Here is a 72,089-nt window from a genome sequence, read left to right as displayed (position 1 = left end):
ATCCATTGGTGAGGGCAGAACCCTCAAGAGCTAATCACCTCTTAAAATCCCAACCTCTTAATACTGTTACAATGGTAATTAAGTTTCAACTTGAATTTTGGAGGGGACATTCAAACCATTGCATGTCCACATTATTTTGGGCAAGCTGACCAAACCAGACTCACTGAGATTATACTGACACTGGACTCTCAGTCATCTTGGTAGCTGGGAAAATGTGAGTCAATCCTTGAACAACAGATTATGTTTGCCACATTGTCACAGCTTGAAGCCAGAAGATGGTCATGGTATGGTCTCCTAAGAACAAGGCTTGGGTTTTAATGAACAGTTCACTGATTTTTGGAAAGAGAAAAGATTCAAAACTGTGTCATGTAATCCAGTCACAAGCTATCATCCAATTATCTGATGGTCATTTTAATCAACTTTCAACAGGTCACTATGTGGTCACTGACATCCAGGCATTCACTGGATGATAGGAGAGTCATTCTGGCTCTTTCAAGAGAATAGCTATATTTGATGACCAAGTATATGGACATGCAACAGATAGCCTTGTGAATAACAATTTTATTGTTAATATAATATTTTTTCTCTGAGTTTCAACTGTGAACTATTATATAGACATGGCATTGATCTCAATGTGCTTCAATTTTCACATCTAAAAAACAGAAATTTAATGTTACTCCCCATACAGATTAGCTTTTTAATAAATATTCACTCTCTTTCCCTAAACTTTATGGGAGCAGTGCACTTCCCTGTCACGCAATATTAGACTCGACCATGTAACTTGCTTGGGCCATCGGAATCTGGATATAAGTGACAGTACACCACTTCTGATCCTAGGTCCTGAGAAACATCGTGTAATTCTACTCACCCCTGTAAGGGCCTCCAACCTCCACCATAAGAAGGCCTTCCTTCTGCCCTAGATAAATGCTGCCCCTTCACCGTGGCCCCAGTAATGAAAATGTGTAGAACAGAGCCACTGATCCAACACCAGCTACCTCACAGCTGTATAAGCAAGAAATACTTATTGTTATATTCTGCTGAGTTTGGGGATGGCTTGTTATACAGCATTATGGTGGAAAAGGCTAACTGATACATTCTGCATATGGCAAGAATATAGCAGCATGGTCATTTTGTAATAGAAGACAACTTACATAATCAAGGCAATGATCGTGAGTTTCTTAAAAGCCCTAAGGTTGGACCATGTCTTTGAACATCAGCTCTTCTCTATTGTCAGATCAGTTCTGTGGGTCAGGTACCAAGGAACTTGTTTTCCTTCCAGCAGGCAGTTTTGCATATGGCTCTGTCTTCAGTTGCCGGACAAGCAAAGTCAGAACTCAGAGCTAATTCTGTTCTTCATTTGGAAAGTTTATCATTTTATTTTATATCTCCAAAGTCAGGTTGGCCACACAAATCCTGTTTTTGAGAGTGCAAATTTTCTCCTTTCCAAGGAAGGCAGAGATAACGACTCTAGCACAGATGGAGGAGATTTCTTCAGGGAAGGAAAGCAGCATTTAGGTTGGTTAATGCCTTCCCTGGTGAGCCACTGTATTCTTGTTTGGGGTTTCCCCGCCCTCAATTTGGATACAGCAAGGCTCTTCATTGGAGATTTATGGCATGGAAACAGTCAACAAGAGCACATGAATCAATCTGGGAAGCCATCTTGCCCTCCACATAGTACACTTCCTTCTGCTTCCCCCAAGTATTTACCCTTTTCTTGCAATCATTATTTATCTGATGAACCATATTAAAGCAGTTTCATGGGTATATTTAGCCAAAGGTTATCATAGTACACGCGTTAATATGATTGCTGCCTTGCTCAAATATGTGGTTTTATTTATGATCTATTTTACAAAACATCATATATTTCTATTATGAATATGTGCTAGGGAATATCACCTTGGGTCCAGTCATATTCTACATTGCAGAGGGAAGTGGGTAACTCTGAAATCTCCTTAGTTGTTTATTCTTCACACCAATATTCTAGGAGAACTCTTCTCTAGCCTGGGTTCCAAACAAGGAGTATTGTTAATGTTGGGAAGATCTACGTGGAATGCTGCCACTTCCCCTCTCCAGCCTGTGCTCTCCCCAATCCACATACCTTTCCTAGGTGATTTCATCAATTTCCATGACTCGCTTACAGTTAGACCTCCAGCCAGAACACACCCCTGAGCTCCAAATTCACAAAAAACAACAGGATACTTGACATCTCCATTTTGATCACTTATAGACATTTGAAACATACTATATCCAAACGGAATTCTTAATCCACTCTCTCCACCCACATACAAACCCCACATCTCCAAATGTAATTTTCTTCCAAACTTCCCTACTTTCAGTAAATGACATTTTTATTCTTTAAGGCAATTAAGTTAAGAGTCTGGAGTCATCCATGCACCTCTGTTTCTCTGAGCCCTGATAACTAATGTCTTACATACTGAGTCCTATGGAGTCTATTTTCAAAACACATGTAGAGTTCATTCACTTTTCTCCACCATCACCACTCCAGCCGAGCACCATTAACTCTTCTATGGGCTTTTACAAACTCTTCTACTTGGTCTTCCTCTCCTTGTTCTCCCCATAGTCACCCAGTTGTGTGTGTGTTTTTTTAATGTGAGTCGGTCTCTATCATAATTATCTTCAAAACTTTCCAGTGACTTCCTCTTGTAAAAAAAAAAAAGTCACCGATTTAGTGGCTTAAATCAACAAAAGGTGATTATTTTACAGCTCTGGAGGTCAGAAGTTTGACATGCATCCTGTGAGCTAAAATCAAGGTATCAGGAGGTCTGGCTCCTTCCTGGGAGCTCCAGTTGGGGGATCAGTTCCTTTCCTTTCCCACCTTCTGGAGGCTGCCTGCATTCTTTGGCTCATGGCCCCATATCACTCCAACCTCTGCTTCTGCTGTCCTATCTTCTCCCTCACTCTGACTCTCCCACCTCTCCCTTATAAGGAAATTTCCCACAACATAGGGATCGCCCTATGCCTAAGGACGTTTCCAGATCCTTAACTCAATCACATCTTCAAAGTCCCTTTTGCCATATAACATATTCACAGGTTTTGGGGATTAGGATATGGGGACCTAATTGGGGACCATTATTTCATCTATCACATTTCCTATCTCACTTAGGACAAAATTAAGTTGTTTTCTTGGCCTATAAGACCCAACACAATCAGAGACCTTCTACCTCTCAAATTGCATGCCCTGGACTCGCTCCCTTATCCAGTCAAACTCCAACTGGTTTCCTCACCATGCCTCAAACGTGTCAGTCCTGCTCTATCTGCTGTAGCTAGGAAGCTCACCCAAAATACTCACACTTCCTCATGTAATCCAGGTCTCTGCTTAAATGCAACTTATGGAAAGGGCTTCCCTGGCCAACTGTCTAATATAGAATCCCCAACCATACATGCACAAACACACACACACTCACATACATATACACACGCATGTGCACACATACCCCACAAATACTCCATATATGAACATACACACCACACAAACACATACCCCATCATTGTCCTCACCTAATCTTATTTTTCTTCTTTGCAGCTCATATAGTATTTATTTGTTTGATTCTTTATTTATTATTAAGTTCTTTCTTCTATGTGTAAGCTCTGTGAGAGCAGGGACTTTGCTTTTGTTCACTGCTCTTCATACAGCCCCTCAACAGTGCCTGGTGCACAGGAAGCCTTCAGTACATATGTAGTGAAAAAAAAATGAAAGAATAATAGAATTTTATAGGTGCAGTGGGTTATATACAAGGGGTTTAGCTAACTATAATTGTTTAGAGTAAGATTTAATAGAGAAGGGAAAAGCTAGGCAAAATTTTGAGGGATAAATAGACATCCAGCAAGTGAACAAAACACTTATCAACCCTCCCAGGGTTGATACTCCCTCGGTCAAAGGAGAACATTGAATTTGTGGACCAAGAAGCCTGAAAACTCTTTTACCTCAAGGAAAGGAACCAAAGGGCTTCTTCTCTTGGGCCACATCTCTTGCTCAGATGCTCATTGGTTAATAACTGTTTTTTTCAGTTCACCCGGGGCTGCATGCCAGTGCCAACCAAGGCAGGCAAATGAACTCAAGTGTAATTGGGGGAAAATATCCATACTGAGTGAGGCGCCAGGGCCTTTCTGGTGAGAGATTTTGAGCAATGGTAAGATGGAGTTTATCTAGGCTGCATCTTGGGAATGCAGAATCTGTCATTTTCCACTGAATCACATACTGTTTAAGTCCCTATTATGTGCCACATATCCAGAGTGCAATTTTGGCCATTCCCCTGAGGTGCCTATGGTCTAGTGACCCTCTTCATGCTAGTTCTCTGCCCAGGGTGAGGGTCATGGGAGTTAAGATCTCATTCCTCCTGGAAAGGGAGGGCAAGCTCAGCCAGCTGGACTTCAGTTCGAAGTTACACAAGGTAACTGAATATGGTAACGGGACAGTCTACAGAATGGGGGATTGTGTCTATATTGATTACATTAAAGATCCTACTTTTCCATGCCTTCCTGATTTTTTGGCAGTGTCCTCACACTGATTCTTGTGGCATGCCTTGGCCAACTGGATTAGAGGTTTGATAAAGTACCTGAGCAATCTGTTTCTCTCTTGGACCTGGTGCCACAGCTGTGAGACCATGGCCAGGTTTGCCTATAGGAGGAGGTAAGAAATACATGAGGGAAAGCTAATGTGTCCCAGTAAAGATCATCCATCCTTAAACAACTGCCCCAAGCAGTTCTGCTAACTGACCACAGATATATTAATGTACCCAGCCCAGATCATCTGAGCCTCAACCAGATCAACGGAACTATCCAGTTGTCAGGTACTCATGAGAAATGGTAAACAGTTGTTGCTTAAGCCACTAAATTTGGGAGTGGTTTGCTATACAGCAACAGCCACCTGATACAGGGTAAAGACAGACAGATTGTCCTGTGAAGGGGCCAACACAGAGAAGTATGGTTTGGTTAATTATAACTGTTTAAAGTAAGACTTAATAGAGAAGGGAAAAGCTAGGCAAAATTGTGAGGGATAAATAGACATTGAGCAAGTGAACAAAACACTTATCAATCCTCCCCATGGTTGATACTCCCTCCATGAAACAAGAACATTGAATTTGCGAACCAAGAAGGCTGAAAACCCTTTCACCTCAAGGCAAATAACCAAAGAGCTTCCGCTCATGGCCCATGTCTCTTGCTCAGATATGCTTGTTGGTTAATCACTTTTTTTCAGTTCATCCAGGGCCGCTTGTCAGTGTCAACCAAGGCAGGCAAATGAACTCTGGTGCAATTGGGGAACAATACACCAGAGTTCATTTGCCACTGTGTCCCACGGCTAGGTTGCTGACTGCTGGCCCACTGGACAGAGTTCCCTGGCCACAGGTTCACATTTAAGACCTTCAAAAGGCAGGATGTGCCACTTGCCTGAGGGTGGTTGGCTTAGTTGTTGTGGTAGTTCTGCCCCCACTGTTCAGACTGGTCAGTCATATTATTTTAGGCATCTAGAAAAACAAGTCTGGGCTGGTGCTGGCGGCCTGTGAGAGGCTCAGGAAAAGAGAAGAGAATAAAAAGAAGTTCTCTCTCTACCCATAAGGAAGGATGCTCCTTAGAAATCAATGGCAGGGTATGATGCTTAAGTTACCCTCCCCTGAAGACTCAGCTGCTACCCAGACATGACCTTGAAGAAGCAACATCTACAGCAAAACAAGCACAATTTCAGCGATTCCCACGACACTTTTACCAATGTTTGATGGACACAGATAGATATTCCTCAGACAGCAGAGATTTCTCTCTCAGATTCGCCCTCTCCTTGGAAGAAAATCAGCTGGACAGAATTTTTTTTTCCCAAATGTAAAACATCGTTTCCCAACAAAAGAAGTGAGATGTTTTCTACAGCTGCTCCACATCCATTATGCGTTTGCAGAAGCATTGTTTGTGAGGTTTTTATGATGCAAAAAATAATTAAGATGAGAGGCACTTCTTGTCTCTGAATCTTTTTTGTTTAAACATGTTTTGCAAATGGCCAATATCTCCTGTTACTTAGGTTAGCTTCCAGAAAATGTTAGCACTTGATTATAAAATCAGCAGCTAATGTGCTTAATGACGTTCCATTATACCCAACAATAGCTGCAGTGTGTTTTAAAAATTCATTTGCATTCATACTTCTTCGACCTATCCATCAGAACATTGAGACAACCATGCTCTAACCGTTTACTAATAATTGCCCTGGTTAACCTGGGGGCCTTCCGTGTGGTGTACCCAGAGAGGGAATAAAGTGCTTTCTGGAGGGAAGAGCAGGACTTGGCTCACAACCCAGCTTTGTCTTTCAAGAGCCCAGAGCCTATGTGTTTAATATTTAATAGGATGCTGGGCTCCCCACGAGCTAGTGAACCTCATGTCTCAATGGGGAAGGTCACAGGGAAAAGGGCCAGGATTGGTGCTGAGGGGAGCCCAGTAAAGAGGAATGGAAGATCTGGATGTTGACGGGTGCCTGGGGGCAGAAAACAGAGGAATGAATTGTGTTTCCCCCAAATTCACATGCTGATGTCCTCACCACCAGTACTTCAGAGTGTGGCTGCATTTGGAAATAGGGGCAGGAGAGAGGTAATCAACAAAAAATTAAGTCATATGTGCAAGTCCAAATTTAGTATGACTGTAGTATGACTGCTGCCTCTCCTTATAAGAAGAGGAAATTTGGACACAGACATCTACAGAGGAAGACCACACGATGACATGAGGAGCAGTGGCCAGCTATCTGCAGGCTAAAGACAGAGGCCTCAGAAGAAATCAACCCTACCAACACTTTGATCTTGGACTCCTGGCCTCCAGAACCGTGAGAACATAAATTTCTGTTGTTTAAGCCACCCAGTACTTTGTTATGGCAGACTCTAATAACACCCACATCACAGTCCAGACACTGAGTGGTTTCTGATGGTTTTCAATACATGTATTCACCACTGTGTTTCCTTTATAAGCTTCGCTACCCATTTCCATAAAACAAGCTACATGCAATGGGGATTCAAGCTCTCCTTAGAACCACTAGCCCCATCCCATCCCTCACATCACAGTCCGTCCTGTCCTCCGTGCCCCTGGCTCCTCCCAGGACTGGCCACTTATGTCTTCTCCTGCCTTGTCTTCCAGACCTGTTGCTCTGTACTCAGCTAGTTTGCTGCTGTACCTTTCCTCTCTTGCCAGAATTCCATAATCACTTTTTGGGCTTTCCTTCCTCACACCATATGTCCTGTTTGTTCCAAACTTGGCCTTTCCCATTCCAGGGCAGGCCCATCAGCAACATTGCAGACACTCAAGCACAAGCCAAGTAAGTTTTGTTCTAGCACAGGGCTTCTCAAACTTTAATGTGCATGAGACACCTGGGGATCGTGTTAATCTTGTTAAAATGCCAATTATTATTCAAGGAGGCCTGACTGCAGCCTGGGATTCTGCATTTCCAACAAGGTTGTAGGTGTCTCTGAGGCTGCAGGTATGAGGATCACCTTTGAATAGCTCTAACTTATGGCTTCCCAACCTTAGCACTGTTGGCCTTTGGGGCCAGATAATTCTCTGTGTTAGGGGCTGTCCTGAGTATTGTAGGATGTTTAGCAGCATTCCTGCCCTCAACCCACTGGATGCCAGTAGCACCTCCAGTTGTGACAACCAAAAATGTCTCCAAGTATTGCCAAATATCTCCAAGCGGGAGGTAAGGGGGAAATGGCTTCTCAAACCTCTATGCATAATTTCTAGTGTTACTTCCTGAAGTCTTCCGACCATAGTGTCTATTGAAAAGGAAAACCAACAAAGAAAGCATCCATGATGTACCGGGTAACTGAGGAGGTAGATTGCTGCAGAAAATGACCACTCCAGGGACTTCAGTGCCCCAGACCCATGATGGCTACGAGGAGCAACTTAGTTGATTTGTGGGCCCCAGTGCAAAATGAAACTGTGCGGCTTCTTATTCATAAATTATTAAGAAATTCAGGATAGCAACAGCAGAGCATTAAACCAAATGCTGTGTGACTATATAGGTCACACATATATAGCTGGCACATTCATAAAACTGGCCCTGCTGGCCATCCTGAAGGCCAATGGAAGGATTCATACCCATCACCTCCACTGGGTGGGATGATCTCCCACAAAGCAATCTCTCTCCCAGTAGTGTTAAGATCACCAGTAGCCTGGTGCAAGTTTGATGAGCTGAACATTAGAAGAACAGCTGTTTTAAACCTATTCTGTTTTGTTCAATTTGTGGTTCAATATATTTCCCACCAAGAAGGTGGAGGACTTGACTCCTTTGTAAAAGCCCCAATTGGTAGGAAAGGGCCAAAGAAGGCTATAAAGATGCCGAAGATGCTCACTCTTAGCAAAGCTATTTGGTACAATGACAGAGGGGCCAGTGTGGGTGAACTGAGAATTGAATTCATTGACATATTGTGGTAAAAGTTTCCCAACTCAATTTCTCCTGAATAGGAGGAGACTTTCCATGTATTCTCATTGTTTAGCTTCCACTTATATGTGAGAACATGCAGTATTTGGTTTCTGCACATGTACCCATGAGCCTTAAATTAAAGAAAAAAAAGAGAAGGAGATTGTCGTGGAGAACTCAGGCTACTAGCATAAGTAGAAAGCCTTCATTATCTCTTCTCACTTTGCTTTAACCAAGATGTATGGAAATCAGAGCCAGGATTTAGACTAAGGGGCAGCCAAACAAGGACACAGAAAAGCCAGGTGCAAATATTTTCTCCCATTCTACAGGTTGTCTGTTTAGTCTGCTGATAGATTCTTTTGCTGTGCAGAAGCTCTTTGGTTTAATTAGATCCCATTGGTTGATTTTTGCATTTGTTGCAACTGCTTTTGGCATCTTCGTCATGAAATCTTTGCTAGATCCTATGTCCAAAATGGTATTGCCAGATTGTCTTCCAGGGATTTTATAGTTTTGGGTTTTACATTTAAATCTTTAATACATCTTGAGTTGGTTTTCGTATACAGTGTAAGGAAGAAGCCTAGTTTCAATCTTTTGCATATGGCTAGCCAGTTATCCCAGCACCATTTATTGAATAGGGAGTTCTTTCCCCATTACTTGTTTTTGTCAGCTTTGTCAAAGATTAGATGGTTGTAAGTGTGCAGACTTGTTTTTAGGCTCTCTACTCTGTTCTGCTGGTCTATGTGTCTGTTTCTGTACCAGTACCATGCTGTTTTGAAAACTATGCCTCTGACAAAGGTCTAATATCCAGCGTCCATAAGAGACTTCAACTAATTTATAAGAAAAAAAGGGCCAGGTCTGGTGGCTTACACCTGTAATCCCAGCACTTTGGGAGGCCAAGGCGGGTGGATCACGAGGTCAGGAGATCGAGGCCATCCTGGCTAACACGGCGAAATCCGTCTCTACTAAAAATACAAAAAATTAGCCGGGCGTGGTGGCGAGTGCCTGTAGTCCCAGCTACGCAAGAGGCTGAGGCAGGAGAATGCCATGAACCCGGGAGGCAGGGCTTGCAGTGAGCCGAGATTGCACCACTGCACTCCAGCCTGGGCGACAGAGCGAGACTCTGTCTCAAACAAGAGAGAGAGAAAGAAAGAAAGAAAGAGAGAGAGAGAGAGAGAGAGAGAGAGAGAGAGAGAGAAAGAAAGAAAGAAAGAAAGAAAGAAAGAAAGAAAGAAAGAAAGAAAGAAAGAAAGAACCACATTAAAAAGCAGACAAAGGACACAGATAGGTACTTTTCAAAAGAAGACATACACGCGGCCGACAAGCATATGAAAAAAAGCTCAGTACCGTTGATCATTAGAGAAACGTAAATCCAATCCACAATGAGATACCATCTCACACTAGTTAGAATGGCTATTACTAAAAAGTGAAAAAATAACATGAGGCCAGGCATAGTGGCTCACGCCTATAATCCCAGCACTTTGGGAGGCCAAGGCGGGTGGACCACTTGAGGTCAGGAGTTCAAGACCAGACTGGCCAACAGGGTGAAACCCTGTTTCTACTAAAAATGCAAAAATCAGCCAGGTGTGGTGGCATGTGCATGTAATCCCAGCTACCTGGGAGGCTGAGCCAGGAGAATCGCTTGAACCTGGGAGGCGGAGGTTGCGGTGAGCCGAGATCGCACCACTGCACTCCATCCTGGGCGACACAGCGAGACTCAGTCTCAAATAAATAAATAAATAAATAAATAAATAAATAAATAAATAAATAACAAATGCTAGAGAGGTCATGGAGAAAAGGGAACACCTATTTACTGTTGGTGGGAATGTAAATTTGTTCAACCATTGTGGAAAACGGTGTGGCAGTTCCTCAAAGAGCTGAAAGCAGACTACCATCTGACCTAGCAATCTCAGTACTGGGTATATACCCAAAGGAATATAAATCATTCTGTCATAAAGACACATGCACATGTATGTTCACTGTAGCACCATTCACAATAGCAAAGACATGAAATCAACCTAAATGCCCATCAATGGTAGACTAGATAAAGAAAAGTGGTACATACACCATGGAATATACACCATGGAATACTATGCAGCCGTAAAAAGAATGAGATCATGTCCTTTGCAGGATGGATCTGGAGACCATTATCCTTAGCAAACTAACACAGGAACAAAAATCCAAACACTGCATGTTCTCACTTATAAGTGGGAGCCAAATGATGAAAACACATGGACACAAAGAGGGGAACAACACACCGACACACACTAGGGCCTACCTGAAGTGGAAGGTGGAAGGAGAAAGAGAAACAGAAAATACAATGAATGAGTAGTAGGCTTAGTATCTGGGTGACAAAATAATCTGTGCAAGCAACGCCCCGTGACGCTAGCTTCCTTATGTAACAAACCCGCACGTGCACCCCTGAACCTAAAAAAGACAAAAAGAAAAATCAGATGCCCTAGAAGAGCTGGTAAGCAGAAGAGAGCTGGATAATCATCACTCACAAGGCACCTGCTGCCTCCTGGCACAAGCCAGAGCAAACCATCAGCGACGGGACTCATAAATAAGCTCCAGTGAAGCTCCAGTGAAGCCTGGATGGAAGAAAATTACAAGTGGGTTATGAACAGGGTGAAAAATAACTACAGCTCTAAATAGGGATAGGAAACAGCTGAATTTAGAGCAAAGGTAAACAGCCTAATCTCGATAGTCTCGTCTTTCTAATTTGGACTAGAATGCCATTTTCTTCTTTCTTTCTTTTTTGTTTTTTGAGACGGAGTCTCGCTCTGCTGCCCAGGCTGGAGTGCAGTGGCACGGTCTCAGCTCACTGCAAGCTCCACCTCCTGGGTTCAAGCCATTCTCCTGCCTCAGCCTCCCGAGTAGCTGGGACTACAGGCGCCCACCACCACGCCCGGCTAATTTTTTGTATTTTTAGTAGAGACGGGATTTCACCGTGTTAGCCAGGATGGTCTTGATCTCCTGACCTCGTGATCTGCCCGCCTCGGCCTCCCAAAGTGCTGGGATTACAGGCATGAGCCACCGTGCCCAGCCCCTTCTTTCATTCTTACAGTAAATGTGTAAGTTTCCTAGGGCTGCTATAGCAGTAACCCAAAACTGGGTGGCTTAAAACAATAGAGATTTATTCTCTTACATTTCTGGAGCCCTGAAGTCTGAAATCAAGATGTCAGCAGGGCCCTGTTCACTCCGGAGGCTCTAAGAGGGAATCCATTCTTGCCTCTTCCAGCTTCTGCTGGCTCCAAGCGTTCCTTAGATTGTGGCAGTGTCACGCCAAGCTCAGCCTCCATCCACACGTGCCATTGTATTCTGTATCTTCTGTCTTTTATAAGGACATTTGTCACTGGATTTAGGATCTACCTGAGTAATCTAGGGTAATCTCATTTTGAGACCTTTAATTTAATTGCATCTGCTAAAGCCTTGTTCTAAATAAGATACCATTCTCATGGTTCAGATACTGATATGCATCTATCTTTTGGGGGCCCACAATTTAACTCATTACAGTACACAAAAATTAATAGCCTGATTTTTTGGAAAAATCCTTAATTTTAAGGAAAATATCTAGAAAGCCAGATTATGTGCTATGTTGAGGAAGACCCAATTCTCCTGCTTGCATGTTTCCATGAAGGGATTTCTATCCCATTCCCTAGAAGAGAGCAGGACTGGGTGCTTCTGGTCCTCCGCGTACACCCTTACTCACTCATTCTGATGGGAGGGTCACAGGCTAATCTGTTTGTGAAGAGTAGGGAAGGTTCAACATCCCCTGGGCCGCTGACCAAGAATGGGTGAGCATTCAGAGTAACACCATTCCTCCCCCAGATGATGGCTCCCTGGGTAGCTGGAGACCCTCTGCTGGCTGGGAACTTGCTTGGACTAAATCCTGAAAACCTAGTTGCTGAAGATAGGTTCAAGGTCTAGATTTAAGGGTTACCTGTAAAAACACTTGCTTTGACCTCAGGCCTAAGCTGTGTTCTCTAGCACAGCTAATAGGAGACCCTAAATATGAAAGGATTGGACACTGGCCTTGCTCATTAATATAATACATCTGATGTTTCACTTGACAGTCCCCTGGTTCTTCAAGTCTGTGTTCAACTGGATAAGAGTTTAGAGGGAAAAGAGGGAGGAGTAGAACTCCTAAATCTCCAAAATGCCACTTTTCTCTTCTTTTCTTTTCTTTTGAGACGGAGTCTCACTGTGTGGCCCAGGCTAGTGCCGTGGCACAATCACAGCTCATTGCAACCTCTGCCTCCCGGATTCAAGTGATTCTTGGGCCTCACCCTCCCAAGTAGCTGGGATTACAGGCATGTGCCACCATGCCCAGTTATTTCTTTGGTATTTTTAGTAGAGATGGTGTTTTGCCATGTTGGCCAGGCTGGTCTCGAGCTCCTGACCTCAAGTGATCTGCCTGCCTTGGCCTCCCAGAGTGCTGGGATCACAGGCATGAGCTACAGTGCCCGGCCCAAAATGTCATTTTCATATTTTCTCCGATTTATGCATCCTTAAGCATTGCTCTCATAGCCAAGGCAGGGCCACTACTGCTTACGGGCTCTTAGCCATGAAAACTGAAGTTGTGTTATCTAGAAAAGACAGTCAACATTTACAGGTGTGGCCTTGCCAACTAAGACGGAGAAAGCGATAACACATACTATCATAAAATCCAAAAGGTGAATTGCATAATAAAATTCCGGACTTGACAGCAAAATGTCAACATAAAATCTTAAATATTTACTCAGCCATATGTTGACTGTAAAATATCAAGCATTCCCTAGAATGAAAGACTAAAGAATTACCCTCATAATACTGAAAAACAAGAAACCACCTAAATGTCTGTCAATAACAGATGGTTAAATGAATCTGGCACCTCCATCCTCTGGGGTAGCATACAGCCACCAAGAAAAATAAGCCATGTTATGTAAAAAGAGAAGTTGCAGAACAATATGTAGCATAAGACCCTATTTTTGATAGAAAAAAGAAACCATATGTTTCTATATGTTCCTATAAATGAAATGGTAAGCAAAAAGCTACAGATATTCACACTGAGCTGATAGCAGTAAGTACCTCTGGGAAGAGCAGACGGCTAGGTGGGAGCAGGGCACGAGTGAAAGGAGAGTTTCACATTTGGGGAATTATTTAGATGTTTGATGATTAGCATGTATTCTCTTACTTCTTGAGCAATTTAAATAACCATATCAATTAATTATTTTATTTCTTAAAAAGGGCAAGAGGCAGCAATAAATCTTTCCAGAGGCTGTATGAGTCAGGGTTCTCTAGAGGGACAGAACTAACAGGATAAATGTATATATAAATGGGAGTTTATTAAGGTGTATTGGCTCACACGATCTCAAGGTGAGGTCCTACAATAGGCCGTCTGCAAACTGAGGAACAAAGAAGCCAGTCTGAGTCCCAAAGCTGAAGAACTTGGAGTCCAACGTTTGAGGGTAGCAAGCATCCAGCACAGGAGAAAGATGTAGGTCAGAAGACTAAGCCAATCTAGTCTTTACACGTTCTTCTGCCTGCTTTTATTCTGGCCTCACGGGTGGCTGATTAGATGGTGCCCACCCAGAATGAGAGTGGGTCTGCCTTTCCCAGTCCACTGACTCAAATGTTAATCTCCTTTGGCAATACCCTTACAGACACACCCAGGAACAAGACTTTGCATCCTTCAATCCAATCAAGTTGACACTCAATATTAACCATCACAGAAGCTGTGTACAGGGATAGTTAGGTTTTATCTAAATAATAGATACTTTATATTTAATAATGATTTATTATTAAATTAATTATTAAATTAATATATTAAATTATAGTTATATATTATATATTAAATTATTGTATATATTATATATAATAAATTAAATTATTATTATATAAGTTAAATTATTAAATTATTATTAAATTAACCCAAACTATATATCTATATAAGCAAATACATATATGTGTATATATGGAATTTTATATATATAGTAAGAATTTATTGACAACCATCTAATTTCAATTTACAGATTACATGGAGCAACTCATGATTCTTTTTCAGAACCTTTTTTTTTCTTTTTTTCTTTTTCTTTTCTGCTTCCAAATAAACCCAAGGTGCATTTAACAAAAGAGCAATTTCCTACTCCCCCTCCATCCTGGCTCTCCAAGGCACGCCCCTGGATGCCGGTTGAAGTGAATCAGCTCTGTACCCTGGGAGGTCCCAGCAGCCAGACCTCCTTCATGCTATTGGTGTAGGTGGAGAAAGTTCTAGTCATGACTGTGGAATTGAAAGAGGAGGCCACATGACGTGGTAGAATCAGCAAGGATTTGGGAGTCAGATCAACGTAATTTAGGATTCTCTCTCTGCCAACTTGTAATTAAATGACCTGGCAGAATAATTCAATCTCACCTATACAATGAGGGATAAAAATAAATACTTCAGAGGGTTAGCATGAAGATTCAAGGACATATAGCAGACAACCAGCTAGACCTGGGCCTGGCAAGAAGTCGGACTGCAAACGTTGTCCCTTGCTATCCACCACCTTTGGAGGATGGGGAAGTCTGTCTTGGTCTTTCGTGAGTGAGAAGCTCTGTGCTTTGCGTTAACAAAAGGTGGCATAGAGTAGTAGGGATGGTTTACTTACTAACTTTGTGCCCTTGTGTGTCTTGACCAGGATCGGATATAAATTCTATTATTGGAAGTTTCCAGGACCCTCGTAGACACACACCACCTTCCTCACATCTTTCAAGGCTTTTGTGTGATTTAAAGTACCCCACAACCCACATGAGCTTCATCCTTTATTTAGTCTAATTAACGTATGCTTTCCTTCCTCTTATTTTTGGGGCAAGGCCAATTGCATGAAATCAGTTTCTAGAATTCCTTAAAGAAAAATACCTTCCGTTCCAATTGGCATTTAATTAGTTCAAAATTATGATCCTTATTAGTAAGGCATCATTGTCGTTCTTCTTGTTTTCTTTCCCACTCCTCACTGATATCTTCAGCCGCTGGTCAGACCTTCCTTAGTATTCGCAGTTTCTGGACGCTAGGGACACTGCTCAAAATTTCCTTGGGTGAATCAGAAGCTAAAATTAGGGCAGCCACTCTTCCCTTACAAAACCCAGGCTCTGTCCCACCCTCTCATCTCTGTAGTTTGCTCATTTGCTGCCAGTCCCTGCCAGCACCTCCCTTTGCCATCTGAAGCTTCCTACGCACCCAACAGACCACGATGAAGAGTCGTGAAGTGGAAGTAAATATTCAAGTGTCAGGCGGACTTTGCTACGCTCATACCAGAAAAAATTACAGGCAGAAAGGGCGGGTGAGTATTGGCTAGGCTTGCTGTGAGCATTAAATTACATAATGTACGTAAAGTGCCCAAGATAGCACCTGGCACATATTGCTGGTGATGGCAATAACTTGTCTCCTCTTTCTCCTCCTCCCCACTTCTACTCCTCCCCTTCTTTTCCTCCCTACTTCTTCTTCTTCTCCATCTCCTCCACTTTCTCCTCCTCATTATTATTATTTTTACATTAATAACAGCCATCCTTACTTATGGGGCTCTTATTAAGCTAAGTGTTCACCTACAACATTGCATTTAATCCTCAAAATCACTTGGCAAGGCATACATTATTGAGCATCTCCAATTATGGCAAAGGCAATAATTAATAGTTAAGACATTGCACTGCTGAGTCCAAACCGCCAAATTCGAATCATCACTTAGCATTTATTCATTGTTGGGCTCTGAGCAAACAGTTTCTTCTCCAGAAGCTTTACCGGTAAAACAGTAAAATAAATACAGTACTTCCCAACTTGGGCTGCCAAGAGGCTCACAGGGCAGGGGCCTAGTGGCTGGCAAATAGGAGGGTTCTCCTTGCCATGACCTTTTCTCCTTATCCCCTTCTACCACTCCTAAGTCCGTAGACCAGCACTGCCTAATGGAATAATAAACATCTTGCAATTATGTGTGTTGCACATACAACTTCAATTTTCTAATGGTCACATGAAAAGAAAATAAAAACAAACAGAGGAGATCAACTTTAAAAATGAATTTTATCTAAGCCAATATATCCAAAATATTATTATTTCAACATGTCAAGACGTAATCCATGCAGGAAATTATTAATCAAATATGTTACATTCATTTTTTTCATCCTAAGTGTTTGTAATCAAGTGAGGACTTTACATTTGCAGCACATCTCAGGACACACCAGCCACACTGGTCTCATTTCAGCAGCTCCATCACCACATGTGGATAGCGGCTGGTTTCAAATTATGATCCTTATTAGTAAGGCCCTATTGTCATTCTTTTTGTTTTCTTTCCCACGCCTCACTGATATCTTCAACTAGTTGTACCTTCCTTAGTATTCATGGCTTCTGAATGCTGAAGACACTGCACAAAATTTCCCCGGGTGAAACTGTCAGAAGCTGGACAGTGCTGGACAGGACAGTAAGAGATGAAGAGGATGGAGACAGGTCATTATGTCATTAAGTGAACCCTCCCAGCCTACATGACTCACACGTGGTTCTTTCAGGAGTCAGATCATGTCTGTCTCGTTCCACAGGCTGCCACAGTTTCTTGATAGTCACACAATCCATTAGACAGTGGCTCAAGGGCCTAGTTTTATTCCTTCTAGATCTCCAAGTGGAATGATAATTATATTCAAAGGGGGGTGGGAGAGCCACCCCTTTGAATCTGGCAGGCTGCACCCCATCTCTCCAGCCGGCTGCTGTCATGCTGATGTGCACAGGCCTTTCTGTTTGGAAGCCACCTATCTCTCTCGCCCTCTAAAGAAACAGAAGGTTAGAGATGCAGCTGAGCCCCACCTCCCTCACCGTTCTCTGCCAGAGCTCACCTCTTCCCAGAGGCTGGTATGTCCTTTCCACTTAAGACCAGACTCATGTCAGCCTTGGCAAGTCTGAAATATCCTCAACACACTTCAGGGTGTGCAATGACTAATCAGTGCTGGTCTCCAGGGACAGCACGCCGCTTGCTTACTCACCACAGTGAAGGACACATAAGCCTCGGGATTTCTCTTCAAACCACTTTGAATTGCTTTGCTCAAGTTCATGCATCTCTATCCCACCACACATGCTCCCTGATCCTTGAACACTCTGAAAAGTTTGTTGGTCTGGGATGATCTTCAGAACAGGAGCCCTGAGGGGTCTGTCTTCACCCTCCTATCCCATTCACTCAGAGGTGGTCGCTGGGAGCCTTGGATTGTTCTGAAAGGTGACAGTTTCCTACGGTCTATACCAACAATTCTCAAGATCTGGTTAGAGATCAAATTTTTGTCCATCCTCAGCAAATGGACGACATTTCTAGTTCTGACATAGAGCTAAATTTATTCAGCATGCAGGCTGATCTTTTTCTGGTGTTCCAGTCACACACTCTTGCTATTATCATTGCAACCAATGTCAGTTAGGTAGGTGCCCGGATGGCACAGCCTGTGTCCCTTAAGTGAAAAAAATCTAATTATCTTCTTTCACATCAGAACTGAGGATCCTGGCATCCCAGAAGCATGTATCTCAAACACCTGAGCTAACCACACATGTTAAAAAGAAATGAAAAATCCACAACACTGCAGGTAATTTTAGATTCTTCTATGAAATAGTGGTGAGAGTAGATGGTGGTGTGGTGTTTGTCTTTGAATGTCCTTAATTGGCATAAGTTGACAATTCTATTTAAGTTCTCCAGAGTTATATATGTGTAAGTGCCCACACACAATATTGTATTTAATCCTTAAAACTGATCTGCAATGTGGACATATATAGAGCTATAAAATTTCCATGTCTGGGAAATACTGATCGGATACTTGCATAATGACATGAGATGTGGAAATTCTTGAAGACTAACAAGTAATGTACAGGTGAACAACTTTTTGAGGGGCAGCAGTAGAGGAGAGTGACTCAGCTCTGCTCTCGGGACTCATTGCTTATTTCCTTTTCTGAAATGGGTGAACCAGCTCCTTTCTACCAGGACAGCATCACAAATAGCAGCTAACATTGTTTCTGCCAGGCATCGTGTAAAGGACCTGTGTGCATTACCTGTGCAAAGTGCCTGTGTGCATTACCAACTTTTATTATTTTTATTATTATTATTATTATTGAGACAGAGTTTCACTCTGTTGCCCAGGTTGGAGTGCAGTGGCATGATCTTGGTTCAAACTGCACCCTCCACCTCCCAGGTTCAAGCGATTCTCCCATCTTAGCCTCCCAAGTAGCTGGGATGACTGGGACTACAGGCATGCACCACTATACCTGGCTAATGTCTGTATTTTTTTAGCAGAGATGGGGTTTCACTATGTTGGCTAGGCTGGTCTCGAACTCCTGACCTCAAGTGATCCACCTGACTGAGCCTCCCAAAGTGCTGGAATTACAGGCATGAGCCACTGTGCCTGGCCACAACTTGAATTCTTATAATAACTCTGTTGGATAGACAGAGTATTCCTGCTATGGCAATAAGAATATCAAGAGGAAGCAAGGGAAGGCAACTGATTCAAAGCTGGGATTCAAATCCAGTTTGTCTAATTCCAGAGCTCATGTTCATACCTACTGTGTTATAATATATTGTGTAGCTATGTGGAAGTAAACGTAACATTATGGGAATGAAAAGTATGTACAGTATCATGGATTTGGCATTTCTTTTTAACTTGGATGGTTAGCTCAGGTGTTTGGTATATATGACTTTGGGATGCAAGATCTCCGGTTCTGATGTGGTAAAAATTAATTCGACTTTTGACTAAGGAAACTCAGATTATACCATCCTAGGCACCCACCTAACTGACAGTGGTCACAATGGAAGCAAAGAGAGTGTGACTGGCTCAGGGCAAATCCATCCCAACAACTTGCTAGGATGCACAAAGCACACACTCCATTGCAGAAGACAAAGAATTATCTCACCATCTCCCTGAGTCTAGCCTGAACTCTGCAGGCATGGTGTACAAGGATTTTCTGGGTACTTATCATTTCATCACCAACTTCTCCATGTTGCAGTCTTGCTAGAGGAGTTATTATAATCACACTAAAAGTATGAGGTCTAAATGAGATGGTTTGAAGTGGAGCCTCAATCTGTCAGAAGTCTTTACTCCTGCTTTCACTACTGTTTCTCCACACCCCTCTCTTCAAACTGGAATAGTAACCACCACAGAAATAGTGAGCAGATTTAGAGTACCATGCTATGGAAGTTACGAATGCACTTGGCTGCAAAAAGGGGACTCAAGTGAACTCAACTAATCAACATGGCGAGCCACATGGCACATTGCTCCAATTTAGTTCATCACTCAGCCAGCTCCAGGCAGGACTTGAGTCCTTTATTGTAACATAAGAAAATAGACTTGGCTCCCATTATCCTGGAAGCAATCTCAGCCTGCTGCTGATCAAAAGCAGAACAACCACACATTCTCATCTGCACAACCTTTATGAGTATCTATCTATGGTTTGGTTCAGATCCAGGCACAAACTTGAATTAAAGGTTGAGATCGATGACTCAGAGCTTAGCTAGAAATGCAGGCGAGAAAATGGAGCTGTGAACTGGAAGGAGAATATGTCTGAGGGTGACAGGCAGAGATGGAAGCACCAAAAGCTCAGACCTACATCCCAGCTCATCTGCCCCAGGAGATCCCATTAAGCTGCAGTGCTCTGGGCAGCAGAGGGCACTATTAATACACTCTGAAGTAATTGGCACACTTAAGGAAGAAAGACGGGTTTAGAATAAGCTTGTGTGTGGCGTTTGGGTGGGGAAGGTCATAGGATTATCGTTTTCACCTTCAGTCTCTCTTGTTCTCAAATTCAAATATTAACAAGAATCTAAAAAAAGGCTACAGGGTGAAACTGACTCTTGTGTGGAACTTCAAGTTTTTAGGATCTAAAGAACACACACACACAAATCCACGTTAAATAGATCACTGCAGTCCAACTTCACGGTGCTAAATGCCTTGCATGCATTATCTTATTTATCTACAACTCTGTGTGAGTAAGGACTGTTTATTATCTCCATTTTATACCTGAGAAAACTGATACCCAAAGAGGTCAAGTGCCTTGCCCCTAGTTACCAACTCATAAGTAGCAGAACTGGAATCTAAGCCAACTTCAGATGCCAAAGTCCATGCTTGCAACCTCTGTGCTATACCTCCTCACAGATATATTTTCCATAACGTGAGAAGAAAACATCACCTCCTTAACCACTAGCAGGAATGGAAGGTGAAGTGAATTCAGTGCTGTTACATCCGTGCTTCAGAAGTTAGGAAAGGCAAGGATACTTAAACCCTGCTGTAATCTGTCTTCCTCCACTAGCCAGCTCCTCAACTTGTTTTGACAAAAGTTGTGGGTTAGGAAGTAGATGGCTATGTCAGAGGTTAAACAGCCTCCAGATTATGAAAATCTGACTGTGGCCCAAGAGTTTAAACCTTAACGCCAACCTAAAGGTGTGGAACCAATCGGGGTTTTGAGGTTGCTACTCACAGAAGCCAAGTCAGGCCATCCTTAGAAAATCAAGTGGGTTTAGTTGGAGGAAACTGGTAACTCACTGAGCTAAAGGGGACTTGAGAGAAGTACAGAAACCAGGACCACACCGTCACCATAATGGCCAATCCCTTTGGACTCAGCCTTTGTCCTGTGACCGGCCTAGCTTGGACCCTGTGCCCACTCCTGTAGTGGGTGGGAGGAAAGGGTGGACAGTGTGTGCATTCTGCTGTCTACAAGAGCTTCATAAAATGGTAGAAATTTCCTGAAATAAATATAGGGGCTTTTTTCCAGAAAGGAAAAGGAAGAAGGCTAAATGTTAGACAAGCGAAATCAATTAAGGTCCAAGGCAGATACCTTCAAGTGGCCCAATTTCTCTGGAAGCCATAAAGTTAGGAGTTGTTCATCATTTGATCCATCTCTGTCTTGAAAATCTAGCACAGAACATGGCACATAGTAAAAGCTCAATAAATGATGAAAATACACATGAATCAACCAACAAACCAACAAACTCAATGACAAGCAAGTGGCACTAATGAAAGAAACAGACTTCCTAGGTGGTCGACTTTCTAGAGATATCACCAATGTGAACTTAGAATCCTCCCACCTCTAAAACAGTCTATTTTGGAGCTCCTACTACACCTAATTTCTGGACCTTCCTGAAGCACTGCTCGGGCTAATATCGCTAATCACGTTCCCATGAAGTATTTAGATGAAGATACAGAGGCCACTCATCTTGGTACTCTCAGTGTTCACAGTGCATTGCAATTCTCTAGTTCAGTTCCTTTCCTAGGGATGACAAACACATGGTGTGTGTGCCCCCATCCTCCCCACTCTCCATATCCAGGACAGACCTTGTTAATGGATCATGACATTCATCCTATTGAGCCCAAACAGCCAGGAACAATCCATCAGGCTGGGCACACAAGGTAAAACCCACTTATTATGCCTGACTCAAGACATCTGGAATCACTACTTCAGCACACAGCCAAATGATGACCCAGCTCATGCCTGACCACCTTCGTAGATGGGAAATACGATCTCGTGGAGACAGCATATTCCATCTTAAGGACTCTGCTAGAGTTTTTTTCCTTTAGGGACACTTCTGGGTGAACATAGAGACAACACACCTGGGCCTGCTGTGACTGCTTCTTCCCAAATTTTTATGAAATAATCCTGAAGATACAAACAACAGACTGCAGCTGGCCCTTGCAGAAAAAAAAATGACAAAAATCCTGGGGAAATTATTACTAACTGCACTGATGAAAGGGATGGATGGAAAGGCACAATTTTTGAAATACACACCATATGTACTACCCTTTCATTCATAACAGCATAAATGCCCTCCAACACACACAAAGGTAGGCAACACGCCAGCCCCTCACTCCATTAAATTTTACTTCATGCCCTTATTCCTGCACTTCTCAGGAAAGAAATGGAAGCCAACCTCCAGGAACACCCTTCTGAGATACCCAGAACTAGGGTCAGGGCGGTCCCTTTCTCCTTCCCCATCAATTGTTCTTCCTTATCTCCATTCATTTTAAGAAAATAACACTGGTATGTGCTGTGATGATAATTAGGTTTCATTTTAAGATACTTCACTACCTGAGGAAAGGTCCTTTTGGTAGCAATGTGGTGTCTCATGCCTACATTGTACAATGAAAAACTGCAAAAAGAGTCTGAGAAACCAAGTTGAAGGAAGAAGTTTCCTCCTCACTGCAGGAGGGCTGTAGTAGAGCTACCTGCCTGCTGAGCATGAAAAGTGAGTTTGTGTATGGACACATCACTAAGATCTCATTGGAGACGAAGAAGTCAACACCTGTAGGGTGTTCTTCCCAGTCCCTTGAGAAGACATCCCTTACCATCTAAGGAAAAGCCAGCACGATCACACCAATACAATACCCAGATCAAAGGGGTCACCAACAAAATAACGTGTTGAGCAAATGAATAAGAGAATGACCAAATGAATGAATGACAAAATGAACACACTTAAAAGGATAACAGGCATAGGGACAAAGAAAAACACACCTTTCAAAATTGTATTCTTTAAGAAATGAGCAGAGCATGGGTTTTGCAGAGCCAGGTCAGGGAGCTGCAGTGAAGGACAGGTGGAAAGGATGAGAAAGATACAATGCTGAGTTCACTACTGAAGCTCAATGGGAATCCAGTTATTCAATAGCATAATTAAGGTTCTCCTTGGAGGCAGGGAAGAGCAGAGCGGAAAACGTGAAAATTCAATCAGTATGTGTCTGTGAGAATGGAGGAGCTCCTAGAGGGACGAAGAAGCTGGGCCTGTTCCTGGGGGTGCCCTACCTCCCATCACTCAGATGTCTACGTGCAAATGTCACTTCCTTGGAGATGCCTTCCCTGACTATCTGAAATAGAGCCTCTCTTTTGCTCCCTGTTTACTTAATGCGCTGTGCTTTGCCTCACATTTATTTGTACATATTTGTTGTCTGTCTCCCTGACTGGAAGTTCCACAGGGGCAAGGTCCTTATCTGCCCATGGGTGAATTAGCACCTAGAATGCTGGGGATGTAGGAGGCACTTAATGAGTATTTGTTACTTGGATGCATGAATAAAGAAGGAAAGAAAAATTTGTTATAACCAAATATGGTTTACTCTTTCAGAGCAAGGGTGGATTAACAATAGGAAATCAACGATACAATGCATCATGTCAGTAGATAAACTTGTAATTATCTTGTAGTCTTGTAACCTTGTCAAAGGGCATATAGGACCATACTACTTTCTTATACAAATCCCATCAATGCTTCCCATTGCTTCTGGAATAAAGATCCAATCATAGCATAGCCTACATGGCCCCCTGCAGTCTGGCCCCTGCCTCCCCTGAACCTTATGTTCCAAGATGTGTTCTCCTTCAACAGGAGCCTTTCCCTCTATACTCAATGTGTCTCATTCTCTCTCACCTCACGTTTACAAGTGTGGTCCTTGTGACTTGGAAACTCCTCCTCTTCTGCCAAGTCACCTCTATTCTACCTGGGTCTGAGCTGAATATTCAGTTTCAAAGGAAAGTTTCCCTGGTCTCCCTGAAGAGAAAAAAAAGTTCTCCTAGTAAAGGTTCTTTGAACACCATGGACCTTTCTGTCCTGGCACATATCACATTTTTAACTTTATATTTATTTGGGTGGTTATTTGATCAATATATCTCTCCTTTTGCAGTCTGTGGGCTCTCAGAGAGTAATGGCCAATCTTTTGATGTTTGGTACTATAGACTATCTTGGACCATACGAGATGTTAAATATTTTCTGAAAGAAGAAAAACTGCTCCAGCTTTCTTGGCTTCTCCTAAAACAACAAGACTTAAAGCCTCATCCATGTATGGTTTGCTAAGGCAAAGAGGTGAGGACATTTATATTTCATGACACAGCCCTATTACAGGATTGAACAACAGTGACATTACTATCTTCCAATATGGTGCCATTAGACTACATTGTCTCCAATTTTATTCTTATGTACTTACATTCCTGGACTCCAGGGTAAAATGTTATGCTTATACTTACCAAACTTCCTCTTCTTAAACTAAGCACAATATTTTATCCTTTTTATGATCTTTGTGAATCTGGTTTTGTCGAATTACATGTTTCCTATCATTCTTAGATTTATCTCACCCACAATTAGTTTCTTCTAAATTATTGATGAGCGTTGTAGAATTACAGCGATGATTATGAGGATATCTATCATTTCCTGAGTTGCTACTAAAAAGCACTGGATCCATGCAGTTCATTCACACATTGGATCCTGTCACCTTTGTAACAACACTGTGAGGTGGACATTCCATCTCAGTCTCTAGAGATGGTAAATCTGTGGATCTGCTCATCAGTTAACTTCTCCAAGATCTCATAGCTCATAAGTGGAAGGAAAAGGATTCAAATTCAGATGTTTATGCCCCCTTAGCCTCTTTACATTCCTCTAGTGATTTTCAAATTTTTCTCACCCATGAAGTCCATTGTTTCAGCTAAATCTTACACAAAAGCATGCAAACCAGCTAAAATCAGAATGAATCTCTTCCTAACACAGCTTCAGAATCACTAAAGCACATCAGGCTGATTTTCACCAAAGAAAACCTTAAGCCAGAAGCCTGGATAAACTCCTTAAAAGCCTCTGTTAGAGTCATAATATAGTAGTCACTTGCTCTAGAACATTCTAGAATGTTCTGAAATATTTTAGAATGCTTGAGAAAACTCTGTACTTATGGAAATGTCCCATATTGCACTATCCAATATGATAGTCACTAGGCACATGGGCTGTTGAACGACAGAAATATGGCTAATGTAATTGAGAAACTGAAAATTTAATTTACATGTACATTTACGATGAAATAGCCAGACATGGCTACTATTATAATGGACAACGCATTTTTACAAATTATGAGTTGACTTTATTATACCAGCCTCTATCTCATACTTCCTTATTATCTTCAAAACACAATCGATCAGGAACAAAAACGTAATCTCAAGCTTCTAGAAATCTGGCACACTCACCAAAGAACTGAATACTCCTTTGCAGTCAGGTGGGGGCCATGCAACTAGATATGGCCAAAGAACTCTGAGTGGAAGTGACATGTGTGTCTCTCAGGCTGAGGTAATGAAGACTTAGTATGCCTTAACACCCTTCTCCTCCCTTGCAGACCATGTGTTCCAGAAAACATAACTAGAAAGATGTGAGAAGGCACTTCATGTGGGAGATAAGCCTTGTTTTACTTAATCCACTGAGATGTCAGAGTTCATTGTTACAGCAGCAGCCTGTTGTACAGGCTGACTAACACATGGTAACTAAGAGAACACTTTGGATTCTTGACAAAATAAGAGCAAGAAAGCAGCAGCAAAAGCAGAATTCAGAGGGGTGAGAAACCAAAAGCAACAGAGCAAGGTGAGCCATAAATAAATTCCACTAACAGTAGCGCTTACTTTTTTGCCTTACCCTGGTGGAGGAAAGAGGCATTTTTACAATAAGCATCCTCCAGGTTCATGGTGGCAGGTGGTTAGGAATGGTAATCTCTGTTCTGTTATCACACAGCTTGCTTGTAAAGAAAAGTTGTCCACACTAAGCACCATTTTGCTTTTTCCTTGGGAAACAGCCTTAATCCAATTATGTTACATGAGTGGAGATTATAAAGCCTGCATTAGCAATGATCCTTCTGGCAGCCTGGTGTCCTGGGTGTCACTTGGAAATTGTTTAATGGGACATATGTGGACCTTTGGTATTGGGGGCAATGCGGGAAATAGACATTTATGGCCACAGCTTGTCAGACAGGACTCTTTTTTTTGCTAGAGGCAATTTCTGATGGTGATGATGATTCTGCTAAGCCCCATCAGTTCTCTCTCTTCCCCAGCCTGAAAAGTCAGTGCCCAGTTTGTCACCATTAGTTAAGATCCACTGAATTTTTTGCTAAAAATTTGCATTCATTTAATACATATTTACAGAATATCTTTTCTCCTAGATTTGCATGGTATTCCGAGATTTCTCTGTGGGAACTTCTTGGGTCAGAACATAATCCGCATGTCCACTGTTATCTCCCAGACCCTTAATAGTGCAGGAAATCATGAATTGTAATTCCCAATGTCACAGCCTTGTGAGAGTTGCAGAGCCTTCAGGACAGCATACTATCATGTAGTGTTGGGAGCCAGCTCTAGGCCACGTAGCCCAGCTGTGAATTCTGGCTGTGCGACCTGCCAGTGCTGTGACTGTTGGTAAGTGAGTTATTTTCTCTGTGGCTCAAGGTAGTGAATACTGAAGGTGCTGCCTAAACCTCCTTGAATAATCCCCTTAATCAGTTGGGTGTGTCCGTGGTGCACCTACTTCAGCATGCTTTCACCTCATGCTCTTCTGAAGATCACCCATGGACTTCTGGAGCCACTTTGCTCAAACAAACAGAGTCTGGGAGTTTATGACCCCAGCGGCATCTGTGATCAGTGACTCGTGCAGGAATATCAATGTCCAACAGCCTCAACTATGGACAGGATAAATTCTGCTGTGCAATTTACCTCCAGAGCTCCTGCACAGGTTCAGGCTGAGGCTGGGTCTTCACTCAAAATCTCACCCTGTTGTCCTGCCCTACTCTGTTTCTTTCACTCCCATACCAATTTTCTCCGGAAACACTTTCTCTTTTTTTTAATATAATAATAAAGTTTTCATTTTAGAATAGTTTTATGTACAGAAAAACTTGCAAAGATACTACAAGATTTCCCATATACTCCACATCCAGTTTTCTCTATTATTCACATATTTCATTAACAGGATACATTTGTCACAATAATAGACTCAATATTGATAGATAATGATTAAGTAAAGGCCATACTTTATTCTGATATCCTTAATTTTCACCTAATGTTCATTTTTTGCTCCAGGAGTCCATCCAGGATCCCACATGACATTTAGTTATCAAGCCTCCCTAGGCTCCTCTTCACTATGACGTTTTCCCAGGCTTTCTTCGTTAGGGATAACCAGTTTTGAGGTATACTGGTCCATTATCCGGTAGGATGCTCCTCAGCTGAGATTTGTCTAATAAGTTTCTCATAATTAAACTAAAGGTGTGGAATTGAGAAAAGAAGACCACAGAAATAAAGTGTCATTTTCATTACAATATATACAGACTATAGACTCTCTAAAGTTACTCTCCTCCCCACTCTCCATACTGTACTCTTCTTAAGGAAGTCACTACTTGTAGCCCACACCTAGGGAGTAGGGAATTATAATCCACTTCCTTCCAAGTGAAGTATCTATGTACATTATTTGAAATTCTTCTGCATGGGAGATTTGTCTCCTATTTATTAATTTGTTCAATCATTTGTTTATATCAACATAAACTCATACATATTTATTTTATACTTCAGGCTATACTACAATGTACATGAGTTTTTGCACAAATTGTTCTAGCTTGGGCCATTAAGAACTCTTTCAGTTGGATCCTGTGCCCCTCAACATACCACCATCATTGTGCAGTTTTTACATTTTTATTTCCATCACTTTCTTATTTTCTGGCACAAGAAGCTGTGAAGCTCATTTGTGTAATGCTATCCAAGTCCTAGAATCAGCAATTTCTTCAAGGAGCCCTAGTTACTTTTATTTGAAAATTGTATTAGAAGCCAAGATCTGGGTATTAGATGGCTACTGGGGTGTCATTACCACTCAACTGACAGATCAATATTGACAGGTTATATTGGATTATCAAACCCCACCTGAGAAGCATTCTACCAGATAATGGAGCAGTATACCTCAAAACTGATCATCCAAAACATATTTTTAAAATATATATATCAGTATGTATGTACGTATATGCATACATATATACGTACATACATGCATACATGTGTACATACTTGCATACATATGTATGCATACCTATGTGTACATGTATGTATATACACTAATCTCTGTATACACATATATACACATATCTATATATTAAGCCAAGCATGTTCACCCTAATGTCTCTGACTCTAATTCACTGTCTAATAAATCATTCTAGCCATCTTTCCTTGCTTGTCTATAACCTCCAGCACCAACAGTGAGAAATGATAGCTTCTACTACCTGTCACTGATTTACATTTCCACTATCTATGAATAGAGATTTCAGAGTTGTTAACCCATACTCCTATGGGAAACAATTTTATCAACTAGAGGACAGTGCTTACATACTTAATCTTACAGACTCCACTCATTTCAAAGTTACTTAGATCAGCAACTTTTTCTTTTTTCTCTCAGCCCCTTCAGTAAAGTTGGTTTATACATTTGTAAAACAGTTAGATTCTTTTGTTACATTCTACATTTCACCTTGGAATCTTACAACTTCCTAAATATTTCCATTTGCATGCACCAAAGATCATTCTTTATACTATAAACTTATGAATTTTAATGAATGCATAGTGTCATATATCAACCATTAATGTACCATATGGAATAGATTCACTACTGTAAAAAACCTTTCAAACTTGACTTACACAACCCTTTCTCCTTCCCTCAAACCCCTGGCAATTGTTGATTTCTTTTTCAGTATTATATTGGTTATTCTAGGTCTTTTGCCTTTCCTAATAAACTTTAGAATTCTTTGTCAATGTCTACAAAATATGTTGCTTGAATTTGATTGAGATTGCATTGAATATACAGGTTATGTTGGGAAGAACTGACATTTTAAAAATAGTCTTCCAATCTATGAACATGTAATATATCTCAATCTATTTAGATCTTCTTTGATTTCTTTTATCAGTGTTTTACAGTTTTCCACGTATACAGCTTGTACTTATTTTACTTACATTTAAACACTTCATTTTAAAAAATTTAATGCTATTGTAAATGAATCTTATATCTCACAACGTTGCTATAGTCACTGATTAGTCCCATGACTGATTTTCCTTTTTCTTGGATTCTTTGGGATTTTCAGACAATCAGATCATCTGTGAATAAAGAGCTTTATTTTTCCCCTTCAACATGCGTATCTTTTATTTCATTTTCTTGTCTTATTGCAGTAGCTATAACTTTCAGTACAATGCTGAATAAGAGTGGTAAACAACAGCATTCTGGCCTTATTCTGTTGAAGGACAATGTCCAATTTCTTACCATTAAGTATGATATCAGCTGTAAATAATTTGTATATATGTTTTATTAGTTGAACAAGTTCCCCTCTATTCCTAGTTTGCTTAATTTTTTATTATAAATGGGTGTTGAATTTTGTCAACTGCTTTTTGTGTATCAGTTGATATTATATAATTTTGCTTCCTTAACCAATTGATATAATGGATTACAATGACTGATTTTTGAATGTTGAACCAGCCTTGCATACTTACAATAAATTCTACTTGGTTGTGGTATTTTTTAATAGATTTTTATATTTTATTTCCTAATATTCTGTTGAGGGTTTTTGTTCATGAGAGATACTGGGTCTGTAGTTTTCTTGTAATGTCTTTATCTTGTTTTGGTATTAAGGTAGTGCTATTCTCATAGAATGTGTTAGAGAGGATTTCATTTACACCTGCTTGAATTTTCTGTAAGAAGTTCTAAAGTATTGGTAACACTTTTTTTAAATAAACCACATAAATCTAGTCTCAGGATCTGTCTCTGAGACACACAACCCAAGATGTTGCCTCAACTGTAAAATGATAATTATAATGACTTCTTCCTCATAGGATTGTTATGAGATCATACAAGTTAACGTAGCAGATGCTCTGAGCACCCCACCCAGGCCCCTTTACTAGTCAAGTAAAGTTGCTATGAACTCTGGCTGCTAACAGCTCACAGGTGCTCTCCATTTCCATCATATGCCGTAGGAGGACAAGAACTGTTTCATCCAAAGGAAACGCCATTCACCAGAGGCAGCCCACAGTTCATGACTGGCAATGTCCTTGCTTCAAGTAGCAAAGACAACTTCATGGGGCAAATTAAGGCAGGAATACCCCCATGGATCAGGCCAAGACTAGACTTTACCTGTGATTACATCTTTACTCAGCATTTCCCTTCCCTATCTTCATTCCCCTTTTCCCTCAGTTATTTCTTAAGGGCATTCTCTCAACAAATTGCATGTACTTGAATCCCTGATCAAACTTGACCTCTGGGAAACCAAAACTAGGGCAGGTAGCAAACAGAAGCAGTCCTGGGAAAAATAAACGAGAGTCTACTGTTGAGTCATTGCCAGCTGATGGACAACAAGGATTCACATGATTAGAACGATGTGGAATACTGATCACCCTGATGGGTGAGGAAAATGCAATTGCAGACTTTCACATGTGGTGAGTTGAAACTGGCTACCACCAGGTGCGGTAGCTCAAGCCTATAATCCCAGCACTTCGGGAGGCCGAGGCGGGCAGATCATCTAAGGTCAGGAGTTCGAGACCAGTCTGGCAAATATGGTGAAACCCCATCTCCACTAAAAATACAAAAATTAGCCAGGCATGGTGATGAGCACCTATAATCCTAGCTCCTGGGGAGGCTGAAGCACGAGAATCACTTGAGCCCTGGAAGTGGAGATTGCAGTGAGCCAAGATCACGCCACTGCACTCCAGCCTGGGCAACAGAATGAGACTCCGTCTCAAAAACAAAATGAAAACAAAAGCAAGCAAACAAAAAAAGAAATAGGCTATCAGTGGTAGGGAATGCACTATGTCATGCAATATCACTGATGTTTGAGAGGTGACGGGTGGGGGGAGTTAGTATGCACAAGAACAGTAGAATTGAGTGGTTGTTGCTAAAGACAACATTTATTGAGGCTTTGATGAGAGAAAATGACAGAGAGAAAATGCATCTTCAAATCTCAGGAAAAAATAGCCTAGAATGTAACAAAAGGAATTCTTCAGATTCTCCTCCAGATTATCCTATGATGCTCTAGGAAGCCATGCCACCTAAGCGGGTTTCCCCAAATGACCCTGTGGCCTTTATATGTGTGACATCAAAATTTCTAGATGCTAAAGCAAACATATTAAAAAAGACAATCAGTCAAGTCAGTCATTCAGCCTTATGGACCTAAACAAAAAGGATATTGAAGAATCTTTGACTTTACAGCATGTGGTTTTGTCAAAGAGATAGTTCCACTGTCACGGGGCTTACAGCTTTTCCCAATTCAATTAATTGGAACCTCACAGAAAAGCAAATGCTGTAAAATAAAAGACTCAAACATCTGGGACCCCATGCACAATCCAGTGGAAATCACTAATATGATGCAGTCACAGCTTGTGGATGGGAATTTTAAGAGCCTTTATTTCTAAGAACTCCTGCTCAGAGAGAGTGTGGCTTCTTTTTATAGCTAGTGCACAAGGCAGGTTTAGGTGGTGGTTCTTCTTAGAATGCAATTTAGTGAGGCATCCCCAGTGTATTCCTTTGATAGAAATATATTTATCAAGCACCTCTTTTGGGCCAGACACTGTGCTGGGGTACAGTGGTGAACAGAGTAGACACTGGTGAATGTCTCCTCACAGAGCTTAGAGTCTAGCTTCATCCAAACAACTCACGGCCCAGCAAGACAGCATCATAGAGAAAAGTTGCTCCCGACCGGACATGTGACATTAAGTCAAGGGACACAGTCAGCCCAAGGTACCCTCACCCTCTTTGCTCCATCTAGCGTTCTCCATTAGCCACCCAACTAGAAGCAGGGGGCCCAGGAGCCCCGGTGAGGCAGTCTGTAGCCTTCAAGGCACTGAGCAGCAAGAAGGGAGCAGAGGGAATCTCCAGGGCAATGAAAGATAATGGCACACAGCCATGACCCAGTGATGATGAATAACTATTATCTCAGCAAACTACTCCCCTCTAACCATACAGGCTCCAGGATACTCTTATGGTGTCACTTGTATATAATTTTTCTCTCACTTAATTCTAAACCAAATAATCTGCTCTAATCGATAGAACTAATTTTTGTCTTCCTATATACATAGCTTCTTGGAGGGTAATGCTCATTCCCCTTCTCCTTTTATGTGACCTAGTTCTCTGGAGAAAATTAGTCCCTTTGAGAACTCTCAAATTCCTAAAAGATCCTATTTAGCCTTTTGGTATAAAAATATTGTTAGAGATAAAATCTGTAAAATCCCAATTTGACTGCCAATTTGTGTTTGGAGACACTTTCATGTGAGAGCTCATGAGATTGTTGAAGAAAAGATAATCTAACATGGTAAATATATGCCTAAAGAGTAATGGTGCATGATCAGAATTGTTATTATTAAGTGCTCACTTGGTATCTCCCAAAAGAGGAGCTTTATCGCATAGGACAACCTTGACAGCAACACGTTCTAACAGTGAGGAGATGTTGTGGTAATACAATGTCAGTGATATTAACAACAATAACATTGGAGTGTATTTTTCAAGTGCTTATACAAAGTGTCTGACACCATACTCAGCCCTTTATACATATTATTTTACTTAACATTTGATTGATAGCATTAATATTCATTTTATACTCATCCCATTCAATACTCAAAATTGCTTTTATTATTATAGGGTTTGTGTTTTGTACATTTTATTGGACTCAATACTTAGTTGATATTATCTCAACATTTTTATTCACATAATTTTATGCATTTTTATGCCTTTTATCTCATTTAATACTAAAATTGTTATTATTCTAGAATTTTTATACATATTATTTTATACTTTTTATTACATGTACTACTCAAATTGCTATTATCATTCCAGCTTTACAGCCTAGGGAGTATGAGCGATCACTCAGAATCACGAAGCTGATGAGTAGTGGAGCTGAGCTGAAACAGTCTGTCTCTCTCTCTCTCCAACACAAATAAAGTGCCTCCCTCTAACTGGAATAGCTGACGTGCAGAAATCCTCACTACATGCCAAGGCCAAGTACTGTGATAACTGTCCTTATATGCACTTTTTGCACTTGATCTTCACTACAGCCCTATGAGGTGGGTTCTGTTTTCAATCTCTATTTTGGGGATCTCAAAAATGGCACCCAGACAAGTTATGGTAATTAAGAGAGACGTCTACTATCCAGACATCTGCTAGGAATCTAATTCAGCTAAAAATAGAGGGTCTGGAGAGTTGCTACGTTGAAGACTGTTTCAACCTCTTGGCGCCGATGAACCAATAAAGCGACCTGTGACTGAGGACTTAGCCTGGGTTTGAAAAGAAAGGCGTTAGTAGTGACAGAGGGGCAGTAGGCCATAAAAAGGTAACTCTACTTTCCTGAGATTTTTAATAATAAGGGAAGAAAAAACACCAGCACTGGAAAGCAACAACAACCAAAAAAACTACTTTCCTAAGAAATTAGATTCTTTTAAAAACGTGGTATCAGAGTCCTATGGTTGTAAGTGACAGAAAGTGACTCTGGCTTCTTGAGCAAACAACGACAAAGAAGATAAAAGTACAGCTGTCTACTTTACACAGAGAAAGTATGGGCATGATGTTTGGTAGGCTAAATAGTTACATGACTTAGAAGGGCCAGAAGATTCTGAAGGAGGATTCCAGAGATGAAATCACAAACTACTCCAGAGAAAAACACAAGAATTGAAGCCAGAAAAGCAGCACCATGGCCCTCAGAAGCCATCAGGTCTGAAAAGGTCCCATAATAAAGGCAGAGCATGTGATCAGAGACAAAGATGGGACATCCATGTTGACCTATAGGAATGGCTTGAGGCAAGGCAAGCCCAGAATGAATGTAGGCAACAGCCAAGGGAAAAAAAAAAAACCAGGAATTCACAGCACATTTCTTGGAGAGGACTAAGCAGGGAACTAACATTTGTTGACCTTGGTTATTGTGAGTTTGGGTTCTGCAGTCTGACAGAGCTGACTTGGAATCCTGGTTGTGCCACAACCAAAGCTAGCGACACTGGAAGGCTCTTCTCTCAGATGTCTATGGGGCTGACTTCCTTGTTTCTTTCAAGATTTCATTGATATCATCACCTTCTCAATGAGGCCAACCCTGATCACTTCTTCCCTCCCCCAAACTATCTCCATCACTTTCAGTCTCCCTTTCCCTGTTCTACTTTCATTTTTCCATAGCAGTAATTATCTTCTAATATATTAAATACATTTGTTATTATTGTGTGTGTTGTTTATTGTTTGCCTCCACTCTCCACATATATGAGGGTAGGGACATTTGTTGGTTTTGTTCAAAGATGTATCCCAAGTGCTAGAATAGTAATTGGGATATAGTACCTGGCTTATAGTAGTGCCTAAAAAATACTTGCTCAGATTTCCCCTTCTTTGAATTGATTGTTTTCTTGCTACTGAGTTGAATTTCTTATATATTTTGCATATTAACCTTTTATTAGATGCATGATTTGCAAATAATTTCTCCCATTCCATAGGCTATCTCTTCACTCTGTTGACTTTTTCTTGGTTATGCAGAAGTTTCTACTTTGATGTAATCCCATTTGTCTATTTTTGCTTTTGCTGCCTGTGTTTTATGGGGGTTAGATCCAAAAGAATTATTGCCCAAACTAACATCATGGAACTTTTTCTCCATGTTTTCTTCTAGTAGTTTTACTAGAGACAGGGTTTTTTGGTACAGATGGTGTTTCACCATCTTGGCCAGGCTGCTCTTGAACTCCTGACCTCGTGATCCACCCACCTCAGCCTCCCAAAGTGCTGGGATTACAGGCATGAGCCACCGCGACCGGCGAAGATTAACTTTTTAATGTACTTTGAGATGATTTTTTATATGGTGTAAGGCAAGGGTCCAATTTTATTCTTTCTGATATCCAGTTTTTCTTTTTCTTTTCTTTTTTTTTTTTTTTTTTGAGACCCAGGCTAGAGTGCAATGGCAAAATCTCGGCTCACTGCAACCTTCACCTCCCAGGTTCAAGTGATTCTCCTGCCTCAGCCTCCCAAGTAGCTGGGATTACAAACATGCACCACCATGCCTAGTTAATTTTGTATTTTCAGTAGAGATGGGGTTTCTCCATGTTGGTCAGGCTGGTCTCAAACTCCCAACCTCAGGTGATCCTCCAGCCTTGGCCTCCCAATGTGCTGGGGTTACAGGCATGAGCCACTGCACCCAGCCGGATATCCACTTTTTCTAACAACTTTTATTGAAGAGACTGTCTTTTCCCTAGTATGTGTTCTTGGCATCTTTGTCAAAAAATCAATTGACCATTAATGTATAGATTTATTTCTGGACTTTCTATTCTGTTCCATTGGTCTATGTGTATGTTTTCATGCCAGTACCATGCTGTTTTCATTACTATAGCTTTGTAGTATATTTTAAGGTCAGGTAATGTGATGCTTCAAAATTTCTTTGGCTCTTCAGGATCTTTTGTGATTCCATATAAATTTTAGAATTTTTTTTCTACTTCTGTGAAAACAGTCATTGGAATTTTAATAGAGATTGCACTGAATCAGGAGATCAGTTTAGGTAGTATGGACATTTTAACAATATAAATTAGTTCAGTCTGTGAACACAAGATATCTTTCCATTTATTTGTGTCTAGTCCAATTTCTTGCATCAGTGTTTTATAGTTTTCAGTGTGGAGATCTTTTACCTCCTTGTTAAATTTATCTCTAAGTGTTTTATTTTTTGTGGCTATTGTGAGAGTGTTTTCTTGCTTTCTTTTTTAGACAGCTCATTGTTAATGTATAGAAATAGTACTGATTTTTTTGTTGATATTGTATCATGCCACTTTGCTGAATTTTTATATTACCTCCAACAGTTTTATTTGTGGAGCCTTTAGGAGTCTTCTATATATAAGATAATGTCATCTCTAAACATAAATAATTTAAGTTCTTTCTTTCTGATTTAGCTGCTTTTTATTTCTTTTTCTTGCCTAATTACCCTGGCTAGGACTTCCACTACTACGTTGGATAGACATTTCTCAAAAGAAGACATAAAATGACCAACACATGTATGAAAAAAAAGCTCAGTATCACTAATTATCATGGAAATGCAAAGTAAAACCACAGTGAGATATCACCTCACACCTATTAGATTGGTTACTACCAAAAAGATGAAAGCTAAGTGTTGGCAAGAATATGGAAAAAAGTGAAACTCTGTTGGTGGGAATATAAATAAAGCCATTTATAGAACACAGTATGGGGTTTCCTAAAAAAAAAAAAAAATAGAACTACCATATGATCCAGCAGTCCACTAATGGGTATCCATCGAAAGCAAATGAAACCAGAATGTCAAAGATCTATCTGCACTTCCATGTTCATTGCAGCATTGTTCACAACAGCCAAGCTATAAAACCAATCTACATGTCCATCAATGGATAAGTGGATAAAGACAATGTGGTATATATACACAATGGAATACTATTCAGCCTTTAAAAAGAAGGAAACCCTGCCATTTGTAACAACATGGATGGACCTGCAGGACATTATGCTAAGTGAATAAAGCCAGGTACAAAAAGACAGAGGCTACATGATCTCACTTGTATATGGAATCTAAAAAAGTTGAATTAATAGAAGCAGAGAATACAAGAGTGGTTACCAGGGGCTGGGGGTGAGGGGGTAATGGACTGCAGAGACGTTGGTAAAAAGATACAAAACTTCAGTTAGACAAGAGGAATACATTCAAGAATTCAAGAGATCTATCATATAACAACGCACTGTATATTTAAAAATCAGCAAATAGATTTTAAGCATTCTCACCAAAATAAATATGTGATGTAATTCATATGTTAATTCACTAGATTTAGCTATTCAACAATATATACATATTTCAAAACATTATGTTGTACACCATGAATATATACAATTTTTGTTTGTGAGTTAAAAAATGAATAATAAATAAGATAAATACTTGCTTAAGGGACAAATGAATATATCTGTATGTTGCCTGTAAACTGGGGGCAATTTTCACTATGTTTTATGAGAATTAAATGAGATAATGAATGTTAAAATTTCTTGGCACAGTGTCTGCAAAAAGCATTCACTAAATGTTGGTAATTATAGTTATTTTTACAGCAACTAATTATCTCATCTGATCCTCATATTAACTCTGAAAACTAATATCTTATAGATGACAAAACTGTGATCCAGGCAGATAAAGCCAACCATTAGCTTAATCTAGCACCAAAGGGTCTCCATTTGTGGGAATGGGATAGAGAAGAATGCTAGAGAAGTGAAAAAGAGGTTCACTCCTCATTTTTTCCAAGCCTTTTCCAGCACAGAATGGTTAACCCCAGGCTCACTATCACAGGGATAGAATTCCCAAAACAAGGATCACATATATGTTCAGTGAACATTTTGTTTCCTAATGTATTGATCACTAGAAATCCGTTGGGTTCACTAGAGGCATTTGTACTATAAAATTGCATTTGCCTCCTTGATAATGTTACTTCAGTGACAGAGGTAAGAGCACAATGTATCTTGATTTCAACAGGGCACATAACAAGGCTCAGGGGAGGCCTTATGCACAAGATGGTGGCATGTAGTTCACTTGTTAGATTTATCATCTAAATCAAGGATTGATATGGTTTGGGTCTATGACCCCACCCAAATCTCATCTTGAATTTTAATTCCCCTTTGCCTTCTGCCACGACTGTACATTTCCTGAGGCCACCTCAGCCATGCTTCCTGTATAGCCTGTAGAACTGTGAGTCAATTAAACTTCTTTTCTTCGTAAATTACCCAGTCTCAGGTAGTTCTTTATAGCAGTGTAAGAACAGACTAATACAAGCATCAGCAAAATTTTTCTGTAAAGGACAAGATAGTAAATATTTTAAACTTTACAGGCCATATGGTCTCTGTCACAACTATGACTCGATTCTGTCATTATAGAATTTCACACAATGAGGTGTGAAAGCAGCCGCAGACAGTATGTACCACATAAATGTGGCTGTGTTCCAATAAAACTTTATTTACAAAAACAAGCTGCAGGCCTGATTTGACTCATAGGCCATGGTTTTCCAATTCCTGGCCTACATGGTTGATTGTACCCCTAAGTAAGCCATGGACTGAGCCGGCAAAAGTCTCCATTACAGTGATATGAGGGAAGATTGGCTACGTTTATGACTGATACAAAGCTAGAAGAAATATCCAGTATGACGGATGACAAAGTCAAGTTTTAAAATCATGCTGAGGAGCCAAAACTATTAGTCTAAATTAACTTATATTGTTATTTGATTAACAAAACATTACCACAACCAAGCTAAGCTACATTCTACCAACAAAGTAAAGAGTAAGTTGGATTTAGCAATAATTGCTCAAAAACAATCTGGTGTTGGCAATATGCTTCACTAATTATTCATTCACTAATTCATTCATTCATTCACTCACTCATTTAGTTTTCAACACTAAGCCTTAATTGTTCAGTATGATCTCTGCATAGTGTTGGAGTGGTTTTGATGATACATAAAACAGCCTTAGTCCTTAAGGACACATAATACGGTCTATTGGACAGGACTGGTGCTTTTTATTTCATTCATTTATTCTTTTTCTTTTCCCAGCAAATCAATATTACAGCCAATAATGTGGCAGGTCCAGAATGTGGTGTGGAAATGACAAAGGCAAATGAGACTTGATCTTTACTTTTCAGGAACTCAGGAAATAGTCTTGGAAACACACATACATATGTAAACTGATAAATTACAGTGCAGCATGGTGCAAGCTGTTTCAGAAATACTAATCAAATGTTGCGAGAACAGAGAGGATGAAACAGCTAATTCACTAGGAGTCCATGAAACCCTAATATTTGGGCTGTTTTTAGGAAATGGATTAGGAGTTTGACTATCAGACATTAATGTATTATCCAGCGTGTGAGAAATGTTTGTGCCTGGTGACAAACAACTGTGAATTCCTGTGCTTTGCTTAGCGTTCCAGTTAATAAAATTATCTGTTAGATCATAGGCAATTTTTTAAAGACAATATTTTCTTGATAATTTAAATGTTGCTTACAAATTTTACTATCAACCCTTAAATACTAATTATGCCGCGGATACAAATATAATCTCTTAGCTGGGGTTTCTCCAGAAGCATTCTCTGATAGGAGTTTGAGAATATAAAATATATTTGGAAGTTGTAGGGCCATCGGCAAAGGAATGGGCAATCAATTTGAGGAAAGAGAGTCAGCCCCTACGGGATATGTTATCAAGCCAGTAGGTGACTGACAGTCCTGTGAGGAACAGATGGAAAGCCATGCCTCAGAATCATCCTGGCCAAGAAGGCAAGGGAGGTGGGGTTTCTATACCCCTACATCTGTGAGTCATTGGGTATGGCTGTTGTCCCAGGTTGGTAATGAGGGCAGTCAATTCCAGGGCACTTCCAGCCCACCCTGTGCTCATATGTGGGTGTGTCCTGGAAGCCCGTGGGTGGCCCATGGACAAAGATGCAGTTCAGCCTCAGGGAGTCAACTGCAATGCACAAAAATAGGGATGTGAAGGCACAAGGCTAGAACATCAGCACCAGCAGGATGTGCTATGCACACTACATCTGAGTCTTTTGAAAATTTTAGGCACCTTCAAGAGCAGACAAAACATACAAATAATGTTTGCAAATGTACTAAAACACACTAAAACCGGTTCTAAAATAGCATTTCATTCATTGTTTCATTATATGTATACTTGAACGAACTTTTAGTTATCTAGAGTTATTGCAGTGCAGTTTGTATTACTTCCTAGAGTTTTCATTATAATATTTTGACAGTTTCCTTGATTGCATGTATCATAAGCATACCCAAAGTATAAGAATAACTTCTCAGACCAGCTGAGGTTAAAAATCCCCTAAGGTAATGCAAGCCTGGCCATTAGGCTGGGTAAACCCCATTCAATACACCCTTATGATACAACTTCCTAGGTACAACTTTTCGCGTAGGTTTTCTTCTTGGCAACTTTGGGATCTCGCCACAAGCTGTGTGCTTTGAACGTCTTGTTGGGCTGGTATTATACCTCTTTGCCGCTTATGCTGTCATTTTAATTTATTGCTCTGGTAGGCTAGCATTATTAAAAATCCACAAACTTCTATTCAAATTTTATTATAATCTGTACAGCTTTCCAGAGGTTTCATCTCCTAGTAGACGAGCAATTGGGTCTGTGTACTTAGTGTGAGTCTCGAGGACTTTTGGCTAATTAATCATTTTGGAACATCTCCTTCTACTTGGTCATTTACACATGACCATCAGTGCTGACCTGTCCTGCCTGAACTTTCAACATAATCTGCTTTGTTATTTTTGGAGTTATTTGACTTATGCACATTTGTCTAGCTTATTCTTTCTTAATTACTCTGATAAAAGCAAGTACATATTTCTATGTCATATTCAAGTACTTGATTGAAGAAAATAAAAATATTCATTTGTGTGGGAAGTGCCCTAGTTTTGTAATAAAAGGACAGACCCTGGAGCCAACAGCCTAGGTTCAAATTTAGGGTCCCTCACTCACCAGCTGTATGGACTTGGAAAAGTCACTTAATCTCTATGAACTTCTATCACCTCATTTGTAAAATTGGATTATTAGAGCCTATTGGGGATTTTTTTGTTTTGTTTTATATTATGTGAGTTATTTGATGTAGGGCACTTAGCATGGCACCTAGTAATATGGGTTGGCTTTGTGTCTCCACCCAAATCTCATGTAGATTTGCAGAAGAGGGGCCTGGTGGCAGGTCATTGGTTCATGGAGGCGGATTGCCCCCTTGCTATTCTTGTGATAGTAAGTTCTCATGACATCTGGTTGATTAAACGTATGTAGCACCTTCACCTTCACTTTCTCTCTCTCCTGCTCAACCATGTGAAGACATGCCTGCTTCCCAATTTGCCTTCCACCATAATTGAAAGTTTCCTGAGGCCTCCCCAGCCATGCACCTCTACAGCCTGCAGTACTGGGAGCAAATTAAACCTCTTTTCTTTATAAATTACTGTATTAGTCTGTTCTCAGGTTGCTAATAAAGACATAATTGAGATGAGGTAATTTATAAAGGAAAGAGGTTTAATCGACTCAGTTCCACAGGACTAGGGAGGCCTCAGGAAACTTACAATCATGGCAGAAGGGGAAGCAAACACATCCTTTTCCACAAGGCGACAGGAGAGAGAAGAAGAAGAATCAAACGAAGGGGGAAGCCCTTTATAAAACCACCAGATCTCATGAGAACTTACTCACTATCCCAAGAATAGCATAGGAGAAATTGCCCCCATGATTGAATTACATGCCCACTGAGTCTCTCCCATGACACGTAGGGATTATGGGAATTACAATTCAAGATGTGATTTGGGTGGGAACACAGCCAAACCATATCATTCTGCCCTTGGCTCCTCCCAAATCTGATGTCCTCACATTTCAAAACACAATCATGCCTTTCCAACAATCCCCTAAATTCTTAACTCATTCCATCATTAACTCAGAAGTCCAAGTCCAAAGTCTCATCTGGGACAAGGCAAGCCTCATCTGCTTATGAGCCTGTAAAATCAAAAGCAAGTTAGTTACTTACTAGATACAATGGAGGCACAGACATTGGGTAAATACACCCAAATGGGAGAAACTGGCCAAAACAAAGGGGCTACAGACCCCAGGTAAGTCTAAAATCCAATACGGGAGTCCTTAAACCTTAAAGCTCCAAAATGATCTCCTTTGACTCCATGTCTCATATACAGGTCACGCTGATGCAAGAGGTGGGCTCCCATAGCCTTGGGCAGTTCTGCCCCTGAGGCTTTGCAGAGTATAGCCCCCCTCCTGGCTGCTGTCACAGCTGTCATTGTCTGCAGCTTTTCCAAGTGTGCAGTGCAAGCTGTTGGTGGATCTACCATTCTGGGGCCTGGAGGACAGTGGCTCTTTTCTCACAGCTCCACTAGGCAGTGCCCCAGTGGGGACTCTGTGTGGGGGCCCCAACCCTACATCTCCTTTCCACACTGCCCTAGCAGAGGTTCTCCATGACGGCTCTGCATCTGCAGGAGACTTCTGCCTGTACATCCAGGCATTGCCATACATCTTCTGAAATCTAGGTGGAGGTTCCCAAACTTCAGTTCTTGACTTCTGTGCACCCACAGGCCTAACACCACGTCTAAACCACCAAGGCTTGGGGCTTGCACCTTCTGAAGCAATGGCCTGACATGTACGTTGCCCCTTTCAGCCACAGCTGGAGCTAACACAGCTAGGACTCAGGGCACCATGTCCCAAGGCTACATAGAGCAGGGGGGCCCTGGGCCTGGCCCACAAAACCATTTTTCACTCCTAAGCCTGTGGGTCTGTGATGTGAGGGGCTGCTGTGAGAGTCTGTGACATACCCTGGGGACATTTTCCCCATCGTCTTGGCTATTAATATTTGGATCCTTGTTACTTATGCAAATTTCTACGCAAGCTTGAATTTCTCCCCAGAAAATGGGGTTTTCTTTTCTATTGCATCTTCAGTCTGCAAACTTTCCAAATTTTTATGATCTGCTTCCTCTTGAATGGTTTGCTGCTTAGAAATTTCTTCCACCAGGTACCCTAAATCATCTCTCTCAAGTTCAAAGTTCCACAGATCTCTAGGGCAGGAGCAGAATGCTGCCAGTCTCTTTGCATAACAAGAGTGACCTTTACTCCAGTTCCCAACAAGTTCTTTATCTTTATCTGAGACCACCTCAGCCTGGACTTCGTTGTCCATATCACTATAAGCATTTTGGCCAAAGCCATTCAACAAGTCTCTAGGAAGTTCCAAACTTTCCCACATATTCCTGTCTTCTGAGCCCTCCAAGACTCTAGGAAGTTCCCAAATTTCCCACATTTTCCTGTCATCTTCTGAGCCCTCCAAATGGTTCCAACCTCTGCCTGTTACCCAGTTCCAAAGCCACTTCCACATTTTCAGGTATCTTTATAGCAGTGCCCCATTCTCTGCAATACCAATTTACCATATTAGTCCATTCTCACATTGCTAATAAAGACATGCCCAAGACTAAGTAATTTATAATATTAAAAAAAAAGAGGTTTAATTGACTCACAGTTCCACAGGGCTGGGAAGACCTCAGGAAACTTACACTCATGGCAGAAGGGGAAGCAAACGCATCCTTCAAAAGGTAGAAGGAGAGAAAAGAATGAGAATTGAGCCAAGGGGTAAGCCCCTTATAAAACCATCAGATCTCATGAGAACTCACTCACTATCATGAGAAGAGCATGGGAGAAACTGCCACCATGATTCAGTTACATTCCCACTGGGTCCCTCCCATGACACATGGGGATTACGGAAACTGCAATTCAAGATTAGATTTCAGTGCGGGCACAGCAAACCAAATCAATTGCCAGCCTCAGGTAGTTACTTATAGCAATGTGAGAATGGACTAATACAGAAAATTGGTACTGGGAGGTGGAGCATTGCCATAAAGATACCTGAAAATGTGGAAATAGCTTTAGAACCGGGTAATGGGCAGAGGTTGAAACAGTTTGGAGGGCTCAGAAGAAAACAGGAAAAAGAGAGAATATTCAGAACTTCCTGGAGACTTTTAAATTGTTGTAACCAAAATGCTGATAGTGATGTGGACAATGAAGTCCAGGCTGAGGTTGTCTCAGAAGGAGATGAGAAATTTATCGGGAACTGGAGTAAAGGTCACTTCTGTTATGCATTAGCAAAGAATTGGAGGCATTCTGCTCCTGCCCTAGAGACGTGTGGAACTTTGAACTTGAAAGACATGATTTAGGGTACCTGGCAGAGGAAATTTCTAAGTACCAAAAATGTTCAATAAATGGCCTGGCTGCTTCTAACAGTGTGTAGTCATATACTTCAGCAAAGAGATGACCTGAAACTGGAAATTATATTTAAAAGAGAAGCAGAGCATAAAAGCTTAGAAAATTTGCATCCTGGCCATGTAGCAGAAAAGAAAAACCCATTTTGGGGGGAGGAATTCAAGCTAGCTGCAAAAATTTGCATAAGTAAAGAGGAGCCAAATGTTAATAGCCAAGACAACAGGGAAAATGTCTCAAAGACATTTCAGACACCTTCATGGCAGCCCCTCTCATCATAGGCCTGGAGGCCTAGGAAGAGAGAATGGCTTCCTGGGCCAAACTCGGGGATCTGCTGCCCTCCACAATCTCAGGACACTGCTCCCTGTGTTGCAGCCACTCCAGCTCCAGCTGTAGCTAAAAGGGTCCCAAATACATCTCAGGCCACTGCTCCAGAAGGTATAAACCATAAGGTTTGGTGGCTTCCATGTGGTATTAAGCCTGTGGGTGCACAGGGGGCAATATTTGAGGCTTAGGAGCCTCTACCTGGATTTCAGAGGATGTAGGGAAACACCTGGATGTCCAGGCAGAAGACATGGAAATGTCCATGCAGGAGACATGGAAATCCTCTACTAGAGCAATCTGGAGAGGAAACGTGGGGTTGGAGGCCCCACACAGAGTTCCCACTGGGGCACTGCCTAGTGGAGCTGTGAGAAGAGGGCCACCATCCTCCAGACCCTAGAATGGTAGATCCACTGACAGCTTGCACTATGTGCTTGGAAAAGCAACAGGCACTCAACGCCAGCTATGAAGACAGCCGCAGAAGCTATACCCTGCAAAGCCACAGGAGCAGGGCTGCCCAAGGCCTTGGGAGCCTACCCCTTGTGCCAGTGTGACCTGGATATGACACATGGAGTCAAATGAGATTGTTTTGGAGTTTTAAGATTTAATGACCGCCCTGCTGGGTGTCTGACTTGCATGGGGCCTGTAGCCCCTTTGTTTCACTTGATTTCTGTTTTTTGGAAAGGGAATATTTACCCAATGCCTATACCCCCATTATATCTTGGAATTAACTAACTTGTTTTTTATTTTACAGGCTAATAGGTGGAAGGGACTCACTTTGTCTCAGATGAAACTTTGGGCTTGGACTTTTGAGTTAATGCTGAAATGAGTTAAGACTGGGGACTATTGAGAAGGGATAATTGTATTTTGCAATGTGAGAAGGACATGAGACTTGGGAGGGGCCGGGGGTAGAAAGATATGGTTTGGATTTGTGTCCCTTCTCAAATCTCATGTTGAATTGTATTCCCCAATATTAGAGGAGGGGCATGGTGGGAAGAGATTACATCATGGGAGCAGATTTTCACCTTGCTATTTTCATGACAGTGAGTGACTTCTGATGAGATCTGGTTATTTAAAAGTGTATAGCACCTCCCCATTCACTTTCTCCCTCCTGCTCTACCATGTGAAGACATGCCAGCTTCCCCTTTTGCCTTCTGCAATGACTGAAAGTTTCCTGAGCCCTCCCCAACTATGCTACCTATACATCCTGCAGAACTGTGAGCAAATTAAACATTTTTTCTTTATAAATTACCCAGTTTCAGGAAGTTCTTTATAGCAATGTGAGAATGGCCTAATATATTTAGCATGTAGTAAGCCCTAGATAAGCATTTGCCATTATTGTTTTTTCCGTGAAGACAATGTCCCAACTCTCCCCTATTTATTAAAATCAACTGCAGCATAAAACATATCCTATGATCTTTGTCTTTTTGGTATAAAAACCTTACACACTTTATAATAATTTTTCTCTACTCAGTAGCATTATTAACTCACAATCTTTCATGGATATAATGTTTCCCAATTAATTATAATTATTACTACTATTTTCCTATTATTGATGCTCAAATTGCTACCCCTTAGCTGGTGGGAGTTCCCTTAAGCTGGATTCTTTGTCCATATAGCACATTCCTGGTGATTTTGAAGCAACCGTTCTTTCTGGCAACAAGAGGGCATTCTAAACCCATTCTGTCTTTTTTCCATTCCAAAATACATGGAATAAACAAACATCCTTGTATTTTTTGGTGAAGTGTTAAATGAAATGTAGGTACTGGGGTTGGTAAAGGTGCTGGGTAATGTATGCCAGTTGCTGCTACTGATGAGCCATTTTTAGCAATGATAGAGCTATGTTATTTTAAAACCATGAGTTCATATTTATCTTTCAATACAACAAACTAGTTTGTGATATCCCACTTTTCAGCCAGGGTGGGGTTTTTTGATTACTACAGTTTTATCTTAATAGTACAAAAAGTGTAAAAATGAGAGGACATGGAAGGCAAAGAGAACAGAATATATAAAGGCAGAATAGCAAAGTGGCAGTCTTCCATGCAGTGACTCAGGGATCCAAACATATATATATATATCTTTTTTTTTTTTTTGAGAGACAGTCTCGCTCTGTCTCCCAGGCTGGAGTGCAGTGGTGTGACCTCGGCTCACTGCAACCTCTGCCTCCTGGGTTCAAGTGATTTTCCTGCCTCAGGCTCCTGAGTAGCTGGCAAACTTCTTCTATTTAGTGGCCCTACCATCCCCTGGGGCTGGATGCTCTTCTCTAGATCCCCTGCATTTGACTAGCAGCTGAAGGAAGAGAGAGGTTGGAGGATCACGCATGGAAGGTTTTAATGGGGTAGCTGTGGTCATAGTGTTCATCATGTACACCCATTCTATTAGACTGCCCTGAACATGAGCGCACCTAAATGAAAATTAAGCTGGAAAATGTAATTAAGCTAGGCATCCAGGAAGAAAAGGAGCATGAGTAGTCTCTACTGTATAGAGCTGTGCCTGGTTTGTTCCCCATATTATTAGAGCCTTTTCAGCTCAACATCAGAAAGATTTAGGGCCTCAGTAAATACTGATTGAATTATTGAATAGTAAATGACACAAGGCTGAAAAAGTAGCTTGGGACCAGATTGCCTGGGGTCTTGAATATCACACTGCCTAAGGTGGCCTTTCTTATGCAGGTAGTGAGAGTCTTCCTATCAATAGTGCACTGAGGCTTCCAGCAAAAACAAATGCAATTCGATATGGATAAGAGAGAACAGACATGAACTGAGGAAGTAGTTGTGTTACCACCTACAGTATTTCACTCATTTCTGGATATCATCTTGTTGTAAAAACTTTAATGAAGTAGGAAGCATTTGAAGGTCAACTGAAATGACAGAAGCTGCAAACTATGGCCTCTGAATGTAACTGGAAAAAATAATACGCTGTTCAAGCAAGAGAAGGGGAGACCCAGTAGGAGGGTGTGGAGGTGGCTGGGGCATGGAGACCAGGAGTCTCAACACCTGAAAATCTCTGGGAAGTCCCATAGCAATCCCAGACAGACTTGTGAGGTAGAAGCCGTAAAAGTAATGTGGCTAGAACTACAGAGCATTTGCTGTTTTGTGACTGCCTTATTTCACTTAGCATCATGCCCTCAAGTTTAATTCATGTAATATATGACAGGATTTCCTTGCTTTTTATGGTTGAATAATATTCCATTGTATGCATATGCCACATTTTGTTTATTCACCTGTTCACAAGTATTTGAGTGGCTTCTACCTCTTGAAATATACTTACTATAATACCACTTTAAAGGGTTGAGAGAGAAAAGGAAGGAAGGAAGGGAGGAAAGAAAGGAAGGACAGATAGACGGAAGGAAGGAAGGAAACTGAAAGAGAGTGAAAGGTAAAAAGGTGATGTTCTAGACAGCAACTAACAACCTACCCACATGGTGAAACTCTGAGATGCAGTGGCCCCCTAGACCCACAATGAATAGAGATCTGATCCACGCAAGCTTCATCCTTCTTGCTCGTCCCTTAGGGGCAATAATGGTTTTGAAAGGCTGCTTCCAAGATGCCAGAAGTCCTATGTGTCTGATGGCCTCCTTTTGCTGAGAGGTCTGCAACATGGGCTTTTGTGCACTCTGGATTCAGAACGTGAGTAAGTGCCCTAAAATGCAGACATGCCAACTCCCACAGAATTTCCAAGAGCTCCATTTCCAAATCCCCATTCTTTTCCTCTGGGATATTTCCAATCTGTGAATATGGAATGAGGCTTCTGATTATAAGTTCTGGTGTTGAGATCAAACAGACCTAGGTTTGCAAACTGGCTTCTGCCTTCACAATCTGTGTGTGTTTGAGGAAGTTAATTGATTTGCTTGAGCCTCAGTTTCCTTGGCAATGAAACGAGAATAATGTAAGTTCTCTCTTGGTTCTTTTCTCCAGATCTACTCTCTACACATCGACATCCTGCTCTCTTCCAGGGAGAGTAACCTACATGAACCATACCAGTGGTTCCCATCCAGGACAGTTCCCACTCACCTCCCCAGGGATATTTGGAAATATCTAGAGACATTTTTGCATATCACAAAATGAAAAAAAAAAATGTACCCTGCAAAGCCACAAGAGCAGAGCAGACCAAGGCTTTGGGAGCCTACCCCTTGCATCAATGTGGCCTGGATGTGAGACATGGAGTCAAAGGTTTTCAGTGTCTGATGGGTAGGGGCTAGGGATGCTGTTAAACATGCTGCAATGCATAGGATAGTTCTCTACAATAAAGAATTATTCAGTCTTAAACGTCAACAGTTCAGAGGTTGATAAACCCTGGACTACCCCAGCAGGTTTTCTTGCCGTCTGGATTCTGGTTGACTTCAGCCAGTGGGTAAGCCTAGCAGGAATCAGCAGAGGAAGGAGAGGAAGGTTAAGCTATTGATTCCCACTGCTCCCACTCCAAGGGGTTACCTTAAGCTGGCTGTGTACCCCCGTCAAAGGCCCCTACTCTACCCGAGGCAGGCTCTTCTCCTTCTGGGTTCTGGCAACTGCTACCTCTCCTCATGTTTTTGGCTTAGGGGTGGTAACATCTCTGTTGCTACCTTTGTAAAGAAGGTAAAAAGTGAAAACGTGATGTTCTGGACAGCAACTAACGGTCCACTCTAATGCTGAAACCCTGAGATGCAGTGACTACCTGGACCCACAATGAATAGAGATCTGATCCACCCAGGCTCCACCCTTCTTGCCCTCCCTTAGCAGCAATAATGGTTTTGAAAGGCTGCTTCCAAGATGCCCAAAGTCCTGATGGCCTCCTTCTGGGAGGTCTGCAACATGGGCTACTGTGCACCCTGGATTCAGAATGTGACTAAGTGCCCTAAAATGCTGACATGCCAACTCCCACAGAATTTCCAAGAGCTCCATTTCCAAATCCCCATTCTTTACCTTTGTAAAGAAGGTAGCAACAGAGCTGTTACCACCCCTAAGCCAACCATTTTTTTTTTCTGTAAAACATAGTACCCTTTCAAAGTAACCCTCCTCTAGTTATCATAATTTTACTATATCATCTGTTTCCATGTAGGATTCTGAGTGGTATCAATACCAACCTCATATGGCTGTTACAAGCTTTCAATGAGATAATAGATAGAAACGTTTGGCACAGAGAGAGGCCTGTTGTAAATGCCCAGTAAATCATAGTCTTCTCACAGGTCCACTTTGGGCATTGCTGTGACTCTGGGTCCTCTTGACAGATGGTCCTCCCTTCACATGAACCACCTGAAAATTTCCTTTTTAATTTGCAGCATACTTAAATCTTAGGAGTAGATCAATTTTTTTTTTCACAGCTGTGCTCCAGTGCCCAGAGAGAGCCTTTCTGCCATAGAGCTCAAATATGGCATTAAAATATGTTGTGAGTTGGAAAGCCTTTGCAGAAATTCCAGGCCTATATCTGCTGTCAGACGGCAAGACATTATTTGTGTCCCTGTCACATAAATTTGGGAGCCCTGTCCATGCTGGCCTTTTTCTCTCCAGGTTTCCTGATTCAATAGTAAAACTCGATGAGCCCAATTTTTATTCCTAGTGCCAGGAGCAAAATGGTAGGGTTATAGCCTACTGCAGATATAGTTGGAGAAGATTCAAACCAGGCAAGGGAAATTGCCATTCTTCTGCCCAAGACAGCATGAGGCCTCGGGCAGCTTCACCGTGGGTGAAATGCAAGACCAGAGTCCAGGCATAGAGCCTGTTTGAGAAAATGGAGGAGCCTATGGGGCAACTCACTCCTTCATCCCAATAATATACATTGATATTTTACAGTACTTCTGATGCTTTGGCATTTAAGCTTCTTCCACACTTTTACCTCCAGGATAGAGAATAATAATAATTATAGATACTATTCACATTCTCATTCATGGTCTCATTTAGAACTTGCAAAAGCTCTATGAGTTAGGTGTTCCTATTGGCCCATTTTAAAGATGAGAAAACAGAACTGGGGAAGGTAAATCATGTACTCTAGTATAGTGGTGAATTAGGGTTCATATGCAGACAGTTGGACTCTAGGGTCAGACAGACCAGTATGAGCATAAAAAAGTTACTTTGCCTTGCGGACTTTCTGTCTTCTATGTCACAGAGATCGTGGTACCCACATGACTGTCCCGTCTATAGCCAATACTAAGGACTGGCAGTTAGCACTATTATTAATGAGTAAGGAACTTTCAGTCTGTCATCCCGGAGTTCCAATCCTGATCTGCTTCTTAACAGCCATGCCCCTAGGGCAAATCATTTAACCTACTTGGGCTCATTTTTCTTATGTGCAAAATGTCCGCCTTACAGGGTTACCAAGAGGACTCAGAAATCAATGCAAAGCTCTCCAAAGTGGAGCACACACACTCCAAGGTGGGGCTCATGATGGTCCACTGCAGTACAGAAAGAATTAGAATTTCTACTTATAATTGATTTGTCTCCAAAGAAAATTAAGCTTTCCTAATATTTATGTATATACAGACACTTGCCATCTACTTTTTTTTTTTTTTTTTTTTTTTGAGATAGGGTCTCACTCTGTCACCCAGGCTTGATTGCAGTGGCGCAATCATGGCTCACTGCAGCCTCTATCTCCCTGGCTCAAGTGATCCTCCTACCCCAGTCCCCTAAGTAGCTGGGACTACAGGCATGTATCACCACACCTAGTTAAATTTTGTATTTTTTATAGAGACAGGGTTTTGTCATGTTGCCCAGGCTGGTCTCAAACTCCTGAGCTCAAGGGATCTGCCCACCTCAGTCTCCCAAAGCGCTGGGATTCCAGGCATGAGCCACCGTGCCCAGGCTTATATTTGATCTGTATGTCAACTTTTTTCTTTATTTTACAATGCAAAGTAGCTGCTGACACCCCCTCATTCATTCACTCGCTTTTAGTGAATTGCCTTGTGTGGCAATTTATATGTGCCTGGGTAAGTTTAAGGGTTATAATACCAAGTTTTATGACTTAAAAGACATTCTTGCTAAGAATCTATGTATTAAAGTACTAACAGGTAAATATAAGTGAGCAGCCGAAAAATGATGGAACTCACCCTTCTTCCACTTCTGTTTGGGTTCTTCACGCACCACCTTAAAAGGCAAAATAAATGATGATATGAACCATGCTGACAAAACACTGCCCACCACCCATTCAAAGGAAATTACCATAAAATGGTTTGGAATATGGATTTATACCCATTCTTATTAATCACAATTTTTTCTCTATGTCTAACTTGTACCTAGAGATACCATCTAATGATAGTACGTGGCCACCACAATTAGCAACACATCAAATATTGTTTATTGTAACTTAATTTCCTCCTTTAAAAATTGCTTAAAAATTGCGTATGTTTCATAAGATACTCAAAACACACCGTTTGACATTGTGTAAGTGGCTAATCAAACGTAATTCTATCAGTGGCATATGCTTCAAATCACTTTTGTAGATGGGTGTACAATTTTAAAAGTGTAGGGACACCTAAGCTTATGTATATAATATACTAATTAACTCAAAATCTGCCATGCAGTAGCTTCTCAATAAACAGCAACTGTTATTAACAATTTCCTATTTATTGGGCATTTACTGCATATAATTTTTTTACAAATCTTAAAACCCTTTTGTTATGAAAAATTTCAAACATCCAAAATATAGAACCATTTAATGACCCTCATGTACCCCAAATCCAGCTTCAGCAATCAACATCATTTTGCCAATGTTGTTTTATCTCTTCCCCCACTTATTTTTCCAAACTATTTTAAAGTAAATCTTAGATCCTTTCCCCTGTAAAGAGCTCTGCATAGATCGCTAACTGATAAAGACTTTTGTTTAACCACCTTCCCATTCTCACACTAAAATTATCTTAATGTTACATCATGCATTGTAACACACACACTAATTATCTTAACGTCATCACTGTGCAATTATTATTATTATATTTTGAAAATGCAAGTATGACCAGATTCCTCCAGGTGTACCCCATCTTCTCTCCTTCACAACCATACCCACTCTCTACACAGAGGCAAAATCTAATACCACCTGCTCCTTCCACCCCCACCCCCAAATCCCTGGTTTTTCCTCCACGCTCTGGGCACATTCTTTCTGGAGTCCCTGAAATACCTTCCTCAGTCCCTCCCTGCTCAGCACTCCACCTGGCTGGCTCCTTTCCCTGTTCTCCCCAGAGCCAGCTCCTTCTCAACCTTCAGGCCTCAGCTCTAGGTCACCTTGGCAGAGGGGCCTTTCCTGACTGTCCGCGCAGGACCCTAGCTGCCATTTTTGCTCCTCCACTGTGATGAGTGCTCATATGTCTCTGAGCACTCATCACAAAGCTGAGGTTTGCAGCTTGCTTCTTGCCTGTCCCCATCATTGACCGGGAAGAGCTGGGTCTGTTCTATTCACTAGCCTTGTCCTGGGGTTGAGCTCAAGGCTTGGGAGACAGCGGCAGCCCACACATATTGTTGAACAGAAAGGAACAATGAAACCATGATCTTACCCCCTGCTTCCTGCTCATTCCCATCTTATCTTCCAGCATCTGTTCTTGCTTCTCCTCCAACCCGTACGGTCTTCCACCTCCCTCTCAACGGCCCACCTGTCCTTCACCACATCTTCTCCATCCCACAAGATTCAGATAAGGTGAGCCCTCCTTTGGGAAGGCTAAGCTGCCTCTGTCCTCACTTCCCTCACCAAGTTCATCGTATCATTCATGCATCTCTCACCCTCACGACATGCTGTGCTCCTTGAAAACCCGTGTTCCTGTCCTAGTCATCTTTGTAGTCCTGCACAATACCTGGAGCACAAGCCTGGGATCTCCATCAAGTTTTTAGGACCAAACAAAGGAATTATTCAGGGTTGGAAGGCAGAGTTAAGCCTAAAGGGCCAGGGAATGCAGAGTAAATAATATAGCAGGGATCAAGGACAGGGCCCAAGGACATAATGGGATGTCATACCAGGAAGGTTTGGATCAGTTATTGAGATCTAAATGCTGAACAAGGGAGAAGGTCCCAGGCTTCCATTTAAGGATGTGCCACATGTGATCTCGGGGAGATGAAACCCTTTAAACAAACCTAGAATAATCAGAATATAAGCTCCACTAGGAAGAAGCTTCTGTAGGGGAGGAATTTTTATCTGTACCATTCACTGCTGTATCTACCATGCTTGGTACATAGTAGGTGCTCAACGAAGATTTCTTGAATGAATAAATAAATGGATAAATAAACTCAGGGCTGGATGAAGACAAAGCAGAGATACAAACTGGAGACAAACAGAGGCAGGATAATAGCTGTTTCCTCAGCAGCCACGGGAAGCGCCTAAGAAACAAGACACAAACCTGCCAACCCTATGATGGTCAATACCAAACCTACTTCATTTAAACTTGTATTTCCAATACCCAACAGTCTCTGGCTCCTAACAGTGCTCAAAAATTTGTTGTGGAACACATGGCTGCTTTTGCAAGATGAATGCCAGCATTATTTAGCTTCAAATGAATTAGAGTTTTCAATGCTCTTCATGTCTTTAGTGAAAATTCTATATTAGTCCAATTTCTAAATTTTTGTTAGCTCTGTTTTTAAGTGTTGGATCAATTCCAACTTATCAATCAAGGTCAGAGTTGTCATTACAGCATCTGCTTTGCTAACATGAGTGTGTTTATATTTTATTGAGCTTTCTATTTTTACAAGCCTGACATACTAGTACATGCCAGGCCATGTCCAGATCAAGAAACTATAAATGCAACAGCAGCATCTTATGAGCTATTAATACAGTGTCAATGAGGAAAGAGGAGAGGTTTTGAAGATACATAGATTTGGCAAATTTTACATTAAACAAAGAATTATTCAGTGCAGGATTGCTCAGAGCCTTTGTTGTATTAATGTGAAATTATGATTCCACAAAGAGAGGGTGTCAGAAGATGTAGTTCTCCAAGTTGTTTATTGGCGGAACCCTATGTTAGGTGTTTTTCATGGGACACCATTTAGCAATTCTGAGGTTATTGTTCCCAGAGCATGGCTTAGAAAATGCTGTTTTCCCAAATACCAAACCATGAAGCTTTTTGCATTTTCCAAACCACTTACTTTGCTTAAATAACTGTTCTACCATAATTAAGAGAGGTGTGCAGTTATTCACTCTTCACACCCACTCCTCTTAAGAACAGAAGCACAAGAATCCAGAGAGATTGGGCTTTGATATGAGCTTGACTTAGTACAAATTACAGCTTTGCCACTTAACAAATTGTATAATATCCTACAAATTAATTACTTCTTAGCTTTAGTTTTCTCATCCATAAAAATAAGAACAATGACAGCACAGTAGACAGACGCCATAGTCATCATGGTCAGTGATATCTTTGACAGGGTATGGCAAGGCCTGGCACAGAGGAGGTAATAATTCATTCATGGAGTATCAGGCACAGTGGAGACTCTGGATGCAGCTATAAACAAAACAGACCGAAGTCCCCTGCCCTTGGGAGATACTTGCCCAGCAGTGATAGATAGAAAGGTAGACAGAGGTGGACAGGACTCCCCAGATAGTCCCCAAAGTGCAGCCAGGGTGGACACCAGAACTCTAGGGCAACATGGGAAGTCTCTGGCCAAGTTCCTGCTGAAAGGAAAGCTATGAATTGTCCTATTGCCAAGACCCGCCTGAATGCTGCCTGTGCACTGTCGCTATAGCCTAATTAGTGGCAGAGGATGCCTTGATCCCTCCCGCTCCCCAGTATGATGGGGGCTCAGAACAGCAGAACACCTGTGCAGCCTCACACTACAGTGTCTTTGGACACACACGCCAGCCAGCCCCATAGTGAGGACCAAAGACACAAGGAGATCATTTCTGGTCAAATTCATCAATTGTAATGAAATCTCCACGTTTGCTGCTAGAGACTGATCCCACAGATACTTGCAGATGATAAAGCCAGACCAGAAGGCTAGAGTCCCGTTTATTATGAAGAGGCTCCTGCAACTTTTTGAAACGGCAACCCACACCTCGATGAGCAGATGTTGTATGCTGTTTTGTACTTGTCTCCCAATGATGGAGCCAAATGATCCACCGAGCTGCCTGTATCTTCTCCATTACCTGCCTGCCTGGAAGATGGAGAAGTTACTCTCTAACTGCACTTGATTTTTCTCCTTCTGCTTGCCTCCCTCCCATGGCAGCTTTCTTACAGGCACTGGGCATTTAATTGTACATGCCACTATTTGTCATGCCCAGAGCTCAAGCAGGGGCTGCTGGCCCTAGCTTCTTCACGCTGCAGGCTGAGCGTGCTCTCATTCCTGTCCCATCGGCTTCATGAATCATAGTTCATGTTCTCATAATTATCTCATGTTTTGGGCTCAAGAGGGAGATCCTAGCAAGCTCAAGAAGAAGGTGAAGTTTTTAGTCTGCACCAAATGAGGAACACAACTGTGCATACTTCCTTTGTATGTCAATTAGCAGCATATGGTGAGAGCCAAACACACTAATAAAGTTATAAAGAAATATAGGGGTTAGGGAGACAGATGCTTCCTCATAGGTGCCGGCAAGAGCACATGCTGTTAACGTTGCAATTTCCCAAACAGATTGTCTGAACACCTGCGGATGTTCAAGGGCCCTCCTACTCTCAAGTACTCTCCTTGGTGTCTCTTTCAACAAGATCATCATAATGCAGGGAGGGGTATGGTGTTTAGGGTGGAGAGGCTATGTGACAAGTTTCATCTCACACCTGGGGTTGGCTGGAGTGCTGTGTTGAGAAGGATTCTGAGGCTGCACTTGGGCTCAGCGGGAACAAAGACAGTGTTCAGTTATTATGTTTGTCACAACGGGGCACGGAGCAGGAAAACACATGTGCACGCATTGGACCTGTCTGCGAATGGAAAGAGCCCTCACTGAGAAACCAAACATCTTGCGGTCCTGAGGAAGTCATTCCCTTTCCTCAGCCTTGGTTTCCTGATCTGTAAAATCAAGATGGTGATAATATTTCCATTATGGTGTCATGGTAAAGATCAAACCGATGAAGTGTGTAAAAAGGCTTTGAGAACTAGAAGGCATTATGCAAATAGGAGGTAATATACTTGTAAAAATATCTATGTATGCACCTGAGTGTATGTGTGTGCTTGCTTTTCTAATGCTCTAGAGAGAGGTTCTGAACCTTGGCACTTTGACATTTTGTACTGGATCATTCTTTGTTAGGAGGGGCTGGCTTCTGCCTTGGCCTCCACCCACTCAATGCTGGTAGCACCACACCCCTCAACAGTTATGACCATCAAACATGTCTCCCAGACATTGATTACCAAATGCCTGCTCAGGGAAAAATTGCCCCCAGTTGAGAGCCACTGGCCTAGCACAGTAGTTTCTCCTCTGGCTGCACAGTAGACTGACCTGGGGGGCTTTTATAACTACGTCAATGGCAGGCTTCAAGCTCCAACCAGGAAGCTGGTATTTAATTGGCCAGGGATGGGTGGGGCATCAACAGTTATCCCAAGGTGATTTCAATACACATTGCAGAATGGACAGCCTTTCACAAAAGAAGGAAGGAATCCTTTCGGAGAGAACACAGGTTCTCCTCTCTGGAAAGCTACAATCCCATGGGTTCCCCAGCTGTGTCTAAGACTTGAAGCCACATGCTCTTCTAGGGAAAGGCCAGGGGTCCTTCCTGTGGGGAGAAATCAAGGAGAAGGTTCCCCACGCCCCAAACCTAATATGCAATGTCCTTCCTCCATTTAACCACAAGAATTTTATTTTTTTAATGAGTCTATGAACAATGTATTCTTTCACAGATGACTGAGAGAATGTGACGAAGAAGATAATGAAACAGGATGGATATCCATGCACATCCATCTTGAAGCAACTTTTCAAAGACAATGGAAGCCCTAACATCCCTTTGATGAAACGAAGCTACACAGAAACATAGCAAGTAACATATGACTGGGTACAAATGGTAAAATTAAAGGCAAACATTGTTGATGAGCTCACTAGAGCTTGAAGTATGGAAGCACAATATTAGCCTTGGTGGAAAATAACTTCATTGAAATATGTCCTTCCTGCCACACAGCTTTGCTAAGATTCTGAAAGCATTCTGTCTCTTTCAGCCTCTGGCTGTCTGTCACTAAGCATTTTCAACAGAACGAACAGAGAAGAGAGTTTGGGAATGAAAGTAAAGGATAATTGAAGTCTTGCCTTGATCTATTTTTACAACCGAATAAGCAGAGACAAATACAAGGTCCCTGCTTACACCCTCATGGAAGCCCTTTAGCCCCTGGGGCCAGTGAAACAGTCAGTCCGTTAGCATATACATACAGGACACCCACCATAAATAAGTCACCGCGCTACGCTCTCCAGGGGATACAAAGATGGATAAGATGTAGATCCTGACTTCTAGCTGTTTGTAGTCCAGTTAGGGACCTATAAAGACATAATCAATAATCCTGCATGGCCTGAGCTTAAGTCCAAATGAATGACATCAAAGAGACACCAAGCTGGGGGGTTTCACAGGAAACCAAGTAAACATTGGACATAGAGACCCAGCAATGCAATCAGTCCCCCGGCATTGTTTCTTATGAATTAATGTGCACGGGGCTGTTAGTCTCCTGAATGAAGGAGGAAAGCACCCAGCCGAGAGTCATGTGACAGAAAAAGCTGGAATGATGCCTGTCGCCTCCTTGGACAGAGCAATCAGCTGTGTCCCTGTGTAAGAGATGGGGGGGTGGAGGAGGCACAGGCAGAAGCAAAGGGGGTGAGACAGAGGGTAAGAGGAAAGGGTCACCTCCTCTCTCTGAGTGGTGAACAATGGCGAGACCAGCAGGGACTTGTGGAGGGTGCAGAGAAGGTGAAGCTCTTGTCCTTTGCCATGGAGCAGAAGCAGCCTTCGAGGCAGACCTTGATTTTTCAGCAGAGAAAAACAGGATCTCAGTATGTGACAAGGATATGACCAGGGTGCTTTCAGGAAAGCAGCATGAGACTGTACATGTGTGGCCCCTGTGTGTCACCCTTTGGGGATTGCTGGACATATTTGGCTTGTCTTTTAGGGATCTGTCAGCAGATACCTTCATTCTGAGCTTGGGAGCTGGGGGAATGCTCTATGATACTAGTGGATGGGCAAAAGGAAGGTAACTAAGCAGAAAACACATAGGAGGAAAGGCTGCTTTGAATATGTGTGCCCGTAAAACTATGTGTGAGGCAAGCAGTACTGTAAATAATCAGCACTACACAGGCTGAGACCAACATGTCACTAGGACCAAGCCCCTGAAATCTCTCTTGGCCAAGGAGGTTGTGCTTGAATCATGACCCCTAGCCCTGGGGGTGTCAAGGAGCCTGATCTGGTGCCTCCTGTCACCAGTGAGGCTTCGCTTGGGCCACTTGAGACTCCAGGGGGAACTTTTGGATTGTTGCTATGGGGTTACCGCCTAGTCTAAGCCCCTTTGTCCACTTGGGGCTGCCACTTAGTCCAGGCCCCTTTCTCCACTACCTCTTAACTGGTCTTCTTGCCCCAAGAGCATATGCTTCACACAGCAGCAGAGTAAGCCTTTTGAAACTCCAATTAGACCACAGCACTGCCCTGCTCAACAAACTTCCAGTGGCTTTCCTTCTTACTTATGTTGAAATTCACATTTCTTTCCACACCCATTTGCTCCACAGTGTCTATCCTGCTTCCTTCCCAAACTTTTCCGAACTCTGTCTTGCTCATTTCACTCCAGTGCCAATGGCTCTGGACCTCTAACCCATTTTCTACCCAAGAGTCTTTGCACTTGCTGCCAACATATTATTCCCCATATATCTCATAATTTTTCCATCTCCTCATTCAGGTCTCTACTCAAATATTATGTCTCCAGAGAGCCCCTCCCTGACCAAGTTCCCTAAAGAAGCCCCATTGCTTTCTAGCTCTTTATCCTAATTAATATTTCTTCATAGCACTTACCTCCCAAAATCACATTATAAATTTACTTAAGTGTTTATTGTTTCTCTCTCATATTAGAATATAAACTCCAAGAGGACAATCTATGCCCGGAACCTAGAATAATGCCTGCCACATACTAAGTGCACAATAAATACATATTCAATGAAAGGTTGAACAACAACCTCTTCCAAAACTATCAGACAAATTGCTGAGAGCTCTCATCCCTCTTTTGAAGGAAGCCACTAACATGCATTGAGCTTCGTGGCTACAGAAGCTCCCCAGGACTTTTGGCCCTAACTGAACAGTCCTGTTTGTTCCCCAACCATCCCAGCATGCATCAGCTCTGGTGGTTTATTAGCTATTTTTATTTATTTGCTTTTGCTTCTCTCTGGCCAGGTGAGTATCATCCCCACAAAACAAGAATCCTGCCTGGTTTGTTAACTACTACAACCTCAATGCCTGGCAAAGAACAGATGCTCAGTAAATATTTGCTGGATATAAATCCAGCTAAGCCAAGATTCCATTGGTTGGTTAATATTTTGCACCCAAGGGCCAGATCTTACATTTACTATTATTAAATATTATTGTGTTAGGTTCAACTCATCATTCCTGTCCACTCAAATCTTTGAGATCCTGCTTCTGTCATTCAGCATATCACCATCCCTGGCTGTCTATGGAAACTTCATAAAGCTGCCGCCACATCATTTCCAAGCCAGTGACAACAGTAGCAGACAAGTGCTGTCTGTTCCTGCAGACAACCCTCTTCCTGCTTCCTTTGTCTCATTGCTGATCAAGTTGTAAAACTCAGGGTTTAGCCCTGGCCCCCTCCTCTACAAACCGCCCTTTTGCTACCCCACTCTCCAAAAGGAGGAGGCACAAAATACACTATGGGCTTGGGAACAGGCTAGACCAAGGTTTGAATCCCCCATTCTTCACTTATTCGCTTTGTAAATGCTGTTAATTCCCTTTGCTTCTTGCATTTCAGTTTCCTTCATCTGATACATAGAGATAAACTTAGTACCTCTAGAAGTATTGTGTGGACTCAACGCAGTGACAAAAAGTACCCAGTCCCATGGCAGGCACTTGAGAACTGTGTGATCTATACGCATTCAAAACAAAACAAACAACCCTGGCAGAGGCCAAATTTGGAAACAAGAGAGGAGAGTGAAACCCACATATTTCACTAAGACGTTTCTAAGACAAAGCGGAAAAAAAAAAAAAAAAAAAAAAGCCCAGTACCTCTACAAAATAGTCTCCAATCAAAGGTCATGTAGACAGTTGTGGCCACTGGTTTAATGTTCCCATTAAACCAGTACCTGAAGAAGGGTTGTGGGGCTTGCACATGGAGGACAAAAAAAAGCGGTGAAGTGCATGGGAACACAGGGATACTGGTGGACAGGGCCAACTGGCAGGCCCGTGACTCCTCACTCCGCCCCGCCGTCCTTATAGCACCTATTCAGCACGCTCACCCACCTGGCATTTCTGCATGTACCTAAGACTCATTTAAATAATGGGGCAAACGGTTAAGATGGGGAAATAATCATAAAAAGCTCAGGGAAAGGTATGCAAATAGAAAACTCCACAAACGTGGAGGAGGCTGGGAGAACAAAGATAATCAAAAGCATTATCAACACACCCCAGGTGTGCGCTCACTGGGAGCCTGAGTGGGTGCCAGGAGGGAAGGAGGGGCAGCCCCTGCCTGCTCAGGGTCTTATATCTGATTTTATTTATAAGCTTGCTGTCTCTCTTGAGCTCCAGAGAAGCCTGGCAGATGGAGCTCAGCCATCTTTCGGAGTGGACGAAAGTGTAAATTAGGTGTTTCCCATAATGTCTCTTCTCAATACCTTTCTGATACCACGTTCACCCTGATAAGGCAGCCCCAGAAATGTGTTAAAAATGACGTCAAATGTCACTGCGCCTCGGCTCAAAGCTCTCAGTGGCTTTTACCTTCCTCAGAATAAAGGCTACCCTCCTTTCCCTCCAGCTAAGACTGGCCCTCTGACTTCAGCCCCACCCTCCTTCCTGGCTCTGTCTAGCCTATTCTGCTCTTTGCAGATCCATAAACCCACCCCCAGGGCTCTCATCTCAGCTCTTTGCTCATTTCTCTCTCTCCTCTTTCAGTCTCAGCTCAAATGTCTTGGTCTTTTAGAGCCTTTCTCTGTTCATGCAGACTAACTGCAAACCCTCCCTCCTCCTGACTCTCCCTTTCCTGGGTTTGTCTTTCTTGGCACTGACCACCATCTAATATAACTCATATTCTGCTTCTTACTTTCACAATCTCTCTCTCCTAACTAGAACGTAAGTGCAATGAGGACAGGGCATTTGGTCTGTATCTCCACTGGTATCTCCCTAGCATTGCCAACTTTACCTGGCACGTGGTGGGGACTTAATAAACAAAGATTTGTTGAATGAATGTCTTTTTGTGGAGTAAAGCTATACACGTTTCTCCCTCTTTTTCTTTTTTTCTATCTCATCACCTGCTGAGCTAAAGGAGCTAATTCCTGATGAAAAGCGTATGTGCTGCACCTGGCACAGGATACATACTTAACAATTATTGGCTGACATTATGACTGGACAAGTTTAACCTCTGTAAAGTGAGCATTGGTAGCAATGCTATCCTCATTGTGGTGCTCAAGGAGAAACTGAATGAAGATAGTGGCAGAGAGCAAGGCCCGGTTTGGTGCTACTGGCACAAGAAGGAACTGGGAGCAGGGCTGAACCAGTGGGTGGGACCCTCAGACGTCAGGTAGAAAAAGCTGAGAAGACAGAGGGTACAAATTATAACAAAGGTGACTTACTCTAGCCTGTGGTCCTTCAAACTACACGAATAGCCATGCCAGCAGTTGCGTGCATCTTGGTTACAGCTAACTATAGATGGCGATCCCTTCCCACCTCCATCCCTGTTCCCCAAGGAAAACCGTTTTCTCATCACCCAAGTAAGTAAGGCCCAGTGCTGAGTCTGATTCCTACAGGGGCTCCCACTCTAGCCAGGCTACATGGATTGGCACATCCAATATGTTGAGCCACATTTCCCAAAGGGCAGCCAGTTGCATGCTATAGAGCTGACGGCAATAAAGGTAGGTGCATAAGTGGACACCAGCCCCTTACCAACACCGTCGTTATACACAGAACCTCAGACGGGCCTCACGGGCTCTGCATGGACTGCTCCCTGGCCCTATTGCTCCCCTCCCTTCTCATGGCTACAGTCACACTAGCACCTCCAGTTCTTTGAGGGCCTTTTGTCTGGACACTCTTTCCCCTCTCCGGCATCTGTTCACCTCCCTTTCCTCTTTTAGGTCACATGTCTAATGCCCTCTCCTGACAGAGGCTGTTTCTCCCTTTCCAGGGCTAAGTCTCCCACTTGTATAACCTTCCCTTTGTTGCATCATATAGGCATATTGTAGGCAGTATGTGTGTGTGTGTGTGTGTGTGTGTGTTTGTGTCATTATAAATTAGTTAATGAGAATCTCACTCATTGGAACCCACCTTCCCAGAAACAAGCCTAAATCCTCTCAGTATCATTATCCTCAATTTATCATCTCTTCTCACTCTGTTTACAGGCTCTCCATCAAGACAACAGTGGGTTACACCCACAACCCACAACATGCTCTCCAGACATTTGCAGTCCTGATTTTTAGCCTGGCTCGAGTACCCAATATCTCTTTCAGAACTTACCTCAAAAGCATCTCTTTAGCAGTATCTGCTGACTACCCCATCTGCAAAGCAGTCCCCTTCCCATCATTAGCTGTAGCCTTCATAATCCTGCTAATCCTCAAAAGCTGGTCCTTAGACTAGCAGCAGTAGTATCACCTGAGAACTTGTTAGAACTGCAAAACCTCAGCTTAACCCCAAACTGAGTAAGCCAGAATTTGCATTTTAACAGGGTTCCCCAGACCACCAGTATGCATATGAAAGCTTAGAAACAATTAGAGCACTTCTCACAGTCTATCGTTATCTAATTTATTTAATAGTCACCTATCTCACTTTCCACCAAAAGGAAAGTTCTATGAAGGCAGGGAATTTGTCCTGTTTATCATTGTATTTCCACTGCATAGCACAGTAACTGACACATGGTAGGTGCCAAATAAATATGAATGATTTAATAAATAAGTAAAAGAAAGAATGACTGAATACATTTCCAGTTTCTTCAAACTCTAAAGATTTATGATCAGTGGCCATCTCTTTCCAGTTCATCTTCCTTCTCCCTGTAGGCTAAGTTGAGCCCACCTGCCTTCATCAGGCATTTATATAACATCTCCTATGCAGGATGTCCTGTGTGTTGTTACTGGGTACAGCGAAAAGCAGTGCCCGCTCCACAAAGATCTCACAGTTTAAAAGCTTCACTCAAAAGAAACAACCCCTTTCTTTTTTCTGACTACATCTTTGGTTTCTAACCTCCCATCTCCTGAAGTCTAAACAGTAAGTATATTTTTCAGTCCTCACTTGCCAAAGAATGGTCCACACTGTTTCTCCCCATAAAGCCTTTTTCCAACTAGATAAGTGGGTTTTTTTTTTCAAACCTGTCACTCTTCGTGCTTTTTCATCGCTAATGAGCTCTTAACCAGCTCCTGAAAATGCCGCAAGCTGTCCTGCCTCCATCAGAAAACATCAGAACCACTGATGCTTTCAGAACCACAACCTCACATATTCAATGAGCCACCTTGAGTCCCACGAACTTCCAGCCATCAGAGCCCAAGCGTCCTCATTTGCTCATTTTGCGCGGCAGATTCCCTACCCTTCAGACCCTAGAGAGCTGTTTTTATGTCTAGCTTTAACCCTAGCTTCCTTGCTTTTTCTTAATTAATAGTTCCCCTAGCCCCTTTTTGCCTGATATACTCCTCTCCTTCCCTCTAAGGGGACTCCTCTTTATCCTTGGAGATACAATTTATAGTGTAAGAAACTTTATTCCCACAATTTTTTACATCAACAATAAATGAGAAAAACTATGATCACATTAGCACAGGCTAAAAGGGCATTTGATAAACTTTTACGGCCATATGTACTTTAAGTAAAAAACACAAAAAAAGTAGGAATCAAAAGGAAATGTTTAAATATGATAAATACTTTTTAACAAAAAGTAACAACAAATATTAAAATAAGAATAACTTTTCACTAAAATCAGAAACTAGACAGCAATGCCCACTATCACTAACATATTAGCATGGTCTAAATGGTTCCAGGCAAGGTAATAAGATAAGAAAAATTAAATAAGGAGCCCAAAACTGGAAAAGAGGAGAAAAAATTCTACTTTTTTGGCTGATGATTTGATTGCATATGTAGAATGCCCATACAAGCTAACTTTTAAAATCCTATAATTAGTGAGAGTGTTTGATAAGGCTCAATGATATAAGAAGAATCTAAGAGGAAAATAGATTCTCTAACTAGCAATGAGTACCTAAAAATGGAAATAATTTTAAAATTTACAACAGTGAAAAAATGATACAAAGGTAAATTTATGTATTTATTTATTATTGAGATGGAGTCTCCCTCTGTCACCCAGGCTGGAGTGCAGTGGCCTGATCTCAGCTCACTGCAACCTCTGCCACCTTGGTTCAAGTGATTCTCTTGCCTCAGCCTCCCAAGTAGCTGGGATTACAGGCACCTGCCACCACACCTGGCTAATTTTTGTAGTTTCAGTATAGACGGGGTTTCACCATCTTGGCCAGGCTGGTTTTGAACTCCTGACCTCGTGATCCACCCGCCTCAGCCTCCCAAAGTGCTGGGATTACAGGCGTAAGCCACCGCACCTGGCCAAAAAGGTAAAATTTAACAAGAAAGCCATAGAACCTATATGAATAAAACTATAAAAGCTTATTGGAGGACATAAAACAGATTTTGAACAAATGGAAAGAAAAATTAGGTTCTTCATTAGGGAAATGCAGTATCATAAAAGTGTCAAAATTATACATATAAATATATAAAATTTAATGATACTCCTATTAAAACATGAATAGCATTTTTCTTTGCTTTGAAGGTAAAATTAACTTCAGTTCACATAGATTTAAAAATTGCTCAAGAATACTAAAATTTGAGTACACATATATAAAAGTTAAGATGAAGGATTTGCCTTACCAGACACTAAAACTCACTATGAAACCTCTCTAAACAAATCAATATAATAATAGCATAAGAATCGAAAAATTAATCAGTGGAAAAGAAGATCCAGAAATAGATCCTAATGAATATAAGATTTCTAAATGTGGCAACAGAGATATCTTCATCCAATGAGGAAAATGTAGTTTATTTAGTAAATAACCATGCCCAGATGGCTATTGGATTAAAAGAATAAAGAGGTGGACTCTCTCATACCACATAAAAAATAAATTCACATGGATTAAACAAAGCTCTCTCTATAAAAAGTTATACAAAAAATTGCAAAAAAAAATTATATTTACTTACACTCTAGGGGTGAAAGGCCTTCATAACCAAGAGGGGATCACTAAATTTTAAAGGGGAAACACAATGCACATGTCTATGTAAACATCAACCGCAAACTATATATTATGTAACTATCAACCATAACTATATAAACATAGCTAAAGGTAACACTTTCCAAGTTAACAGAGAAATCAAAGACTTGGGAAACATTTACAATGCAGGTGGCAGATCACAGGTTACTATCTATGCTGTACAAAGAGCTCTTACAAATTGACAGAGAAACAATCCCACAGAAACAAAAACAAAGAATATGAATATGCAATTCACAGAATAGCAAACCCAACTCCCAATAAATATATGAAAATATATTCAGACTTGTTGGTAGTCAAGAAATGCAAATTAAAGTAACGAGTTATTATTTTACACTCATGTCCCAGGCAAAAATTAAAAAGAGAGTTAAGACCTATTGCTGGTGGGGATGATGGGAAAGTTCTTTTATCACTGGCAGAAATATGAAGCATTTCTGGAAACCATATGGATAAATGTATTAAAGCCAAAAATACATGCCCTTCAACCCAGAAACAGCATCCTTGCAGTTTTGCTCTATAGAAATATTCAGAGATGTTTATTATTAGCATTTTTCAACAAGGAAAAAATATGGAAAATAGTAAACGTCCATTAGTAGTGGCATATTCATTAAGTTATAGTACATTCACACTAAGAAATATTATATTATATGATGCAGCCAAATAAATAAATAAGAATTAGAACAATTGTTGAGATTAGAACTATTGTAAAGCTCCAGATGCAAAGATGTATGCACATTATAATACCATGTTTTAACAAAACATTTTTTAAAAATCCTATGTGTGTTTGTATGTATGTGTGTGTGTGTGTGTGTGTATGTGGGGGTGTGCATAGATAAAAAATAATTATGTAAGAATGGAAAAAGAACAGAAAATATGCAACCGATTATAGCATGGATTTATGGTGTGGTTGAGAGGGTCAGTTCATATGGAGTTGCAGCACTGATTAAGGTGGAGCTGAGCAGAGAGATGGCAGAGCAAAGCAAGCCCCAAAGAAAAAAAGACTGTGCTAACAAAAACATCAACAAACCAATGGGTATGATATGACTCCGTTTTTGTAAAAGTGTTTGTGTATGTGTGTTGGAAAACAGACAACACTTGATCTAATTTACTTCTTACAGCTTCATCCCTGCCTCGCAGGGTAACACGTATGTTATGATATTATTCAGCCAACCTAGAAACCAACAGACCCCTCTGTACTCTTGTGTATGGTGTGCAAGTGCCTGCATTCACTTGTTGGTATAAAGAAAAGGGTGCGGAAATCTGTATAAACCTCAAGTGGGATGAGACAGAAGGATATAGGAAAGGGGGTATTGGTTGGGGGAGATGATTACCCTTTATGAATATATCTAGTGGTGAGCCCCTACTGACTCATAAGAGTCCATTGTTAAACACTCAGGAATTTTGCCAGACAGCTGTTAAACCTAGCTAGCCATTATAGGCTGCGCTCGATGGCTCACACCTGTAATCCCAGCACTTCGGGAGGCTGAGGCAGCTGGATCGCCTGAGGTCAGGAGCTCAAGACTAACCTGACCAGTGTGGTGAAACTCCATCTCTACTAAAAATACAAAAGAATAGCCAGGTGTGGTGGTGTGCACCTGTAATCCCAGCTACTTGTGAGGCTGAGGCAAGAGAATCACTTGAACCTGAGAGGCAGAGGTTGTGGTGAGCTGAGATCATGCCACTGCACTCCAACCTGGGCAAGAACAACCAAATTCCATCTCAGAAAACAAAACAAAAACCTAGCCATTATTAAAAATTAAATTATATAAACTTATAATAAATTATATTAAAACATGAGTAATAAATAGGTAATACTTATGATTTCTTCATTATTTTACTATTTTTACTATTATGTGTGCTCTTGAGAATACTAAACAATGGGGTGGGACAGCACATCTTTTTCCAGCTCCATGTCCCATAATGTCACACTGCTAGTTTGAAACCAGCCATGGTGGGAGTATTTACACCACAGAAATTGGCAAGGACTACAAGCCAGGGCTCAGCTTATTGTTTGGATCACTGCCTAGAGTTAAGAAGGTGATAGAGAAGATGTTCATAATGCAGATTAAACTTAAAAATGGGTGTGTCTGTAGCCGTTATATTGTGAATAGCCTAAAATGTTGAGAAAGTATTTTTCAGGTTATTAAAATTTATTACCCAATTCAGCAAAGCTGTGCCTAATGTCACTGATGAATAAGTAATGTTCTGACATGTTTCCATTGTTTCACTTTTGTCTTACATAATATTATAGCGTTATCTCATACCTTTGTTAACCTAAATGAAAATTTAGGACCAACATTCATGTCCAACATATACTTGCTTGTTAATTGCAACTATCATTTGGCTATGGATGCAAGAGTTTGGTAAAAGTCAGCAAAAGCATTCTGTGAGAATTCAACTGTCTATATACATGGGATTTATAGTAAAGAATATTCATATTTTATTTTTATTTATAAAGCACATGCTATATACATCCCCACTTATAATAAGCAATGTCTGTAAATACCTATTTTTCCCAGAGAACTGGTTGTCAAAAATTTACCAGCTCACCACTGCTTGTGTCACTTATCATTATAAGCATACGCATTTAAAAAATATATAAATAAAAGGAAAATCTTAAATAATTAAATGGCATCTCCTCTGAGAAGCTTTTCCTGGTTCCTTCAGTTCTCTGTGCTCGGTACTCCTGCAGCATCGTTATGTAGCTCTTTGTCTGTTGCATTTGCCCTCGGAGTAGAGACTGTGTCCAGTCTTTTCTCTCACAGGGCCACCTCACGCAGAGTAGCTGCCCGGCACATGAATCCATCAATCAACTGGGTAATCAGAATGAGGAAGGTGCATATGACAGAGGTCCAGAGACCAGATTTGAACAGGGAAATGTGGGCCAGCTTCCCTCAAAATGCTTGCTTGGGACCCAAGGGGATCGGCAGCAATTGAACTTTCAACCAGAATTCTGTAGCTGAGCTTGAATTCTTTATACATTCATTTCATCAACAGAATTTTCAGCTCCTGCATTGTGAATATGCACAAGGATGTGTACACTGTCTTTGTTTCTTTACCTGCCTTGTTTTTATCATCCTCATTTTCAGGGTGTAAAAGTTACTCCATAAATGAAGATACAATCTCATATTCTTGACAGCAAAAGGTCCTGGCCCCTAGTAGGATTTATCTTATCTCTAGTTGATGGGTAAACTGAAAAAAACTCAGTGGGAAGGTACGTCTTGACCTCTGAGGGTCTGTGTGCTGCAGCCGATATAGGTAACCATGACAGGGAGCAGAGGTAGGCTGAGAATTACATTCCTACAGAGAAAAAATAAACATCTTTATTTTTTCAAATGAAAGCATTCCTCTCAATGCGGGGTGTAGTATTGTGCAGGGGCTTTGAGCCTGGAGTTGTCAGAAGGCTCTGCCCTCAAACACCAGCCCTGCTGTCGATTAGCTGGTGGCCTTGGGCAGCGTAGTTGACCTTGGTGGACCTCAGCTTCTTCATCTATGTAACTGGGATTGTAATTGCACTGTGCCTTTCACTTGTTGTGAAGACTAAACACAGGGTGTGAAATGAAAGCATATGTACACACAAAGATGTGTGCATGGGTCTTTGCAATAGCTTTATGTGTAACTAGTCAAATGGTGAAAACAATCCAGCTGTCCACCAACGTGTGAATGGATAGACAAATTGTGGTACATTCATATAATGGAATACTACTCAGCAACAAAGAGGAATAAACTGTTGATATGCACCATCACACGACAAATTTCAACATAATTAGGTTGGGTAAAAGCAGCCAAACCAAAATTTTATCTGTATAATGTTCCAGAAAATGTAACTATAGTGACAGAAAGCAGATTAGTGGTTACCTGGGGACAGAACTGGGGAGTAGGGGAGACCGGAAAAAAGAAGGGAGTAGAAAGAGGTATAAAGAAACTTTTCAGGGTGATACATGTGTTCATTATCTTGATTGTGATCATGGTTTCATGGGTGATTTGTATGTCAATACATTAAATTGTATACTCTAAATATGTACAGTTTATTAAATAGCAATTATACTACAATAAAGTAGTTAAAAAGTTTACAGAGTTGGCACTACTCTGTAGTGTGGCACTGTGGCTCACGCCTGTAATCCCAGCACTTTGGGAGGCTGAGGCGGGTGGATCATAAGGTCAGGAGATTGAGACCATCCTGGCCAACATGGTGAAACACCGTCTCTACCAAAAATAGAAAAATTAGCTGCGCATGGTGGTGCATGCCTATAATCCCAGCTACTCGGGAGGCTGAGGCAGGAGAATCTCTTGAACCAGGAAGGCGGAGGTTGCAGTGAGTTGAGATCACGCCACTGCACTCCAGCCTGGCAACAGAGCAAGACTCCATCTAAAAAAAAAAAAAAAAAAAAAAAAAAATCAACAAATGGTGGCTGTTAGTGTGCAGATGAGGATGAAAAATCTGACCATGATGACAGTGACGATATTCCTGCTGTTGTCACTCCTGGGAGAGAATACTACTTCTTGACCACACTCTTTTTCTCTTCCTCCAATAATCACTTTGACCAGCTAAGGCCCATTCTTATCTCCTCAGAGCTCTACTAGGCATTCCCTTTTCTGACAGCCAATATCCTCTCTGGCTCAAGACACTTCATTGTACACCATTTGAAAGCCTTGACCAGGGGTTCAGGCAGACATGGGCTGACATTTGCTTTATTACTTGCTAACTTGGACAAACCTCAACATTCTAGTCTGTGAACTGAGGATGGTAAAAGCAGCGATATTGTTGGCACACTTAGAGGAACGAGTGCAGGGAAAGCCCCGAGACTCAGAGTCAGCGTTCAATGTGTAGCACCTCAGTGACTTCTATTCCATCTCCTGTTGATTGTGTTATTCAGGAGCTGCTAAGCAGCATCCTCTTCTCCTCCTGAATTCTGAACAAATTGAGACATAAGATGAGGGAGATGCAGATGGAAGGCAGCACATCACTCTCATTCCCAAATAAGCCTAAACTGGAGGGCATTGCTGAGGTGAAAGCAAAGCTGATTTTTAGTGCAAAACCTCTAAATTTGACAGATTTATCCATGTACTAATGGCAACACTGAACGTGGGCACCCAGCCTCCCAAAGTGAGGGCACAGGATGTTCCAGCCTGGAAAAGAATAGAGGAATTATTCTTTTTGCGGCTCATGCACTCCTGAGAGAACAAAAGGAAGTTTCTGAATGAAGAATGTTACGTTTATGACTCCTAATTTTTTTTTTTTAAGATGGAGTCTTGCTCTGTTGCCCAGTCTGGAGTGCAGTGGCGTGATCTCCACTCACTGCAACCTCCACCTTCCAGGTTCAAGCGATTCTCCTGCCTCAGCCTCCTGAGTAGCTGGGATTACAGGCATGCACCACTATTCCCAACTAATTTTTGTATTTTTAGTAGAGACGGGGTTTCACCATGTTGGTCAGGCTGATCTTAAACTCCTGATTTCGTGATCCGCCCGCCTGGGCCTCCCAAAGTTCTGGGATTACCGGCATGTGTCACTGCACTCTACAGACTCCTAAATTTGTATAGTGCAAAAATCTAGCCTCCCTCTTCCTTCAATGGTAGAGCGTGAGTAGAGGGGCAGAGAGAGCCCAGGGGTGTCAAACTACCACAGGTCCCTCCATGAAGCGAAACATCAAGAGTGAGGAGTCATTTGTCCTCTAAAATGCTATTTTCATTTGTGATTTTGTTGAGCAGAAGTACCACTTTCCTAACTATATCTTAAGTATGATGGCTGAGCACACAGGCAAACTAAATAAAGTGCTGAAATCAGCATTTCAAGAGTCTGCACATAGAGAAGAACCTCCTCAGTGCAGCAGCCCTCTCTAAAACATCCCTGTCTGATGGCTAAAGTCACGGAGCTCACCGCATCTCATACCAATTCACTACCCAGGTTGCAACCACTGTCCCAACAGATCATGTAACTTTTATCTATAATTTCTGAATCTAAGCAAGAGTGTCCCATCTTCCATATGGAATACATTCAGTGGCTGAAGAAAGTTATCCGTATCACCCTGAAGTCTTCTGGGTTGTAGGTTACAAATATTCGATTGTTTAAATTTTTTCTCACATATGATGGTTTCCAAAACCCCTTTTCACCTAATTCCCCTTCAGTGGGAACTCCCCTCCAAACTGTCAATGTCAATTTCCCTCCAAACTCTCAATAACCTTACAATTCTATCACTGCAAAACAAAAGCTACAGGTGCTGTTAATCAATCAATCTCAAAATAATTTAGATTTTTTTTTGCCACCAAAAAAAAAAAAAAAATTGCAAAAACCGCAATTACTTTTGCACCAACATACCACTGAATGAATCAGGTGCCCCAAATGGCGCTGTCCCAGTACAGAATCGCTTGCATCCTTGCAAAGGAATGGAGGCTTACTTGTGTGTTCTGGGCAGCATCCTCACTCTGTTGACTGCTATTGAACATGTGATCAAAAAAAAAAAAAAAAGCCCTAAGGTATTTAATCACATCAATTACTGGCAAGCCAGGGTTTCCAAATCTTGAATCTGCACTTCTGATCTTTTGAGTTGGAATTCCAGAATTCTATTTCACCCTATTACAATTCATCTTTTCAAGAGGTAG

The 72,089-nt window shown here is 41.5% G+C and overlaps 2 long non-coding RNA genes across 3 annotated transcripts; one reads left to right on the top strand and one right to left on the bottom strand.

The window, feature by feature from the left end:
* Nucleotides 1–16,610: 16,610 nt before the first annotated feature.
* On the bottom strand, nt 16,611–24,914 carry LOC129527790 (uncharacterized). 2 transcript variants are annotated; one of them, XR_008672858.2, is made up of 3 exons: nt 24,797–24,914; nt 23,770–23,889; nt 16,611–16,818 (listed from the first exon to the last, which is right to left on the bottom strand). It is a non-coding gene; the product is annotated as an uncharacterized lncRNA (long non-coding RNA). The 2 variants fall into 2 exon arrangements; XR_008672859.1 differs by lacking the exon at nt 16,611–16,818 and adding an exon at nt 21,210–21,277.
* A 542-nt stretch (nt 24,915–25,456) lies between these two features.
* On the top strand, nt 25,457–57,105 carry LOC134757522 (uncharacterized). Its single transcript, XR_010131601.1, has 2 exons — nt 25,457–25,731; nt 56,906–57,105. It is a non-coding gene; the product is annotated as an uncharacterized lncRNA (long non-coding RNA).
* The last annotated feature ends 14,984 nt before the right edge of the window (nt 57,106–72,089 follow it).

The sequence above is a fragment of the Gorilla gorilla genome, chromosome 18, assembly GCF_029281585.2.
Source record: "Gorilla gorilla gorilla isolate KB3781 chromosome 18, NHGRI_mGorGor1-v2.1_pri, whole genome shotgun sequence".
In the NCBI taxonomy this organism is placed as follows: domain Eukaryota; kingdom Metazoa; phylum Chordata; class Mammalia; order Primates; family Hominidae; genus Gorilla; species Gorilla gorilla.
This window is presented reverse-complemented; position numbering and strand designations above follow the sequence as displayed.